Source organism: Sander vitreus, chromosome 9 (genome assembly GCF_031162955.1).
Source record: "Sander vitreus isolate 19-12246 chromosome 9, sanVit1, whole genome shotgun sequence".
NCBI classification, from domain to species: Eukaryota; Metazoa; Chordata; class Actinopteri; order Perciformes; family Percidae; genus Sander; species Sander vitreus.
This window is the reverse complement of record NC_135863.1, coordinates 33308246-33380334: the sequence shown is the minus strand read 5'-3', so window position 1 is coordinate 33380334 and position 72089 is coordinate 33308246. Positions and strand designations below refer to the sequence as shown.

General features: G+C 40.9%; 2 protein-coding genes and 1 pseudogene across 4 annotated transcripts in view; all 3 read right to left on the bottom strand.

The window, feature by feature from the left end:
• The window catches only part of LOC144523892 (ubiquitin-protein ligase E3A-like), a 12445-nt pseudogene extending 2954 nt beyond the window's left edge, over positions 1-9491 (bottom strand). Inside the window, exons 1-7 of the transcript XR_013502548.1 lie at positions 8258-9491; positions 7892-8036; positions 6187-6392; positions 3169-3333; positions 1401-1556; positions 1238-1311; positions 1-97 (exon numbers count right to left, since the gene is read on the bottom strand). The exon at positions 1-97 is cut by the window's left edge and continues 47 nt beyond it. The product of XR_013502548.1 is annotated as a ubiquitin-protein ligase E3A-like (transcript). The remainder of the gene's footprint in view (positions 98-1237; positions 1312-1400; positions 1557-3168; positions 3334-6186; positions 6393-7891; positions 8037-8257) is intronic.
• Positions 9492-9981: 490 nt separating this feature from the next.
• Positions 9982-15906, bottom strand: LOC144522852 (ubiquitin-protein ligase E3A-like). Its single transcript, XM_078258100.1, has 6 exons — positions 15636-15906; positions 14277-14323; positions 13718-13977; positions 10885-12095; positions 10518-10662; positions 9982-9986 (listed from the first exon to the last, which is right to left on the bottom strand). Coding segments are annotated over exons 2-6 (1623 nt in total). The 5' UTR covers positions 14279-14323; positions 15636-15906.
• Positions 15907-24895: 8989 nt separating this feature from the next.
• Positions 24896-68322, bottom strand: atp10a (ATPase phospholipid transporting 10A). 2 transcript variants are annotated; one of them, XM_078259839.1, is made up of 21 exons: positions 67682-68322; positions 63433-63637; positions 62650-62735; positions 59260-59366; positions 59022-59153; positions 58366-58496; positions 56870-57122; positions 56547-56764; positions 56271-56465; positions 51790-52348; positions 44767-44870; positions 43514-43640; positions 42671-42855; positions 41761-42115; positions 37650-37726; positions 36355-36480; positions 35501-35701; positions 33519-33599; positions 33300-33404; positions 29373-29560; positions 24896-27723 (listed from the first exon to the last, which is right to left on the bottom strand). In XM_078259839.1, the coding sequence occupies exons 1-21, from the start codon at positions 68104-68106 to the stop codon at positions 27084-27086; spliced, it is 4500 nt and encodes a 1499-aa protein (XP_078115965.1). In that variant the 5' UTR covers positions 68107-68322; the 3' UTR covers positions 24896-27083. The 2 variants fall into 2 exon arrangements, with proteins under 2 accessions (XP_078115965.1, XP_078115968.1); XM_078259842.1 differs by having other exon boundaries at positions 56870-57077.
• Between the last annotated feature and the right edge of the window lie 3767 nt (positions 68323-72089).

Sequence of the window (72089 nt, the reverse complement as noted above, 5' to 3'; positions counted from 1 at the left end):
GAGCCCGCCAACTGGTGCTCTATCTGTGCCGGTGGTAAACTGAAGAAACAACCTCTTCTGCTCCTCTCCAAAGGAGTGAATTGTTTCCCAGAAATCTCTGTGTGCAGTAAATAAAAGACAACATTAAACAGCAATGATAAAAATCAATTTTTTTTAATTTTTTTTTTAATGTGTCCTGTTGCTTAAAACATGTTTCTTTAAATTACGATTTAAAGCTGCAGTTGGTCATTTTCATAAAGTTACCTAGTTAAGTTATATATAGATTTTGTCATATTTGCTGAAACTCTATCACTATATTCTGGCAGTAATACGTGAGACAGATTATCTGTGTTCCTCTGCCTCCCTCTAGTGCTTCTAATGGCATTTGCAAGTTCAGATCAGTTGAACTAGGCAGCGCTGATCAAATCTGGCCACCATGTTGAAAACAGTCGAGCCAAAATTAGCCACCGCCCACCGACTGGAGCAAACTTTTTTTTTTTTGCTTTTTACAGCTAAACAACACACTAAAATGGGTTTCTGAAAACATTTGAGTAGAGAAATAGGCAATGCAGCAACAGTAACTTCTTCTGTCAGTAACGATCTTTGATCAGTGCTGCCTAGTTTGACAGTTTGATCACAGTTCTCGTGCAGTCAATGACACAGTGTTAGAGACTCTGCTCTGATTGGTTGTTTTCTTTATGCCTTTAGGAGCAACAGGAGGAGGCATAGGAACGCATTATTGTCACAGATATGTCTCATTTAGTACCGTCAGAATACAGTGACAGTTTGAGCAAATATGACAAAAAAAAGAGGTGAACCTGTATCCCTCCTGGTGTCCTCGGGTCAAATTTGACCCATTTTCAAAAAGTTGCTATATCAGAAATTTGGGTTTCTTTCAACCAAATTGTCCAAAAACATAAGGTGGATGGTTCCATACAACCATTACTCTTAACAAGTAAAATAAATGATTAGTTCACTACTTTCTGATTTCTACTACTACTACTATCTGAATTGATAAAAGAACATTAAAGTTTTTTTAAAGTAATAAAAAATGTTTAAAAGCTTAAAAATTTTGGGAAAAAAAAGTGAAAAAATATTACAAAAACACTGATAAAGTTGGCCAATGCGTTGAAAAACGAGTTTTAATTTAATTTAAAAGTTTGACCCAGAAAAACCCAAAGTTGCAGGGTGGACAAGAAGACAACACGAGGGTTAACTGGTGTGCTGTGTATGTGGACAAAAGGTAAATGGGACTTACTTGATGATTTGACTGTCTTTGCTATAACCTCCATCATATTCTGTTGTCTTTTCAAGTGCTTCAAAGTCCAGTTTCTGTGAAATCCCAAAAGATTGCTCTGTAAGTCATAGATCACTGGCTGCAATAAAGTAACACAAATCTAAATGAAGCGTTGTTTCCTCACCCTGCTTCCACAGATAAGCATCTCTACTTCTTCGGGTCTGAACAAATATTTCAGTGGGGACTCATTTGTGACTATTAGGAAACCTTTTTTGAAGGCTTTGAATTGTCTCTCCACGCTCTTGTTCAGTATGTAGTCAGCATACATGTCCACAAACTCCTGTCAAACAGAGATGTAAAAAGCAAAAAACATGTCAAAGTACAACAAAGCAATTGCTCATTATTTACTTCCTTTCATAACTGCAGTAAAAACGAATGTGACCGAGAGAGTGTTATGTGTGTTATGTTAACACCTTCTCTCCACAGAGGAAAGACGACCTACAGAATGTCATGAAACTGGCAGTTGAGTTGCATCATTTTTAGCTCTTTCATATACATCGAGTTTCTATTGCTGCACTTGTGAAATGTACATTTAAATCAAAAGAGGAACAAAAAATATGTGCCAGTTATTGATTCTAATAATAATGTAGGTAGACATTATCTCCAGACAGAAACAGCCATTGTGTACTAACTTTTTTAAGGAAATTTGGTGAGGAAAAGTAGATTTAAGTTGATATCAAGGGCCTGTCTAATATAGAGCTGCAAAAATGATTCAATTAGTTGTCAACTATTAACTTAATTGCCAACTATTTTGAAAATCGATTATTCGGCTTGAGTCATAGTTTTATGAAAAATAAAAAATTCTCTGATTCCAGCTTCTTAAATGTGAATATGTTCTAGTTTCTTCTCTCCTCTGGGACAGTAAACTGAATATCTTTGAGATGTGGACAAAACAAGACATTTGAGGACGTCATTTCTTTTTTACCATTTTCTGAAATTACTCAACAGATTAATCGACAGTGACTATGTTTACATGCACATAATTATTCCGAAAAAGATGATATACTAAGCTGTTTACATGGCTAATGAAAGTGAATATTCCACTGATATTCACCTTTACATGCAGCCGTGAGAAAAAAAAATAGGATTTTTAAAATACAAAGTTTCCCAGCGGTGGAGGACTTGTTGGACCGCGTGAACACAGCGTCCCTCTTTCATTCCTTCAACCAGCTTCTTGAAAAGGTCGACATAGCGATGTGTGCGCATATCCAAAAACCTGTTGATCCAAGTCTTTGATAATGTTTAAAAGTAGCTGTGTTTCTCCTTATCGGGTCTGCAGCCTTGCAAACTGTTGGCTGGTTGGTTTGTGTACAGCAACCATAGCAACGCACAGAGCTGACCATAAGCCGTAAACAGGCAAGAGGCTGTAAACTGCAGTAAAAACCCAGATTGATGTCCAAAGAATACCTCTAAAACACAAATAATACCGGAATATCGTATTCTGGTATTATTCGTATTTTAAAAGTCTTAATTGGAAAATGATATATTCGGAAAAAGGCATTATTCGGATTACCCAACCGGAATTCGGAATATTGTCATATTTAGAATAATAGTGGAATATTGGTGTGCATGTAAACATAGTCAACGAAAATGATCGTTAGCTGCAGCCCTGCACTAATTAACTTCAAACCTACGTCATTCCACTACCATTAGGAAACTAAAGACTTATCTTTTTAATCTGCCTTTTAATTTGGAGTAATGTTATTGCATTATTTTATAATAAACATAAAAAAAAATTTTTTTATCTTTAGTTTTAATTTTGTGATTTTGTTCTGTGAAGCACTTTGGGCTGAAAGGTGCTATAAAAAATAATAGTTACAGTTAATGTAAATGAACATAAGCATGGTTTAGAGACGGAGCACTGTTGTGGTTTAAACATGCAGACATTTCACCTGTCTATTCTCCTTGGTAACAGGGATCTGGACTCCCTGCTCCTTCAAGTCATATAAGATCGGGTTTCCAAAAAGGTCTGTGTGTGATATCTGGTAGGTGAGCATCATGTCTTCCTCTACATTGCCGCTATATTGAAGCAACTCCTTCAGACTCTGGTAGAGAGCCTGCAAGAAGAAAGGAAGAAACATCTGCTGTTAGAGAAATTGTTTTGAGATTTTGGGAAATATGATTCCACGCTTTCCTGTCAGGAGTTAGTTGAGAAGATTGATGCCACTCTCATGTCTGTCTGTTAAATATGAAGCTACAGCCAGATGATAGTTACAGTGGTGTGAAAAGTGTTTACCCCCTTCCTCATTTCCTGTTCCTTTGCATGTTTGTCACACCAGTAATTTGAACATCAAACCAATTTAAACAAAAGTCAGGACAACACAAGTAAACACAAAATGCAATTTGTAAATGAAGGTGTTTATTATTAAAGGAGAAAAAAATCCAAACCATCATGGCCCTGTGTGTGAAAAAGTGATTGCCCCCCTTGTTAAAACATACTATAACTGTGGTTGTCACACCTGAGTTCAATTTCTCTAGCCACACCCAGGCTGATTATTGCCACACCTGTTCACAATCAGGCATGCTTAAATAGGAGCTGCTTGACACAGTAAGGTCCACCAGAAGATCCTTAAAAGCTACACATCATGCCGAGACCCAAAGAAATTCAGGAACAATTGAGAAGAAAGTAGTGAGATCCTCAGTCTGAAGGGTTATAAAGCCATTTCCAAGCTTTGGAATCAGCGAACCACAGTGAGAGCCATTATCCACAAATAAGGCGGAGCATGGGTGTGTTGAACCTTCCCAGGGTGGCCGGCCGCCCAAAGTACCCCAAGGGCGCAGCGACGACTCATCAAGAGGTCACAAGACCCCACAACAACGTCAAAGAACTACCCAGGCCTCACTTGCCTCAGTTAAGGTCAGCGTTCATGCCTCCACCATCAGGAAAAGACTGGCCAAAAAATGGCCCTGCATGGCAGAGTTCCAGAAAACCTGCTGAGCAAAAGAACATCAAAGCTTGTCTCCAATTTCTCCAGAACACATCTTTCCAGTGATCCCAAGACTTTTTTGGACCAAGCATTCTGTGGACCAGATGAGACAAAAGAAATTAGGAACTCTTTGGAAGGTGTAAGTATATCTGGCGTAGAAGGAACATATTTTCATAAAGAACATTATACCAACTGTAAAATATGGTGGTGGTAGTGTGATGGTCTGGGGCTGTTTGCTGCTTCAGGACCTGGAAGACTTGCCGTGATAAAAGGAACTATGAATTCTGCTGTCTACCAAAGATCCTGAAGGAGATGTCCGACCATCTGTTCGTGTACTCAAGCTGAAGCGAACTTGGGTTCTGCAGCAGGACAATGATCCTAAACACACCAGCAAATTCCCTGCGAATGGCTGAAGAAAAACTAAATGAAGACTTTGGAGTGGCCTAGCCAAAAGTCCTGACCTGAATCCTATTGAGATGTTGTGGTATGACCTTAAAGGCCGTTCATGCTCGAAAACCCTCTAATGTAACTGAATTAGGACAATTCTGCAAAGATAGGTGGGCCAAAATTCCTCCAGGACGCTGTAAAAGCCTCATTGCACGTTATCATGGCAGCTTGGTTGCAGTTGTTGCTGCTAAGGGTAGCCCAACCAGTTATTAGGTTTAGGGGGCAATCACTTTTCCACACAGAGGCCATGATGGTTTGGATTTTTTCACCTTTAATGATAGCACCTTCATTTACAAATTGCATTTTGTGTTTACTTGTGTTGTCCTTGACTATTGTTTAAATTGGTTTGATGTTCCGAAACACTTAAGTGTGACAAACACATGCAAAGAACAGGAAATAAGGAAGAGGGGCATTTTTTTCACCACTGTATCTTGGCTTAGCATACAGACTGGGAACAGGGGGAAACAGCTAGCCTGGCTCTACCTAAAAGCAACAAAATCCACCTATTTGCACTAAAGCTTAACAACATGTTATATCTCGTCTGTTCAGGGTCGCAAAAACGCAGGTCTTTTCATTCATTTTGAATGGGGGTAGTGTGTTTAGGCTAGGGCAGGGGGGTTGCCGCAGAGGGGACACTCAAAAAAATGCAGCGGGCCTGCGGCGAAAAGTTGAGACCGACTCAACTTTTGGAGAAACCCCACGTCACACTGCGGTGGCCAATCATGTAACCGGCGATCAGACTTGTCGGTGCGTTTTAAACTATGGTTTGAGGCGGTGTGAGAATCTCGTACAGTAAACAGGAAACATCACTGCCTCTATCGCTGCCACAAGAAAGTTTTAAAACACTATGAGGGTAAAAATGTTTCCTGCAACAACAAAGCACTCATTATGTCTCGCTGAAATATAAAGTCTACCTGTGCTTTGTTGGGAGGTTTAAGAACACAAGAGGATGTCACACAAATGGGCTGTTTCATTGACATTTCATTTCATTTTCATTTCATTGCGGCAAATCGGCGAATTGCTTTTTTGGTGTGAATGCCCCGTAATGCACACAAAAACCAAAGAGTAAAAACTAATTGTTGTTGGACTTGTCTTCCTAGACTCTCCATCAGTTGCCTGACAACATCACGTGATGACAAGAGCCAAGCTTGCCGTTTTGCCCTGCTTCCAGTCTTCATGCTAAGCTAAGCTAACGGTTTTCAGACTTTAGCTTCAAATTTACTGTAAAGACATGAGAGTGACATGGTAGATTAACTTCTCATCTAACTCTCAACAAGAAAGCAAATAAGTATGTTTCCCAAAATGCTGAATTTTTCCTTAAGTACTACAGTTTAAAAAATAAAGAACTTGCGTTATGCTTGTGGTTTCTTTTCAGTAACTCTAAAAACTGCAGCGTCATTCATTTTTAATTAACCAGTAAAATTACAATATCATACACATCTTCAGCAATAGAAGATGTCTCTAAAACATATTTAGAAATACAGAACTGATGTATTGTCTTTCAGTGCATATTAACGTTGGAGAAAGTTACTGTACTGGATGGGAGTCTGACAGGTCCAAGTAGGTCCCTTTCTTGCCCATGAGTTTCCTGTAGACGACCATAGGGAAATGTACGTCCAGGATGCAGTTGTTGTAAATGGCGAGCCCCAGGACGAGTCCAACCAGGGTGTACTGCGCTTCATTCTCCAGTGAGGACGAATTAAACCAAAACAGTTTGGTGTCGTCGTCGTAGCTGAACATTCCTGTTCAGGAAGTCAAACAGAGAGAGAGAGAAACACATAAAGTAAAAAATAAATACATACAGAAATAGTTTTTGTTACTGTACAGATTTTTCAAAAATTTGGTTACTTTGTATCCATGTGGACATGTAAAACGGAGCATTTGGGAAACGATGACATTTCATTTCATTTATTTGTTTATGTGACAGGGACAGTGCTCATTAATCAACAGCAAAGTAACTGTAAATGAGCCGGAGTTAGATCAACAGGCTAATTTTCATCTGTTGTCCCTGGCCCTCTCCATAATTTGTGCATGTCCATTGTTACTTTGTGTGATGAGAATGCGCCAGATATGAGAGTGGTATTAATCTTCTCATCTAACTCTTGGCCATAAAGCAAATAGCTTTAGCAGGTGCAGATGCAGAGAGTCATGTATCACGAAGGATCCCACCCACCCGGCAATCGATTAATCGGTTTAAGTACATTTTAAGAAAGAAAGATTCTCCAATTCCAGCTTCTTAAATGTGAATATTTCCTAGTTTCTTCACTCCTATATGACGGAATATCTCATCATCATCTTAAGCGTTGGGAAACACTGATCGACATTTTTCACCATTTTCTAACATTTTATAGACCAAACAACTTATCCATTAATTGAGAAAATAATCAACAGATTAATCGTCAATGGAAATAATTGTTAGTTACAGCCCTAATAGGTTTTAGATTTTTATTTATTATTTTAAGGGTCTATTTTAGCTAAGGCATTGCAAAAAGGGGCAAAGCCAGATGTAAACCTTCGGGGCTCAGCCCAAACCTCCCAGGGTCATGCTCCATTTACGGCAGCTATGTGCACCATTTTTAAAAGCCATTTGATAATAGAATGCCTAAAAATCTTTCATTTGGGAAAAACCTGATAGTTACCAAGAAAAAGAATCATCCTCTAGAGCCTACATCCTATCCTGTATCTAATTATTCTCCAACTGTCTTCATCATTCTGAAACCAGAACACAACAAATGTTTAGGATGACTCATTTTCACTCCTGAAATTTTTCCTGATCCTGAAATCCCCCAAAAATTCTTGTGTATCTATTTTAGTATGAATTTGGTGTAAACAGCATTACTAATCTTGAAACCTATTTTTAGTAGAGTTCACAGAATGAATGACGATATTTCCCCGGTAATAGAACTTTTGCTCCATTAATTTGCCGGTCCAGTCTGAGAGACTGAGAGGAAATGACACAAAGTGGAAGTTATTTTAAAAACCTAAAAGATTCGGGGCTTTTGAGAAAACATTCGGGCTGGAGCCCCAGAAGGCACCCCCTGACTGCAAATGTTATTTATTGTACAGAATAGATGTATTGAACAGATTTTGTTCCTTCATGTTTTAACATGCTTGAATGACAAACTATCTGAATCTGAAATAAGTGTATTTCCTTAAATGTTGAGCTCTGATTATCTGAAATAAAACAGGGATACCTGGGAAGCAAATGTAAAAACTGATACATTGTGATTTCATGTCTCACCTATGTCAGGATTGAAAATTTCCTCCAAGACCAACTGAAAGAACTCCTTTGAAACCCCTCCCTCGTCTACACCTTGCTCCCCCTCAAACTCAACAAACAGCTGCTTCTTCAGGTCGGACGGGTTCTCCATGGAGATCATCTCCAACTGCAACACAAAGCGGAGGTTGAATTCATTGACAAATTCATTGGTTTTTTTTTAATACTTAATACTACATCTATTACATACACAAAAAACTATATAACACACTAAAAGATGGGAAAAATGCATAATAGCCCAAACGTTTAGATTTTGAAATTTTAGATTTTTTTAGACTTTTTAAGACCCCACGGAAACCCATCAACATAACATATGGTGCTGTGACTCACTCTGACGAGGGCGTCGTCGATGATGTGATCTCGGCGTACTTTGAGCTTGAGATAGGGGTTGGGCTGCTGGCCCTGCACCATGCTGTAGAGGGCCGTGAGGCGCCGCTCGCTATACATTCGGATCCTGTTGTCATAGTACAGCCCTTGGTTCTTGGTGATGACATTGAGGATGAACGGGCAGCTCTGGAAAGAAAACTTGGTTTCGGCGTTTACCTTGAAGAAGGTGAAATCCTTGTCCATCTCCACCACTTCGTTCAGCGACTCGTTAACAAATTCCTCGAAAGGGATGAGGGGTTTGATGCTGTCCACGGGTCTGACGCCCAGTTCTTTCTCCAGAGGATCGACCCGAGGACCCTTCTTATAGAGCCGCTCCTCGCCCAGCAGCTCATGCAGGGTAAGCTCATCGGACTCGGGGTCTTCCTCTTCGTCCTCGTTGTGCTCCACGCTCACTCTCCGCCAAGGATATTTGCGTAGAACGCAACTTTCAAACACTGTGTCGCAGCCACCACGGTCTGGTCATCGTTTACCAGATTTTTCGCTGTCATATTCATTGCTGACGACTGTGAAAGTGATGAGCTGCTGGAAGGTCTCCATCATACGGCGGATGTGCGGGAGACCGTACACGGACCAGAGCTTTGACAGCCTGGCGAGCGCGCTCACTGGCAACTTGCACATGGCTTTGCAGAACTGCGGCAACGCCACTTCCAGGTACTCGGGGCTGTGAAGGTTCCGGTTCTCCAGCACGATGATGAAGATGTTCAGATAATCTGGGTTTGTTTCGTACACGTCAAGGTATTCCAGGTCAAGTTCCACGTTTGGAGTGAGGTAAACAAGTGCGTTTACAAGAGCAGCCTCTACCTGGTCCAGGCTTAGAAATTTGTCATAGACTCTCCGCACGGCGCCGATGTCCACCGTGACCTCGCAAGGGTCGAACATTTCGTTGAGACCCTCGTCTGGTAAAGCAGTGGCAGAGGAAGCACCCATCTTCTCCGCGGGTTGCTCACTCTGCTTCGCATGCTTGTCCGCATCCGTTGGTTCAAGAGAGTCCCGGTTTCCAGTAGGGTTGGGTTCATCCTTTCTGAAACTCTGCACCAAGGCATCTGCACTGGAGAAAATCCTGCCGATGATGCGATTGAGAGCCGAGTAGTCCCCTTCCTCCTCACAGAAACTCAGGATCATAGATACTGTGTTCTCTGTGAGGTAATGAACATCTGGACCAAAACAGTAAAAAAGACAATTGAATTAACACAAGTGAACTGATTTAAAAGTCAGTAGCTGTGTTTAAAACCGTTCCCTGTTGCGGAAATGGTGCACTATATAGTGTTTGCCATTGTGTAGTGCTGTTTGAATTCTCAGTGGTTAATTTCATTCACTCATTCATAGTCCACTACAAAATACCCACAATGCACAGCTAATTTGAGCGTACATACGATGTACTGTACATTTTACTCCTGTATACCACAATGCAACTCGGTCGTGTTTTCCCGGAGGAGAAGAAGAAGCAGAAGGAAAAAAAAACTGAAAACTGAAAAGGGGAAATGGAGCAGTTTAACATTGGAAATGTCCATTTACGGCAGCTATGTGCACCATTTTTAAAAAGCCATTTGATAATAGAATGCCTAAAAATCTTTCATTTGGGAAAAACCTGATAGTTACCAAGAAAAAGAATCATCCTCTAGAGCCTACATCCTATCCTGTATCTAATTATTCTCCAACTGTCTTCATCATTCTGAAACCAGAACACAACAAATGTTTAGGATGACTCATTTTCACTCCTGAAATTTTTCCTGATCCTGAAATCCCCCAAAAATTCTTGTGTATCTATTTTAGTATGAATTTGGTGTAAACAGCATTACTAATCTTGAAACCTATTTTTAGTAGAGTTCACAGAATGAATGACGATATTTCCCCGGTAATAGAACTTTTGCTCCATTAATTTGCCGGTCCAGTCTGAGAGACTGAGAGGAAATGACACAAAGTGGAAGTTATTTTAAAAACCTAAAAGATTCGGGGCTTTTGAGAAAACATTCGGGGCTGGAGCCCCAGAAGGCACCCCCTTGACTGCAAATGTTATTTATTGTACAGAATAGATGTATTGAACAGATTTTGTTCCTTCATGTTTTAACATGCTTGAATGACAAACTATCTGAATCTGAAATAAGTGTATTTCCTTAAATGTTGAGCTCTGATTATCTGAAATAAAACAGGGATACCTGGGAAGCAAATGTAAAAACTGATACATTGTGATTTCATGTCTCACCTATGTCAGGATTGAAAATTTCCTCCAAGACCAACTGAAAGAACTCCTTTGAAACCCCTCCCTCGTCTACACCTTGCTCCCCCTCAAACTCAACAAACAGCTGCTTCTTCAGGTCGGACGGGTTCTCCATGGAGATCATCTCCAACTGCAACACAAAGCGGAGGTTGAATTCATTGACAAATTCATTGGTTTTTTTTTAATACTTAATACTACATCTATTACATACACAAAAAACTATATAACACACTAAAAAGATGGGAAAAAATGCATAATAGCCCAAACGTTTAGATTTTGAAATTTTAGATTTTTTTTAGACTTTTTAAGACCCCACGGAAACCCATCAGTAACATATGGTGCTGTGACTCACTCTGACGAGGGCGTCGTCGATGATGTGATCTCGGCGTACTTTGAGCTTGAGATAGGGGTTGGGCTGCTGGCCCTGCACCATGCTGTAGAGGGCCGTGAGGCGCCGCTCGCTATACATTCGGATCCTGTTGTCATAGTACAGCCCTTGGTTCTTGGTGATGACATTGAGGATGAACGGGCAGCTCTGGAAAGAAAACTTGGTTTCGGCGTTTACCTTGAAGAAGGTGAAATCCTTGTCCATCTCCACCACTTCGTTCAGCGACTCGTTAACAAATTCCTCGAAAGGGATGAGGGGTTTGATGCTGTCCACGGGTCTGACGCCCAGTTCTTTCTCCAGAGGATCGACCCGAGGACCCTTCTTATAGAGCCGCTCCTCGCCCAGCAGCTCATGCAGGGTAAGCTCATCGGACTCGGGGTCTTCCTCTTCGTCCTCGTTGTGCTCCACGTTCAATTCTCCGCCAAGGATATTTGCGTAGAACGCAACTTTCAAACACTGTGTCGCAGCCACCACGGTCTGGTCATCGTTTACCAGATTTTCGCTGTCATATTCATTGCTGACGACTGTGAAAGTGATGAGCTGCTGGAAGGTCTCCATCATACGGCGGATGTGCGGGAGACCGTACACGGACCAGAGCTTTGACAGCCTGGCGAGCGCGCTCACTGGCAACTTGCACATGGCTTTGCAGAACTGCGGCAACGCCACTTCCAGGTACTCGGGGCTGTGAAGGTTCCGGTTCTCCAGCACGATGATGAAGATGTTCAGATAATCTGGGTTTGTTTCGTACACGTCAAGGTATTCCAGGTCAAGTTCCACGTTTGGAGTGAGGTAAACAAGTGCGTTTACAAGAGCAGCCTCTACCTGGTCCAGGCTTAGAAATTTGTCATAGACTCTCCGCACGGCGCCGATGTCCACCGTGACCTCGCAAGGGTCGAACATTTCGTTGAGACCCTCGTCTGGTAAAGCAGTGGCAGAGGAAGCACCCATCTTCTCCGCGGGTTGCTCACTCTGCTTCGCATGCTTGTCCGCATCCGTTGGTTCAAGAGAGTCCCGGTTTCCAGTAGGGTTGGGTTCATCCTTTCTGAAACTCTGCACCAAGGCATCTGCACTGGAGAAAATCCTGCCGATGATGCGATTGAGAGCCGAGTAGTCCCCTTCCTCCTCACAGAAACTCAGGATCATAGATACTGTGTTCTCTGTGAGGTAATGAACATCTGGACCAAAACAGTAAAAAGACAATTGAATTAACACAAGTGAACTGATTTAAAGTCAGTAGCTGTGTTTAAAACCGTTCCCTGTTGCGGAAATGGTGCACTATATAGTGTTTGCCATTGTGTAGTGCTGTTTGAATTCTCAGTGGTTAATTTCATTCACTCATTCATAGTCCACTACAAAATACCCACAATGCACAGCTAATTTGAGCGTACATACGATGTACTGTACATTTTACTCCTGTATACCACAATGCAACTCGGTCGTGTTTTCCCGGAGGAGAAGAAGAAGCAGAAGGAAAAAAAACTGAAAACTGAAAAGGGGAAATGGAGCAGTTTAACATTGGAAATGTAATCCATGCAATCCAAACTTTTACTATTCTCCTGAGTGCTCAGTTTGTTTCAGGGACGTATTACAAGTATTTTTGTTTCATGTTTGTTTACATGATGCTGGGCGTGCCCGCTTCCATCACACAAATATCCGGCGGATCTATACTGATGCAACAATGTTTAGAAATGTTCAGTGTAGTGTCCCAAATCTCGTTTGGTCGCTCCCTATATAGTTCACTGTTTAATACACACTATATAACAGAGATCTTCAACAGGGGGTCCTCAGAGTCACTGCAGGGGGGCCGCCAAATTATTGTTTAATACTTTTGTGAATGTTTTTCCCCCCAAAAAAATTTAAATATGTCTAAACAATATACATTAACATGAATCCAATATATTAGCAAAGATAAATTGGCCTATTCGTAAAAAACAATAACATTGCTGATAGACTTACTGGCCTATAGGCAGGGTAGCCATCCAAACATACAGTTAAGCTTAAGGGTTCACTGTGACTTCCACATGTATGTTTGACATTAAAATATGATATATGAATATGTAAACAATATGTTATATGTTGTAGGGCAACATAAAAAGGTATGTGTATAGGCCACCCTACACGTTATTGAAGGCCCAGTTTATTATGCATCTCTATTGTATACAATATATGTAGTAGGGGGTCCCTGCTCGTCCCTCTTTCAGGTTATGGGTCCTTGCCCTAAAAAACTGTAAAGACCTCTGCTATATAGAGAATAGTGAGTGAGTAGTCTTTATCGACGACGTTTCATTTCTGGGATTGTTCAGGTGCCGCCGGAAATTCTGCCGGATGTCCCTCATTTCGGCCGGATGTCCGTGACCTTCTGCCTCCTTTATGTTGGCGTTCTAACCTCTGGTGGATTTGTGAAGACTATGGTGAACTGCTCCTCAGATCTCTGCAGGGTAAATCCAGACAGCTAGCTAGACTATCTGTCCAATCTGAGTTTTCTGTTGCACAACTAAAAACTACTTTTGAACGTACACGTTCCACCAAAACAAGTTCCTTCCTGAGACTATTTAACAGAGGCACCGTGGCTCCGTCCAGCGCTTAGCGCCGCCCAAGACGATTGTGACTGGTTTAAATAAATGCTAATTAACCAGAGCACGTTTTTCTCCCAAACCTGGAATGCTGTGTGGACTAGCCAGACCCTCCTACGCAGCGCTGTGGAGAAAGGTCACGCAATGCAAGACTAGTGAGTGAATGAGGGAACGGTTTCGAAAACAGCTAGTGTCCATGAGATTCTGAGTCAGTCTTCCAGTACCTGAGAAGTTCTCCCTGGTGGGACAGTGGTCCGCACAGTCCACTTGAGGGGTATCAGAGTCTTTCTTGGAAGGGTGAGGGTTACAGAGTTTGGCATTAATCTTAAACAGCTCGAGTGCTTTGGCAGCCGCTGAATTGTTATCCAAAGGTTGGAAGTCACAGCATGATGCACAAAACTCATTCGTGCAGTCGCCATTTCCACAGCCGTCAGTTAACTGCCGAAAGTAGCGCTCAATTAGATGCTTTGCAGTCGCTCTGTTCCTGCGTGAGACATTTAAACAGGCAGTCAGACTGATGGTTCAAAGTCATCTGTGGTTAGAAAAAAAAGCATTAACAGATTCTTGAAACGCAAATAATAAAAAAGATTAGTTGGCGGAATGAACAGGCACATTTACACATGTTCTTGTTTTAAAAGGCTACGACATAATGACAGAGATGGGAATCACAGGTGAATAACATCAAAGGGTTCAACTCTTCAGATGGAAATATTAGACTAACTAATTGCATGTATATTAGCTACATTAGCTACTTGTTGAGTGCATCCAAATAGAGTGACTTACATTCGGCTGGATTCAGGTACACGTCTGCAGAGCCAATGGACAGTCCTCTGAAAGAAAAGTTCAGCGATTATGTCAACTTTTACTTAGCCTGTAGTAAATACAATGAGACAATGAGTTGACCAAGATTATTTTATAACCAATCAGTTGACTAAGACATTTTTAGAACAGTTTTCTCTAGTCCCTATTCATCTTTACTGGAAAATGGGCATGTTTCTCGTTTACCCCGACTGACACCAGATTTCTGAGGCTGATACTGATATCACTTTTTGAGAATTAAAAAAAATCTGATAATGATACAGCTGACATTTTTGTTTCTTTATTTACAACAACATGAGCCAACATGTTAACCCCTAAATTAAAGTGTGTAAAGAATTGTGACCAAGATGTGGAGGTCATGTTGTGCTGTTGAATATTTAGCCACCTACTAAAAACCTACCATGGAGCCAGAAAACGTTATGCTCTTGATTTAATAGTTTGTGCACTCTTGATTTTATATTGTTTTTGGCATTATACAGCTGCTTTTAAACTCTGGCCCTTGCCGCCCAAACAAAGTCCCAAAGCCACTCCTTCATGAAAGATATACAGCAGGTGTAACTGCTGACTCTGCACACAGGATGTCTGAACATCAGCCATTTTTCACTTTGCTATACAATGTTTCTGTAGTCTAAAGTCAGTAAAGTGTTAATCTTACAGACTTTGACATGTGCGCATATTACTGAATAATCAGCTTATTTGTTATTTATCATTAAAAACCTGTAACCTGCACACGGTATAGGAATGATAATGCCTCAAAATTAAGAATGGGCATATTTAAGCACTTCAAACTTGTTCCACTAATCAGTGAAATGAAACATGTTGACTGTGGCTATTATTTTGAAATATGAATAATATGATGAACATCATGTGCAAAAAAAACCCCAACCGTTTACAGGTCAATAGAATAAGAACACATGCTGCATAGCTTTCTCTCTTCTATGCCCGTCAGCCAGCTGATTTATTGACTGAGTATTTTTGTTTTTCCAATGTTTTCTCTCTCTATGACACCTTCCGGCCACCGTACCATTCGAAACACTGACTAAGTCAATAACGTCTTATTTACCAATGCATTAACGTTAAGCCTGTTTTTGAGTGACATGTATTAGTTAGTAGCCACATTTCACCACGAACGTGATATTGCACAAGCCTGACAGCTGACTATGGCTAGCTGTCACACAGAACTGGTTTTTATTGGTTAGAGCGTCCTGTTTTTTCTGCCTCTAGCTATCTTATTATCAAATGAATAAACAAGCTAAGGAAGTGAACACAACATAAAACAATGTTAAATTCAGTGTCACGTCTCGGCCAACTGTTGGTACTAACCTGTGATTTGGCTAACCTTATAGTCCTGTCTGTAGGTCTGTCAGTGACAGTGCAAAAAAGTCTCCTCTGTCAGCCTGAGAGCTGCTGTTTCAGCCACATCCACTTCACGTCGCTCCGATTCAAATAGCTTGAATTTGTGCAGCGACACGTAGTCTGTACAAGGCTAAACAATGACAACGTTAGCTTGTCGTAGGTTAATACTTTCTGTTTGTAAATCAGAGCAAGATACTCTCTCCTACCATCTTGTAAACAAGAGCGCGATGTATCCCGACATGCAGCGCGAGCCTGTCAAACATCATGCCCCCCACCGCACCCTCCCACCTCCAAGACCTACAGAAATGAATATTCCCCTTAAAATATAATATGGCAGAGTTTACTCTCTCCGCCCCCAATATATATATAAATATATATATATATATATATATATATATATAAATATATATATATATATAAATATATATATATATATATATATAAATATATATATATATATATATATATATATATATATATATATATAATAAAACAAATGTAGTGGAGTAAAAAAAGTCAAGTAGCCTACAGTAGGTTTAGTAGCATACAATGGAAATACTCAGGCAAACATAAATACACATACATCTCAAAATTATACTTAAGTAGTACTACTAACAATAGTTGCCTGTGCGCATGTCTAGCAGTAATTCACACAGAAACAAACGTTTGCTATTGTAGGATTGTATTTTTTCGACATTTTGTTTTGTAGACCTAGTATTAAATATAAAATAAAAAAAAAATACAGTAAATCCTAAAGGTATTACTCCATTGGTTATGCAAAATCAGAGTAGCATACCTGAATTTAAACGTCTCTGCAAAGATACATACATATGTAGCAGAAGTCAAAGTGTCGCCCAAGGCCAAGGCACCATCCATAAGCTGTAAATCCTTTTATTCATAAACCATTAGTAAAACCTGCCATATATATATAGCAGGTAAGCGAAACCCTGCCATCTCATTCTGCAATAGGGCCATGTAAATTATGCATGATCTAATCTATGTGCATTGCTCTCATGGTGTTTGTTATGCTGTCAGCATTGGAGCCTGACATAGAGCTTTACACTTAGTTTCTGTACCTATCAGCCCTTTGGGTCACGGATACAGGGGCTTTACGTGGCAATACAGATGGAAAGTAATTCAGAAGGTAAAGAGGAAAAATAATCATATTCTTACAATAACTGAGTACATTTATAGGAATTTAAGAGCATGTTCCTGAAAGCTGTCAAGCTACTTTTCATATTTATTATGAATATATGTGGGCTAAGATTAGCTCTATGATTGTATTAGAGAGATTCCAAATAAGTATGTCATGTTGAATGGAAGGACATCATGTACAACACCAATGAACCCCCTTTTGTCTCTGAGTGCATACATTTGACACTATGGCTGCAGTAATCCACGTGGACACTGGGAGTCACTGTAAGGACACTTTAATATAATGTCAGTGACACTTTTCTTCTTATATTTTAGATTATTTATTTCACATTTGATTAAAAAACAGACACATTGTTGAGTTAAAATAAGTACCTCCACACAGTTTGTCTAGAACAGTGTAGTGGGACCTAAACCTTTTGACTCGTCCACCCCTCATCACACTTTTGACTTTTGCTTGTAACTATTTTTACAATTCAATTCAATTTTATCTATAGTATCAAATCATAACAAAAGTTATCTTAGGACACTTTACAGATAGAGTAGGTCTAGACCACACTCTATAATTTACAGAGACCCAACAATTCCAGTCATTCCCCCAATAGCATGCATAAGTGCGTAAATGCGACAGTGGTGAGGAAAAACTCCCTTTAGGAAGAAACCTGAGACAGACCCAGGCTCTTGGTAGGCGGTGTCTGACGGTGTAAGGTTGAGGGTGGTACAAAGTGGTATTGCCTTAAGTAAAATATATAAGTATTATTATATACGTGAGATCATTTCTGGGGGTCACAAGATGGTTGTGGAATAAAAAACAATATAACACAGGGCCATAGCTAGCCTTGTGAAACGGGGGGTTCTTTTTTCAAAAAGTAGACCTTTTTGTAGTTTTTCCCTAATTTTGGATTTAATTATGAGGTTCAAATACTTCACTCCCTGTCTACGGGCCTGTAACATATTTTGAGTTTGGTGCTTTTCATGTGCTATATTCAGTGCTTAATTTATAAATCAGGAGATCCCAGGACACAGAACGGGTGCTGTATTGGTTCTGGCAGGTCAGGGGGAGAGAAAAAGCCTTGGAACACATCAAAAATCCACAGTGCCTGGAGCACATTCAACAAAAACAGCTGAAGGTGCTAAAACTTCGCCACAAATAGCATTATTTTTTGACATTTCTTAATCAGAGCATTCACAATAATCACTCAAAACCAGCACAGGGAGGCTTGTAGAAAGAGTTTACATGGTTTCCAGCTCTCTCTCTGTCTCGTCGTCGTTGAGGGGCGAACACCAACCTGACTATTCTGGGGGTTGCGACTGGAAAAGGTTGAGAACCACTGGTCTAGATTACAGTATTAGTAGTAGTTTTAGATGTTTATATATGGTTATATATTATATCTTTTTTAACATAACCAGAAATTCTGCCGGATTTCACTCTTTTCGGCTGGATGTCCGTCCCCTTCCTCTGTCTCTGTGTTGGTGTTCTAACCTCTGGTGGATGTGTGAGGACTATGGTTAACTGGTCCTCAGATCTCTGCAGGGTAAATCCAGACAGCTAGCTAGACTATCTGTCCAATCGGAGTTTTCTGTTGCACGACTAAAACTACTTTTGAACGTCCACATGTTCCACCAAAACAAGTTCCTTCCTGAGACTATTTAGCAGAGGCACCGTGGCTCTGTCCGGGGCTTAGCGCCGCCCAAGACGATTGTGATTGGTTTAAAGAAATGCCAATAAACCAGAGCACGTTTCTCTCAGATCGCCGGAATGCTGTGTGGACTAGACAGACCCTCCTCCGCAGCACTGTGAAGGAAGGTCTGGCAAAGCGAGACTATCACCACCCACCCAGACAAAAATCAAGAAAACATGACACAGTAACCATAAACCAAATAAACATATGTATAAATGACAACACCATAAGCCCATCATACACGTCTCTCTCCAGCAGAAAGCTTCTTAGGAGCCTCCAGAGAGCTCAGCTACTTTCTCCATTTTCTAGTCTAGACATCCATTCTGGCAAACCATTTATATGATATTTTTTCAAACGTCGCCACCCTAGCCCTCTCACAAGCCCACTGCTGGATTGACGGCAGCCCTTCATTCCTCCATCCTCTTAACATAATCTGTCTGGCTATCATTAAACTAGTCTGGACCCAGCTTCTTATGGGCTTATCCATCCCACTTAGGATGGACCCATCTCCCAGAACCAATCAACTAGGACTGGATGGAACGTGGTTCCCTGCAATCTGACATAAATTATCATGAATCTTGGTCCAAAATGCCTGGACCTTATCACAGGACCATAGGACATGACGTAATTGACTGTCCTCTGTCTTGCATTTCCAAAAAGTTGGTGTGTCTTTCAGACCAATTCTAAACAATAGAAGCGATGCATAATCTTGAACTGAATGAGGCACACCCTCACAAGGCGGGACATAGTTTTAATATTCCTACAGATTCTGTCCCATTCCTGCTTTCCCATGTAATATATGGTTCTGTCTAATTTGTTTTTTTTTAAGATAATTTTTTGGCCATTTTTAGGCCTTTATTTGACAGGACAGCTGAAGATATTAAAGGGGAGAGAGAGGGGGGAATGACATGCAGCAAAGGGCCGCAGGGCCAAGTCAAACCCGGGCCCGCTGCGTCGAGGAGTAAACCTCTATATATGGGCGCCCGCTCTACCAACTGAGCTATCCGGGCGTTTTTAACAGAATTCCCCTCACTTTGTTTGAAAAATGTAGTAATGTTTTGTATGAAATGGTATAGCACTGTGAAATAAAATGAACACATGATGCTTCCAATTTACAGGACATGATCCTTGTTGCCCATTTGTTATTTTTTTCTTAATTTGAAGAACAACTTAAGAGACGTCCATTCCGATGCACTTATTCACCCATTCACAGCTGCATGTGACAGAAATAAAAAAAAAAGGTTTTCCCTCATTTTGTATTTAATTAGGAGGTTCAAATACTTCATTTTGGTGATGTTTTATGCACTAATTTGCGCTGGATTAGCTGGTATTTTAATGGGCACATTACAAATATTTGTACTACAAAGTTGTCAAATTGCTTACCAAGATCATATACCACCTTGAATTAGACACATACATACACACACACACACACACACACACACACACACACACACACACACACACACACACACACACACACACACACACACACACACACACACACACACACACACCACAACTTTAAAGACCACACAAACAAAAACAAAAAACTAGCAAACAAAAAAAAACATATTATGAAAAAAACACTTTTCTTGGATTTGGGGTGTTCTTTTGTGTCTCTGGTGCTTCCACACACATACAAACTTTGAAAAAAATCCCTCCATGCTGTTCTGAGTGAGATACGGTTTCTGAATGTGTCCTGCCTTCAGTCTCTGGGTGAGCTCCGAGTGTGACGTCACAAGCCGAAACGAGTTGGCTAACCGCAACTAATGCTAACGCTAATGCTAACGATAGCATGCTACCTCATTCTCAATAGCAAAGTACTGCTACAACACACACAAGTTCACCATAATCTCCAAAAGAACTACTTCCATGTGCACCCTCATTTAGAAGAAGTCTCCCAGCTAATCCTGCCTTGTAACTGACTGAAGGTGGAGAAACAGCCTTTCTTTTACTGTCTATGGAGCTAGCTAGCTGACATGATCTACATCTGAGCTACTGAGCATGTGCGAGGGCAATCAAAGATAGTACAGAAGAAAAGAGGTCTCACTCTGTAGCTAAAATAAAGACCAGGTAAAAAGAGGATCTGCAGCAGTGAAAGAGAGCAACATTATGGTGTTTTTTGAAAATTAAACCATGTAAACCTATTCTGGTACAACCTTAAAATACAATTATGAACCTGAAAATGAGCATAATATGGGCGCTTTAAAAAACGGGTTTAAATTCATTCATCTACACCATAGTCTGAGTTTTACACTCAAGAGCACACATGGATTTGTTTCATCATTTCCAAGTAACCTCTCTGCTCAGGTTGTGTTATGTTCAAATGGAGGAAATGAGGGCTTTAGCAGCCACTGATTCAGGTAAAGCTCTAACACTGAACATTAGCTGACACTGGCGGCCATTGCTTTCTACTTTTTGTGTGATAATCTATGCTTCTATCATTTCCCTCCCAGCAATTTGATATGGATTAAGAGTGCCTAAAATTGACATCATCATCATGGCACGTATCTTTTTCCTGGAACATATCAATTAACCTCAATTGTACCGTTGGCAGTTTAGGGATGTGACTGCAGGGTTGTACAGAGTTCAGGAGAGGACACTGAAGGTTGCGAGTAGGACAGGGCTAAATGTGTAGGATTATTTTATCATGGCTGTTAAGTGATTCCTGGAAGTGTGCCATATAGCTAACAGAGACAGGGGTCACTAAGGCAATCAAGACAGAGCTGACGTCTTCTGTGATCAGGAAGGCCACGTCTCTGATCAACCCTCTCACCTCTGGTTCATAATTCACGCTCACCAGCTCAGGGGTTTTTTCAACACTTCAGCAGAGTGTGAATGTTGACATCATCACAGCAGGGCAGGGCAAACAGTCGACTGAAATGTTTATGAGGCAAAAACAAGGAATTTGCTCATGTCTTGGTTTATGCCCCGCTGTGCTGTTTGTTCACAGCATGAAGGTCCTCTCTTGAGTTCCTGCTCTTTCTCTTTGTTCAGACTGAATTTGTTTTTTAGCCATCCTAGCTGCGAGGCTCTAGTGATGCTAATGTCGCTCAATGGTCCATCCATCCATCATCATCTGCTTATCCGGGGGTCGGGTCACGGGGGCAGCAGCTCCAGTAGGGGACCCCAAACTTCCCACTCCCGAGCCACATTAGTCGGTCAATGGTCCAGAAATATCTATCTCAACAACTGTTGGATGGGTTGCCATGAAATTCTGTGCAGACATTCATTGTTCTCAGGGGATGAATCATCGTACACGCCCCCCCCCCCAGCGCAGTTGCTAGTAGCCAAGGAGGATACAGAGGATTATAAAAACATGATGGACTCTTCAGAAGAGGTCATTAGGGGGTTGCCCTAGTGGGGGGGCTGTAACCCTCCCATCCCCCTGCTCCATGGGTGAAGGGGACCTGAAACACCCCTTTTCAGCCAGGTGTCAAGTTACTCTTTAAATGATCACATAAATAATGCACTGTAAATCATTCCTCTTGCACTACTGTACATATTGTATGGTCATAGCCTGTTCATACCTATAGTAATAGACACATATCTATATATTTACATATTCATACCTTACACTCTGTACCGTAGCATATGTTATGTAATCATACTGTAGCATATATTATGTAATATGTTATTTAATCACTGCGTAAGCCCTTTTGGTTAGACACTAACTACATGTTGTTGCTCTGTACTTGTGACATGTGCAATAACAATAAAGTTGAATCTAATCTAAATATGATAACAATAATTATAACTAGTCTTGTTTTTAGTGCTCCTGCTTCCTCCTACAGGGGAACTGGAGACTATAAATGACCCGTAGGTGTTTGTCTATCTTTGTGTTATCTGTCCAGCGTGTCCCTGTCATTTCTGTTGGATGGATTCCTGCGTCAGTGGGAAGTTAGACTGAAAAAGAGCACAGTAATGCTTTGGCTATTAGACACTCCTACATAATATTAGCGCAGAATGGAGCCACAATGCCTCCACCAACTGGAAGACAGATGGCCCTGGCTTACAAAAAGCCTTAATTTGTTATTTGGAATCAAAAGTGATGTGGTGCATTATAGCTCCACTGGTGTAAATGAACAAATCTTCAAGTCTTCTCAGCAGAACACAAAGGCTTTTTCAAAAACATAAACAATTCCCATATTCCAGCTCTCTGACGGCTTCATTGGACCAGGTTATTCACGAGGCAGCTTAGGAAATTGAAAATGTCTTGATTTAAGCTTGTTAAAAAAATGGGTCATGAAGCGGGTCAAGGCGACTTTAATGACCAGAAAATAGAATATATATATATAGATAAAATGCAAATCAAACTCCATTAGCTTCTCCCGAATCAGTCTCCTGTCTGTCCTGTACATGGCAGGTAATCAAAAAAAGTAATTAGAGAAAATGAAAGAAGACTGTGAGGAATCCCTCATTACCAGAGAGGAGCCTGTTTAATTATATTATCAATCTTTCACATGAATAATCATAACACAATATGTGACAAAATCCTTTTTTTTATTGCATGTGCTGCTTACCTAATGCCACTGAGAGCTGATGAACCACACACAATATTGCTGTGAGGAGAGTGCACAATGGCACAAAAGTTCCACACTTACAGTTTGCAGGGGATAAAACAGCTGATCAATCCGGTAAGGTTTACACTCAGGCTTTGAAAGAGATGGAGAGAGCAGCACCGCGAGGGGAGAGGAGTCATCATTATCTCTGTGTTCAGAGGAGAAATCTGCAGCAGCGGTCAGTAATTTGGCCGTTGTGTTGCAGCAGCATCAGCAGAGCCTTGTCTGTCCCTTTTCCCTCAGTGGGCCTTAAAAGGAACATTAATAACATCGCAGATGTTACGCACACCAGGCAAAGACCCACCACTGCAACACCAGGCCAAAGATCATCAGTCTTCTGAAGGCCTCTTACGTCACACCTTTGGGCAGATGTGTGAGCGGATGATAACAGAATGTATGCAGATATACTTCATATCACTGAGACAGAAGAGGTCATTCATATTATGCAGTAACATTTTGGCCTCAAAACTATTGAAAAAAGAGATGATTTTTCATGTTTTGTTTTTGCATTGTAAAAGAATAGTGACATGTTTAGCTGTCAGGAAAACATATCGGCCAATCTCAGGCACTCAAATATTAATAATGCTTATGTATTAGCCATAGCTCTGAGTGATTCAGATTTAGCCAGCAAACCTACTACTCATAATCAGAACTTTTATATCAAATAAAAACATATGAGATATCTGTCCAGAAGAGAACCCTCAGGCTCCCAGGCCTCTGGCAGAGGAAGGAAAAAGGCCACCCAGTATGGGGCCAGTTTTTTAGTCAGAGAGAGTTCAGCCCATTCAGCTCATTGTTTTGGTTTTTACGCCTCACAACTTGTGTTTTGGTTCCCTTCCCCTGCTTTTATCAGTTTCCAGCCACAGCTGTCAGTGACAGAGCCTCTGTACACTGCCTGCCCAGCCCCACACAAGACTCAACGTTAGCCATCAGAGGGTGAACATAGTGGAGCATTTAGCAGCTAAAGAGACAGATATTTCTCTCAGTAGTTGGTTGGGAGATAAACAGAGTTATTTGTTCATCAAGTGGCCACAAACATAAGTTGAAATAAATAAAATTCTTTGCTCCACATCTGTTGGATTGTGTAATTAGGTAACGGTTTGCCAACAAGTTCCCTATGACTTTATACAGTGATACTATGACACAAGTATTCATCGGTCAATGCAAGCTTTAAGACACCTTCATGTTTATCTGTGACATGCTTAAATGTAGTGACAGAAGCACAAGCATATACAATGCATGATGTAACAGAAAAACACAAAATCTAAATTAGGATACACAAAATATCTCCCAATATCAAATTAAAGCTTAATATTTTAGTATGACAATCCCATGAGACCACACTCTAGATTGTAACCAGTGTCCAAAATTAACTTTTTTTTCCACCAGCCAAATGATAAATGTTACCAGGCACTCAATAGATTACATTATTATAGCCACTTGCATATTTTAGCAGCATTTCAATTAAATTCAATTGTATTTATAGTATCAAATCATAACAGGAGTTATCTTAGGACACTTTACAGAGTAGGTTTAGACCACACTCTATAATTTACAGAGACCAAACAATTTCCCACGAGCAAGCATTTGGTGCGACAGTGGCGAGTAGTATTTGGCGAGCAGATAGTGCTAATTTTTGGACCCTGATTGTAACCCAGTTTGAATAGAGCAACTTGTTAGACTAGTTTATACCTTACACCCCCCGGATATAATACAAGACAGCCTGTGTTTTGAGCTATACCACAGCTCTTAACAATTTCATCCATTTTCACTCCCGACCCCAAAGGCCTGAGCTATAGTGCTTAAAGAACGCAAAGACTTTTACAAATTAAGGACTGGGACATTTTATTAAGCAAAGAGAACAACTTTCCAAACAGTAAAACAGGTAGTAAAGGATAAATACTTTATTATTGTCATTTTTATTTTGTTCACAAGTAGCCACGGTACAAGTAATCTCCAATTACTCGAAGGACAAAGAACTGTTAAGAAAAATGTGTATCCTGAAACTTAAAAAACTTTTCATTGCTACAATTTAGAGAGACTAGACTAAGAACTTTGTGTGATCTTGGGTCTATTAGATATCTAGAATAATACCTTGGAATGACACTGAACTTTAACAGCAGATCATTTGTTACAATGTATAATGTCAAAAAGTTACAGAAGGCTTACTTTGTAACCAAAATACAAAATGATAAACCAACAAATGGAGCTCAGATATGTTCAATGCCGTGTACAGTGAGAGTGAAGTTTCCTGGAATTCAGCAGTGAATACGCTCGAGCTTCATTCTGGCACATTGAGTGCAACGCCAAAAGCACAGAACAGACAGAAACCTATAAAACAAAGTGGACAGACTGTGCAGTCAGAACGAGAACAACATGCCAGAAAAAGGCGACATGTGCAAAAACAGACAGAATGGAAAGAAACCACATAGCATGTGGTCTCATAAATATCATCCACACCAACACAAGACGACCCTCACTGAACAGACACAGCTTCAGCATCGGAAGCAAACTTAGATTTGTAATTTCTTATCCAGTGTTAAGGCACATACTATTGCTTAGAGAATACAGAAATATAAATGATCTTTGGTAAATGATACACTTTATAAAAAAATGTACTGCAATGACACAAGAGATACACAATCATGACATATTAAAGGTGCTGCTGCTTTAAATGCTTAACAGTGACTGTAGCATGATTCCATTTTCCCATACTTTAACTGGTTCATTTGTGCACATTGACAACAAGTACAAAAGTGTGAAAGGAATAAAACTTCCCGACCTTGTCATACTGCACTTGAGCACGGAACATGCCGCCAGCACCAACAATACTCGATGGCAATTCTAAAAAATAATGCTTTCAAAGTGCAAATTTAAATCTTAAAGCCACATCTTTTACATTTGGGAAAAGACTTTCTTTCACCATTGAGCTTTTTGGTTTCCAGCCGAGCACCAGCACAACAAACGACTAGACTGAAATAAACAGTTGACAAAAAGTAATCTTGTTTATGAAACGTGACGGTAGCGTGTTGTCGACATACTGCACAGTGCTTAAAGGAATAGTTTGATATTTTGGGAAACACCGTTAGATGATTAGTGAGATGAGAAGACTAATACCTCATACTCTCACGTCTGTGCTAAATATGAAGCTACAGCTAGGAGACGGTTGCCTTAGCTTAGCATAAAGACTGAAAACGGAGGGAAACAGCTAGCCTGGTCGAAAAGCTGACTAACATGTTATATCTTGTTTGTTTAATCCGTATAAAAACTCACATACAAAAAACACAATTTTGTGGGTTTACAGGACACACACACACACACACACACACACACACACACACGGTAGATTGTTGCTGTATAAAGGTGAATTCTCATATTGCATTATCATATTTGAAGTCAACAGCGCTCATAATTATTCAGTGGAATGTACGTTATGACAGAACAGCTATTACCACACTTTTCAGCCTTTACAATTTAGCAAACAAATGTTCAAACAAATCCAGCAACAACTGAGCACTGAGTCATTGCCGCTGTCTGCTGATTTATGTAAAGATAAAACTCTGAGTTTCTGTGGAACTTAAAACGTATAAAATGTCTCTTCTCAGGAATGTCAACTCTGATTCCTCTGATCCTGGTCTTAATGTATTTGCAGGCGAAGCGAAAAGAATGAACAGAGAAAGAAAATAAACTCCCAAACATGCCAGCAGTGGAATGTCTCTCCTCCGTTCCTCCTTACATTAAAACCTGATCAACTACTGAGATCCATCTTTGATATAAAAAAAATTCCAGGATTAAAAAAAAAGAAGAAAAAAAAAAGAAAAAAAAAGGGAGATGTTCCAGTTCTTCCATCTTCAAAACATCAAAAATATCTTAAGCTTTAAACATCCTAAATATAAAGTACCTATTTGTATCTTTTATAAAAGAATCTCCTTGAAAAATACAATAAAAATTAGACTTTTTGTAAAAATCTATCGTGCAAATTGTTGTTTGAGTAAGAAAGTTAAGACTGTAAGACATCACAGAGTGGTGTGCAGCGACTGTTCCGCCCCCTGCTCTGTCCTCTGTGCTGGATGAACGCTGTGGTCCGACTTTAGTCTTTGGTCCGAGTTCCTGGTGTATTTGACACACTGGGAGTCTCCGGCGGGGGGCAGGTTCAGCTGGACGCTGCCTGTCTGAGAGAGCAGAGGCGTGGAGGTGATCCAGCCGGACAGACTCACATCTGACACCTCTAAAGTCTTACTGAGACACTCAGAGTCTTTGGTGGAAGGAGGCTGCGGCTCCCCAGGGAGCTTAGGAGTGTCTTTGGTGTAAGGAAGAGTGTCTTTTTCTGTAGGAACTATTGTGTAGAGATCTGAAGGGCCCTTATTACTATCTGCAGGTCCCAGCGGGCTTCTCCGGCCCTGTTCATCCGTTTGTAAAGCGGGCCCCTGTGATGTCTCGGAGCTGGGGAGGCTCCTCTGGTCTTTTTTATTGCAACCTTTAGGGGAAGGCTTGCTGAGGGACAGGAAGGGAGGCTTGGGGCTGAGCGCTGACCCCGCCTTGACCCTGCTGAGGCTCAGAATGTTCCGGCGAGTTTCAGTGGGGAGTTTATCCAACTGTCTTCCAACTTGGACTGGGCTGGGAAACAGCGTGCCTTGACACGCCCTGTAGAAATATCTGGAAAAGGAAAACAGAGTCAGATATCAGGACAACACTATTCCAAAGATGAATGCCAGGCTCTTGGGATAAACATGAAAGACATCTGGTACAGATACTGTATAAGCCATCGCACGGGCCATGAATAGTTGACAAATAGGGTTGGGTATTGTTGGGTTTTTCAGACTCTGGTACATTTCATTGGTCCAGAGAGTCTGGCCTCTCTCCATTGACAAGCGTTAACTTCCTTGAAGGCGGGTACTCTGTTGAAGTTTAAAACTATTGGATCTGCCCAGAGCCACTCTGGATCTGCCATAACCAATCGCTAACGTTTGGTTGTGACATCGGCTTAGCATTGCTAGCGTTAGCCTTAGCCAACTCCTTCACAACTAACGGAGCGAGCTGGAAAATCAAACTGTTCCCGAACCCCGTGGGGAGGAGGGCCACAACATCATGGCCACCAACACAACTCAGCAAAGATTGTTCTTGCTCAGGATTTAACTTCTGGATATTTGGAGGCGTTGCCACAACGGACCGAATGGCTTCTCTCGCATCTTTCTTCGCGGCCATTACGGAACTCACCGAAGGTTACCAAACCTCAACGTCATCGTTCTCAGCCACTCCCTCTGTTTGCTGATTGGACCGCCAAATATTTGGTCGGAGAAAACCCAAGAATATACCGCAAACCCAGATGGAGTACTGAAGGGAAATGAAAATTGAGCGAAGTACGTAGGAGTGCCATCTAGTGGGCTCAGGAAATAAAGACACTGGTTCACGAAGCTTCATTTGGCCATCACTACTAAACGGTACCTGAACCAATACTTAAAAAAAAGATTAAGGCTTGTTTATTGCTAAGGGGGTTAACATTTAATGATTGACTGAAACAATAACTTATAACAATAACTTACTTCACCAGTAAATTGCTGTTAAAACGACAAGAACAACCACTGAATGGGATTGCACCACGACGCTAACCAGTTTTAAGTAAATGCACCATCTGTGTTGTTTTTTCCGACAGTGGCAGCTGAACATCCCGGTGTTGGAATCCTCTACAGTAAGATACAGTCACACCTTACACCGTTTAGCTGTCAGCATTCTAACCTTGTTTAATCCAGCTACTAGCTAACAGTAGGCTAACGTTACCTGCTGCCAAGTGTAGTGTTAACTAGCGTCCCGCACAGCGCTGCTTCTGTTGAGCATCAGAGAGAAGCGCAGGCATTTAAGTGGCACCGAAATCCGCATTGCTATGTGGTCCGGTAGATACCAGTCGTTTTGTTTTGGTACCCAACCCTATTGAGAAACGGGCTTGTGTATTCAGTCTAGGGCGTAATTTCCACTGGGGACCCCCACCCCCTTTTAAATTAGTTTGATATTATTTTATTTATAAGTCTCTGTGATCTATTTTAAACAATAAAGAAAGTAAGACATTTTTCTCATACACAGTTTACTGTTCTTTCTACAAGAATTTATCGTTATGATCAACTTTATTATTTTCTGGATTTTGTATGACCATAACTTACGCATGTAGAAAATGCAGGAAATGGGATTCAAATAGAAAATATTTTTCTGGTGGAGAACCCCCAGAACCCCTGTTTCGTGTCTCCCCCCCCACTTCTCAAACCAAAGTTACACCCTTGTATTCAGTCAAACACAGATTAACCGTGGTGTACCTGGGCAGCAGCGCTGCTACAGGCGTGATGACACAGAGCATGTAGAAGAGGGGGTCCTGCAGCAGCCTCTGCATGGTCCAGTAGGGGTTAGAGGGGGTGTAGCAGGTGGGACAGGAGGCATTGTAGCACAGAGCCACAGTGAAGAATAAAGCTGTACTGAAGGCGATAGACAGCCAGTTCATCCAGGTCTACATGGGAAGGAGACAAGGGAAAGTATTGTGAATTATTTTACTTTTTTTGTGTGAAAAGTTAATTTAGCTTTCTAAAATAATTACAACAGACCATGGCGACTTCAACAAGGCAACACGACTGATAACAAGTAAGTCCACCCAGTGTCTAGCCAATGTACTGTATCCCATGAGGATTCATAATTATTAATAAGGGGATGATATTTTATGATTTTTGTTGACTATTTCTCCAACATCATTGCTGATAAGCTGTATATTTTAAAACCATGTAGTGCATTAGCATTGTTAAATTTGGCTGTAAAGTGTTCTGAAATCATAATCCAATTGAACACCAACACTAGCGAACTATGCAGGAATTTTCTTTTTAGTAATCTGGGTCTTATTTTCCTAGTGTCGGCCATACTATAGGTTACGATACGATAATGTTCTTAACCGTTGCTAGAATCAGTCCAACAGGGCAGAAACAGGAAAAGTCAGTTTATCACACAGGTTGTAAACAAACTCCCATGTAGCCATACTATCAAAACCACTTATTGAGAAATGAAACTCAAAGTGAGTGCAGCCAAATGTCGGTAATAAATCACTTATTGCTAAACAAAGCCTGTTTGCACACAACTACAAAAACTACTGTTGGTCAAATCTGAACCAGTCTTTAAAATGCCATCGATGTTCACAGTACAACAGACTAATAAAACATCATTTTGAAGCTGCGTTCACTTTTTTCTTTTTTGGCCACTTGGGGGCAGCAGAGCAAGCCGTAATCAACATATCGCTTTATGAAGTTGATATGGCAAACAGTAGCCTATTTACCCATCTAGCTACTTGAAGTTCATTTTATCTATGGCCACTTGACTTGTAAGTCCAATATTCAGTCTTTCAGCTTTCAGGTTTTGGTCTCCACCGACTCCTGAGGGAAATATCTGGCTCTTTAGCTGCTAAATGCTATATTACATTTACCAGCTAGTTGCTAACTTTGTTTATCTGCAGTTTAGGGCTAAGCAGGTAGCGGCAGTGGATTTATCAACTTTTTTTTGGGGCTGAAAACAGCAGCCTGGTGCGTCTGAAAACTAAACTAGAATGTGGTGAGAAAACAATAATGTTGCGGGCTGGAAAAACCAAAACCATGAGCTGTGAGAACAATGCTCCACAGAGCTGAGGGTGGACTGATAATTGTCTTTGGGTTCTCCACTACAAGCAACCTGTTCACAATACACACAGTCATTACATTGATTGTTAATATCAAAATGTTGATTGGTGCAGCTTTAATGTTCTCACAAATGGGGGAGGTGACGACAATTTTGCTGTGCAATTAATTGTCTCCGAAATAATTGCGATTAACAATATGATTGTCTCTTTCAGTGAAATTAAAAAATATTTATTACTTTTTTGAACAAATTAAAGTTTTGAATGAATTCCAGGATACATCGTTTGGTTATATCACTGTCATGTCACCCAGATAATGTAGTAACACAGTGTACTTATGTTACTGGTTTTATTGTTTTTAATTGCTTCTAATAGACTTGTTTTATGTGTTGTTTGATTGCTTATCTGTCTTTAATGTGCTATATGTGCTGGTTTAACTGTAAAGTGTCTTTGAGTACCATGAAAAGGGCTATATAAAGAAAATGTATTATGCAGTCAACCACGCCTCTTTATCATAAAACATTTTTTCTAACTGTATGACCCCATTTTTATTGCTATGAACGTGAATAGGGTCAAGTGCCTACAACTAACAATTGAAATACAAATATACAATAGTCCACCAATCAGCTATAAATTACAATTTGACAAATCTAAACAAAATCAACAATTACCAGTCATGACCTCAAGACCTTAGCTAAGCTAATGTAAGCAACTACTTGCAGTTAAACAAAGAAATGGCGAGTATGTAAAACAAAAAAATGGACAAGTAGACAATAATGTATTAATTGTCAGTTAAACGTGTTTGCTTCCTGTCTGATTGTCTGTCCACGTATGTTCCTTACCATGTTGGACTCTGATGGCCAAACCTAACAAATGAAAAGGTTAAATGGAACCGGACTTTTCCTTTAAGCAATGAATGCAATCCAAAGATATTAACATGAGAAGCCTGCACACTTATGCTGTGTCTCAAACCACCTACTGTCACACTTCAAACACTTAGTTTTAAGTATATAGTGTAGATAATGCAAAAAGTCAGAGTACTGAAAGTACCAGGATGACCCCCTAAAAACGGTCAAAAAGTTCAGTGTGGACGATGGACCCTACTCGCACTAAACGGGCACCATCTTGACTACAAAGCAGAAGGGAGTCCTTGACTGGCAGCTGATTGGACGAACGCTTCACGTGGGTCTGGCTGCTCGAGAATTTCAAACCGACTGTAATGGCGGCTCGCTCGGAATACGATCTCGTATTTATGAAAATAGTTCACCGAAACCTGTTTCTAAAAACATCTGAAGAGAGAAATAGGCCATACAGTTGCTGAATCTGTCTTCATTTCAGATCGACAAATGTCAGTTTAAAAGATTTTCGTCAGATTTTGAGATGCGGCGAGCCGAGAGACTGCTACTCGTTTGCATACAGGAAAGCAGGCTGGAAAATCGTGTTCACATGTGTTGCGTTCATCACGTTCATCCCGCTCGTCATTTCCGGCAAGTGTTTTAACATAAGTGTTCCTTTTGGAACAATACTAACCATCAAAAGTGGGCACTACAGCAGTAAGTGGTCAGTGCACATTAGCAGTATACTGATGGTAGTATGCGGAATGAGACACAGCCTTAATATTGTATACGCAGTTATGTGCTCTTTAATGAGTTTTGGCAGTTACAGGGATTAACTGCCCTGGTGTCACCCTGAGGCCCTCCTGAGTTGACTGACTGGTAGACATCTGACAAGGTGAATTCTATAAAATGGTCCATTGGTGTATTGTCCCTCCTGACACATACACAAGCACACACTGAAGCACATAATTAATTACAGCCCCACAGCTACTGTATGGGGGGGGAAGAGAAAGAGCGCTGCCTGCTGTCATTTCAAATACCTTTAATTGACTTTCACAGCCGTTTACCGATCAGGCATGCATTAGGTTTCTTTAGCAGCAAGAGAAACAAGTAACTGCCAGCTGAGCATTTGGAAATGTTTACCTTCGGTCGATGCTGCTCGCTGTGAATACTTCTCTGTATGACGACCAGGAAGTTAGTTAGTGAAAAAGGACATTTTTCATGTAAAAAACTTGTCAGGCTAAATTTACAGCCTCAGCATAATGGAAAAGACTCTGATTCAATGCAGGGTCATAAATGTTAAATGATAAGACTGCTGGGCTGTTTTACGAGAACCATTGGGGGGAGGGGAGATACCTGAGAATAAAACCAAGGCCGCTGGGGGAATGTGGGGAATTTTTTTTTAAATGAACAGGTATTGTGGAGCTCTGTGGTGGCGTGCTGCAATGTGGTGGAGATAGTTTGCAGAGGGCCTGGATGGAGGCAGACACGCTGTCAAGCTGATATATAGGCTCTGATGCTGCAGAGCTTTCTGGTTCAATCTAATCAGCTGGAGTTAAATATCCATGTGTCTGTCAGCCTTTGCACCAGTGCTCCCCCACAAAGCAAGATGCTGATTTGAGTGAGAAAAAGCAGCACTGAGAGTAGGGCTGAACGATGAACCGCTTTCAAATCGAAATCATTCAGCCCTAACTGAGAGAGAGGAGGCACTTTGAAATCTTGAGTATTGCCATCAATGAGTCTAAAATTAGGTTCCTTACCCAGGTTTTGGTCTCAATGCCCAAGTGCACCAGAATGGTGAATAAAGCGAGGGTGGTGATGGGCGTTCCCCATGTAAACAGATCCACGTCAGAGTCAGCGTAAGCCTGGGAGGAAGAAGAGAAGGAGACGGGGCGAGGAGAACGGAAGTGATGAGTAAGTAAGAGCAGCAAGGAATTACTGAGTGAAGACGAGCGGATGGAAAATAAAACCAGACTCACAAAGTAAGGAATGAAGAAGCAGACCAGACTTTGGTAGAAGGCATCGATCATGTTCATCCAGAACATGTATGGCTTATATTCCTGCGAGACAGAAGCAGAGATTTACTGCCGTGAAACTCATCAATGTGAAGGACATTAAGGTGGTATTAAAATATTGTCATGAATCATAAAGATAAAGCTGAGCGACTGTATAAACACTAGTGATTACTAACATATCTGAGGTAAAGACGCTATGTTAAGTAAGTAAGTCTGCTATGTTACAGGTTCTCTCTATTCCATTCAACATAGACACCAAAAACTTTTAGGGCTGCAACTAACGATTATTTTACAATGATTATTTGAATTGTCGATTAATCGTTTGATTATTTTCTTAGTCTATTAGTTGTTTGGTCTATAAAGAAAATGTGGATCAGTGTTTCCCAAAGCCCAAGATGACGTCCTCAAATGTCTTGTTTTATTCACAACTCAAAGATATTCAGTTTATAGTCTATATCCACGACGATCGACTTCCTGGGTTGCTCCAGTGATGCAGGAAATTCCACCAGATGCATGTCTTATCGCTGATGTCCGTTTTTTAAAAACTTTTGAACATACATGTTCCACCAAAACAAGTTTGTTCCCGAGGTTATTTTGCAGCGGCTCTGTGTGGCGCTTAGCTCCGGCCATGATGATTGTGATTGGTTTAAAGAAATGCCAATAAACCAGAGCAGGTTTATCTCCCATCCCAGAATGCTGTGTGGACTAGCCAGACACTCCTCCGCAGCTCTGTGGAGGAAGGTCTGGCAATGCGAGACTAAGTTTACTGTAACAGAAGAGTGAAGAAACTAGAAATATTCACATTTAAGAAGCTGAAATTAGAGACTCTGTTGGCGATTCTTTTAACAATTGACTACTTAACTAATCGTTTAATCAATGAATCCCTGCAGCTCTAAAAACTTTGACATTTTGAAATGAGCTTTACTTGCACATTATAACCAGGGCATCTGGAGATCTTCCCACAGAAAAATTTGAACGTCAAACACTTAATTTTCCTACACTCTAAGAAATAAATCTGTAAAATAACAGAAAAGGTTCTGGAAGGTCATTACAGAGGTTTTCGTGTAGCTACAGTAAAATACAGAACATTTTCTGTTAGGCCTTTATAAAAGTCTCTCATACAAAGCTGCTCAGTTAGTAAAATGTTGAAAAAAACATCACAAAAAAGTGGCAAAAACATTTTTAAAAAAGTGTCAAAAAATGGCTAAAAAAGCGTCAAAACTACAAAAATGTCGTAAAAAGCAACAAACGTAAAAAATTTATAAAAAGTGACAATGTGGACTTAATCTCCCAAAACCAATCATATTTTTTGAGGGGGACAAATCTACCTCTTCTAAATAACTACTCCTGTGGTTGAGATATTTCAGTCCAGACCGGTATGGACCAACCGCCAGCACAGTCAAAATGTCAGATCATTTTATGTCCAATTACAGTTCTTTGTTGTTGTTTAGATGCTTTTCCTCCAAGCATACCTCATTTATTAAAAACTTCCTTCCTTTATTAAAAGTTGAGTTTCACTCAAACATTTTGTCAAAATCTTCTAGGAAAAAAAAGGAAAATACAAACATTTTTGCTAAATTAGATTCATCTTTTGTATATAATGTAGTATAGGTTTGGTTTGTATATGGTTTGGACAGAGTGTCTACATGTAAAACTGAAATGTTACATTGTATCATAATATTTCCAAAATTGTAAACTAAAAAAGATTATGGAGGAAGCTATGATAATAACCATTTTAATACACATATTAGATTTTCTGTAATGTGATGAATGTAATACAATGCCAGTCAATAAGATCTCAATATGTAGTTTCTATAAAGGAAAGATACTGGATGAGCTGCAAAAATACTTCTTCCCTTTCTCCACTAGCTTCTTTAAACACAGATCTTTTCCCACCAAGAGAAGAGGGACAAACAAAAAGGGACAAATACGCAACTTGACCGGACCTCAGAGTTTTGGCCGTTCACATAAAGCTGAGGTAGTTGTTGGAGAGTCTCTGCTGACACGTCTTTGTCCAGAGTGCCAGTGATGAGTTGTGGGAAGGCGGAGAACATCAGGTTGAAGAAGATAAGATACCACTGGTCAATCATGGCTGAACCTGAGAAACCGCAGTAGAACTGATACCAGAAGATGAGCGCTACAAACATCTGTGGGAACAAAAGATCACAGGAATGAATTCACATGAAGAGACAGGAGAGGAAAAACACCACTTTGGGGAAATCATTTCCTTTTTTATTTATCAACTGATCTAACATCACACATTGAACTGCCTGTTAACATCTGTATCTGCACAGATACTGTGAGATGAGTATATACAGAAGTAGAGCTGTAACAATTCTAAATTTTACTGAACAAGTAATTGTCTGAAAAAATACTTGCAGTTAACAATATAATTGTCTCTTTCAGTCAAATTTAAAAATATGTGTGGCCGGGTTGGCTCAGTGTGTAGAGCAGGCGCACATATACTTGGAGGTTTATGCCTTGACGCAGAGGTCCAGGGTTCGAGTCCGACCTGTGATGATTTCCTGCATGTCTTCCCCCTCTCTCTCTCTCCCCTTTCTCACCTAGCTGTCCTGTCAAATTAAGGGCGGAAAAGCCCTTATATTTTTTTAAATATGTATTTATGTATTCATTTTTCAAAAATGAACAAAACCATCAACAGCCATACCCCTTAAGACCTAAGCTAATGTTAGCAATTACTTGCGGTTCAACAAAGAAACGGCAATTACTTAAACAATATTGCGATTAGACAATTATGTAACAATTGTTACAGGCCTATACAGAAGTAAAAGTAGCTTACAGCATTCTTGTAGAAGAAATAGAGAATCATGTTAGCCAGGCGGGAGTAGCACCAGTGTCCGTGGACCAGCAGGAGCTTCTGGAGATAGCGGAAACGTGGGAGAGCGAAGTCACTCGCCATCACCGCCTGCAAAACACACACACGTGACTTGTGTAGTTATTAGGAAATAACTAGTGGAAATGCCTCTTTTTAATGAATCTTTAGTGGGTATAAACGTTCCAAAGCAATAACCCTTAAACAAGTTGTCCACCTTTTGGGATTCATCGTAACAGGAGCGGTGGGCTGTCAGTCTCATCAATCAACATCCAAACCAAAACCCTCCCTGTAGTCAAGCCAGGTTTATAACTTACATTTTAAAACAGCACCGCTAACCCTTTATGACACATCTTAACCGTCAACATTAGCCATCAACAAGAAAAATAACAGCAGATGCCTCGTTGTGCAGCAATTTAGTTTCTGCAGCGCTCTAATTACGGTCCTGTAACGACTACATGGGGAGTGTGCTCCTGATAGAAGAAATGGTGTGTTAATCATAATGCAGTGTGTGGTAGCCTGAGTGCAGAAATATGTGCCTCAGCACGCTATCGAATCCCAAGGAGCAACCGCTGTCTCATTAAGAGCACATTTGATTAACAATGATTAATCTAGTGGCTCAGGTAAGGACAGGATACTGAGACTTTAACAGATGTGCTACGCAGCGGCGCGCCTCTGAAGCCTCCCTCGGAAGTTAATTGGGAATCTCCATCATTGCTATGCAGCGTCACCTTTCTGGAACAGGGAGCTTGAAGGGAAATGAGCAGGGGGGCAAGTCAACGGAGCTTGTTTTTTTCCCTTTTTCTTTTTGAACCATGCTGTTGTCGACTGCCTCGGCTGTGGCATTGGCCCCGACCTCAGAGCAGGGAGAGAAGCTGATGTGGATGGAGTCGAGACTAAAGCACCCATAAAGTGTACTGCTTGATTGCGGGACACGGGACGATCTTCCTGACTCAGCAACACACAGGCAATCCTATTTAGAGGATGTGTATGGATGTGGGCTTAAACACACACTTAAGAGTAATGAAAAGCCATTACCTATGCTACAGAATGCAAGTGTCTTCCCTTAACTTCTATCCCATAGCTCCTCTCACTCTGCTCAACCTCTCAGGATCTTTCACACTGCATTTGTTTTAGTTTTTTTAAATTCAGGATCGCCCTCAAATGACCCCCACAGCCTCATCCCCTCCCCCCCTTCTCAGTGTCACCCTGTTCATCCGTCCCTCCCATTCCCGTAAGGCCCCGCTCAGATTTCTCCTCACCTGCATGCCCTCCTGTCCCGAGATGCCCACGCCCACATCCGCTACCTGGATCATGCTGACATCATTGGCCCCGTCACCTGAGAATAATATAGTGAAGGAGAGAATGACTTCATAGCCTCAAGATACATGAGTACATAATCTGTAATCAGGAGATCGGCAGGGCATCAGTTTGACAGCAGCCTGGAAGCAGAAGGAACTTTACTGAACATAGCGATGGCAAAACAGAGCTGTATTGTTATACAGTATATGTGGGAGGAACGTCACGCTTTCACAGAGCTGTCAGTTTCTTCAACTGTTATATTAGCAGTGTGTGTGCCTGTTTGTGTCGCCTGGTGCCCTTGACCAGCTCCCTTGTCCCTGTGGTTAGGCAGAGCCAGGCCTGCTGTGGTGGCTGCCGAGCAGTGCTTTTGGTTTAGCTCCACTTTGAGGGCTGCGGATAGTTTTTCGTTTTTTTTGTCAGCACAGGTGGTAGAGTGGGAGATGAAGTGTTGGTGGGCATAGAGGGTTTTATTGACACGATAGTGTAGCATGACTGGAGTGGCAGCGCTGGCTCAATATGAAAGGAAGCTGGTGAGCGCTTGAAGCAGCTGGAAAAATACTGTTCCAGTGTGACAAAATGCATCCAAACACACTGGTACTGCAGCAGTGTACCCGTTCTCACTCCCAACTCGTAAAATACAGATGCTTGGTCAGTGGCTCTCAGCGTCGGATACCAACGCAAAAATCACCCTTCAGCATCTGTTTGGAACGCAGCGGGCAGAGCAGCAGAGCGACCGTGGCGCTGTAACATGACATTGTATTAAGAGAGACAACGGTAGAGAGTAGTATGAAAGACCTAAAATCCGCGTAAGGAGGTTGGTTGGGGGGGTGGATAGGTCAAACAAACAGGACTTTTCACCGGGGTTTGTGTCCCGTTCTTGTCCCGCGTTCACTGAAACGTACGTCCCGACACAGAGCATCAAAAAGTGACGCAAAGTGTCCCGACCAAGCACGTCTAAATATGATGCCAAAGGGTTAGACGCAAATCCCGAGAATGCCAAACGGTGGCGTCAATAGTCCCGACCCAGAGCGTCAATAAGTGACAACAAGAGTCCCGACCAAGCGCGTCTAAATATGACGCTTAAAAGGAGACTTTTTGAGTCAATAACAAACGGCAAAGGCACCTGACCAAGCGTTGCTTTTTGACGCAACGGGAGTGAGAATGTGTTGAACGATGGATTTCAAATTGTCAATTAGGATTCACATTTCTATACAGGTACAGTACAATATCCCCCACTGCCTTCTTTTAAAAAGATTTTTTGTTTTGTTGAAATGATACGTGTAGTAAAATATCATTTACATATAGACTACAGTAGGTGGAGGCTCCATTATGTAAGACGTGGTGTTGTAATGATAGGATTAAATAAGAGTACTGATAGCTATTAGAGCTTCACCATCACCTGCTGTCCCCACAGAGATGTAAAATAAATCAGGCGCGGAGCTGTGTGTTTCCTCCACATTACTGCTAACATAGCAATGACAGAAAAGTGCTTGGCTGGCAAAAACTGGATCCTCCTGAGTGCAGCAGGAACAAACAAAAGGAAAACAGGGAAAAGACAATCGTAAGTCACACTGACATGCTCATGTCACCTCCATTAATACAGCTTCATTAAGCCAAAAGGGCATAATAACTAAGGTGCCCTAAAATATCATTGTTTTGACTCAGTGGTCACAGCAAGGGAGCAGAAGGTGTGTGTGATGAGTGTGCACTTCTTACTAACATTTCAAATTCAACTCCAAACACCAAAGCAAGAACATCTAGGATCTTCACTACTGTTCTAGTGAGTTAGACACATTGATATTCATGATTACTATACACTGAGAAACATCTGTGTGTCCGTATATTTTAACAGAAATTGTCTGTAGAACGTGTTTCACAGTTCTATTTTTTTACATTTCGAATTGCTGAATTTGTGCTCAGACAACTTTTGTCGGCCACTGAGGTAGAGTTTTGGGAGATTAAAGAAGTCTACGTTGTCACTTCTTTCAACATTTTTTTCCGAATTTCTTGTTGCTGTTTGACACTTTAATTCTCCGCTTTGTTTGCCTTTTTCCAACATTTTTGTCCATTTTTTTCCAGCGCTTTTGTTGCTCTGTTTTTTTACAGTTAAAATTGTATAATTTGTGCTCCGACAATTTTTTTCCGCCACGGAGATTAAGGTTTTGGGAGATTAAAGAAGTCCACGTTGTCACTTCTTTCTGATCTTTTGTGACACTTTTTGCCACATTTTTGTCGCCTTTTTTTGTCGATCTTTTTGACACTTTTTCCAAGGTTTTCAAAGTTTTCAGAAGTGTTCGGAAGTGTACTAACTGAACAGCTTTGTATGGGAGAATTTTATATAATAGGTCTAACAGAAAATGTTCTGTATTTTAACTGTAGCTACACATGATTTCCGTTTTTTTATTATGGGACAAAGTCTGGGTAATGAGCTGCCAAAAGTTTTTCAGTTATTTTACAGATATAATTTTTTGCCTGTGTAAAAGTACAAGTGCATGTTCATTTAACAGTAAACCACTGTGGGAGTTCATTTAATCAGGAATATTTAGTTTGCTAAGATGGCCACAATATTTGAGCTTCTGACAGTAAAAGTATTAGCTGCTCAGATTTGTGTTTTGGACACACGGCCAGACCAGCGAGTACATAATGTTCTTCGTGACCGGCAGGAGAACTCTGGCTGAGGAATGTGAAAGGGCAGCGATTGCAGCTCTATCATTACCACCCACTAAACTAAACAAAAACTAATTGTGGCTGCCAATAGGTAATAAAGAGTAACATTTCACTATAACCCTTGTTATAGTCCCAATAACACAGAGGTTTTGTGAATTTCGGATTATATTCCGATGCTGGTCCCCTGTTACTCCTCACACAAATGGGAAATCATCTGGGAGCAGAACTCTGCAGCATCTGCCTGCAGGGCTCCTCTGTCGGCTTGCTATCACCTTTACGTTAGGGCAGGAAATGCACGCAAAAAATACAAAATAAAAACATGTAGACACTTCCTGTGGAAGCAATTTGGTAGTTGGTTTATATTAAATTAATTATGGTTAATATATAATATAATTATAATAATATAATTAGTATGGTTATAGTTTGATCTATTTAATGCTAAGGAATGCTTTACTCTAAATGTAGATAATTTTAGCCCCTAGTTGTTCCTTTGTGTCTGACACCAAAAAACCCATGCAAGCATGACAAAAAAGTCTGTTTCTCTTCAGAACAGGACCAGAAATCATTTCATTTCCATTAAAATGGAACAATTCATTTCCAGGACAGTTTATTTGACAAATGTGAAACCATGGAGAGCAAAACATGCATATCAGTTGCACGGGTCTAAGGTCTCATTCACACTGCCTGTGTCGGACAGTCCATCAAAAACGCAGGTCTTTCCATTCATTTTGAATGGGGGTAGTGCGTTTAGGCTGCGGCAGGGGGTTGCAGCAGGAGGAACAATAAAAAAAACGCAGTGGGCCTTCGGCGAAAAGTTGAGAACGACTCAACTTTTGGAGAACCGCAACCCCACGTCACGCTGCGGTGGCCAATCACGTAACCGGCCATCAGACTTGTCGGTGTGTTTAGAGGCAGTGTGAGAATCCTGTACAGTAAACGGGAAACATCACTAACTATCACTGCCACAATAAAAGTTTTAAAACACTACGAGGATAAAAAACTAAACACAAGCTCTGAACTGCCCAGGAGTTTGCTACAGCTGAATGTTTCCTGCATCAACAAAGCACTCGCTAAGTCTCGCTCATCTCTTTGCTTTCTCTCTCTCTCCTGTGAAATAACGCTGCCTTAAAGTGCGGTCGGAAACGGAAAACAGTAGTTGTGAAATATAAAGTTTACTTGTGCTACATTGGGGGGTTAAATAACAGAAGAAGACGTCACACAAATGGGCCGTTTGTTAAGTGACAGTCCCACCTCCGCACAACCCTGCGGCAAATCGCTTTTTTTGGTCTGAATGTAGCTTAACCGTGAACTTGAGGTTCATTTTCCACTCACAATCAAAGCACATCTAATGCATCTGGATCAGATAATACAAGTATGTGTTAAAGTGGATGAACTTTTTCCTACCTATGGCTAGAGTCATGACTTTCAGCTTGTTCCGCACCAGTTTGACCACCATGCTCTTCTGCAGCGGCGTGGAGCGGCAGCAAAGCACTGAGCGGCAGCTCCGTGCCACAGCCAGAAACTTATCCTCCAAACTCTTATCCAGGGCATAGGCCAAGGTCCGCCCATCAATGACCAGGCCCAGCCGGAGCACCGTGAAGGGAGTGGTGTGGGAGGATGAGGATGGCGATGAGGACGGATAGATCTCAAAGGGTGCAAAGTTACTGTGGAAGGCCTTGGCAGCTTGGTCTGTGGAGCTGCAGAGGAATTTGGCCTGGATGTAGTGTAAACTCTCCTCCAGCAGCAACGCACATGCCTCCTGGTTCAGAGACAGGCGCAGAGCGGGTTGAGTTTAGGATCAGGTCACTAAGTTGCTTAATATCAAACTGCCTGACCTGCTTCACATCTGGCAAACAGATGCTTCAGCAGCACAGAACTAAACATAGTGTTTTCAGCCAAGAGAACAATAATATAATGTTAAAAGAATAGTTTGACATTTTGGGAAATATGCATGGTCACACTCTCTTGCCGAAAGTTAGATGAGAAGATTGATACCACTTTCATGTCTGTACAGTAAATATGATTTTTAATATTTCTTTCGCTAGCTGCGTCTCTGTTTCCAGTCTTTATGAAGCTGTAGCTTCATATTTACTGTATAAACATGAGAGTGGTATTGATCTTCTCATCTAACTCTCTGCAAGAAAGAAAATAAGCACCCAAAATGTTGAATTATTTAAAAAATACAATTACACAATGTGGGGGGAAACAGTAGCATGCATCAATCTTTTTATTAATCATTAACTATATTTTAGTATCCAACTCAAGAGGCCTTTTTTTATTTTTTTTCAGTGAACCACTTGCTTCTGCCTCTCACCTGAGAATCAGCATTCAGTGTCAGGATCTCCTCCTCAGGGTCCAGCAGCTTGCAGGCGTACGCAATGTTGACGGCCGTCTCTTGTTTGTCGCCCGTCAGCACCCATATCTGCAGGCCGGCCATCCGCAGAGAAGCTATGGTTTCAGGCACACCGTCCTGCAGCCGGTCCTCAATGCCCGTCGCTCCTGTGGGTGATAAGCATGACTGTGACACATCCTCCGACATCCACACAACAGCAGTGAGCCAAAAGTAATATTGCATGCATATATTATGCTCATTTTCCGGTTCCTACTTGTATTTCGGGTTTCTAATAGAACATGTTTAGATTCTTTAAGGTTAAAAAAACACTAGACTATTTTTCTCATCCTGTCTGTCTGACTATACCTGTATTCACCCTCTGTCTGAAACACCTTGTTTTCGCACCTGTCTCTTTAAGCCCCCTTCCCGAAAAAGCCCAGTCTGCTCTGATTGGTCAGCGTTTCCAGGTCTTCCACATTTGTGCTCTCGTTGCAGCCGGGGAATGACTGTAACAGCAGTGTAACGGCATTTTCTACCTATATATAGTGTAGCTGTGACATCACAACTGTACAGAAGTCCAGACAGCTCGTTTAAAGGCACAGTTTCTGAATACAGGCTCTGTGCATTTCTCTGTGGATTGAGTGTTTTGAGACTTTCACAGTATTTATATAGTGCCTTGACCTGCTTTATAATGAAAAAAGACATCTCACTTTTTACAATATGGGACCTTTAAAAGAAAGAAGAGTATTCAGGTATAATCCCAGCTACGAGTGTGTGGATGTAGTTTCTTTTTGGTGGCCTTAAATAAATAAATCAAACAACTACCCAGAAGCTGGAGGTTTGTCTCCAGTCGCAGGGCAGAGTCAAAGAGCAGCTCCTCTCTTCCCTGGATGGCGGTCTCAGCCTGCAGGTGATGCTGCAGCCAGCAGGCATATTGCTCCTTGCTCAGAATCTGACACACACACACACACACACACACACACACACACACACACACACACACACACACACCTGTTAAAGTATTGGGGGAAATTTAACAGTACAGCAGCTTCTTCTCCTTTGCCTATGTTGCAGAGGAGGAATCGCAGGAGCATGCGAGACCTTGAGAAGGTGTTTTATCGCATCGCTTTGGTAACAGGCTTTGCACAAGCTCAAGGATATAATGAGCACGGCTTGTGAGAGCATAAATTAACAGCCTCGGAAAGTAGCACAGATTGCAACTGAGTCACGAAGAATGTCACTTTGGAAGGGCTGGTCCATGTGATCGTCTGGCTACAAACCCAACGTGCCAAGAAGACACTGAGAAACATCATCTCCAACTATTAAAGCAGTTTAATGATAGAGGGCATTTGTTCAGCTTCTTTAAGGGTAACTGCGTTTTTTTCAACCTGGACCCCATTTTCCTATGTTTTTGTGTTAAGTGACTGATGGGAACAATAATCTTTTAAATTGGTCCAGTATTAAGTGAGAACACTGTGACCAGCTGCTGCCAAATCGCTAAACCCACCAGGCTCCATTTAAATAAACAATACTTTTAGCATGTTTAGAGCCAGCATATTTTCATATGTAAATCGAAAAACTGTGTGTTTATTTCAACCACAACTAGAGTTGTGATTGTTGGAAAAGTGGAAAGACGACCCAAAACGGCTTTTTATTTTGTTATAGTGTATTTTACTTTTTTGCTAAAATTACTGTTTATTTACATGGAGTCTGGTGGCTTTAGCAATAGCAATTTTGCGGATGTTTTATGTTTAAAAAAAGGATTTTACTCTTTAACAGAACGGTCGACCTCTTTAGAAACCCTTTCCATAATGTTGTCAGACACTTAGAATAATAATCTGAGTCTGTCAGCGGCAAAACGAGCACTTTAGTGGACGTAAATTGAAGGTGCGCAATGGCCCTTTAACTTACATTGTAGCTTGTTTCTCCGCTGCCAACTGCAGCAAACTGGCTAGATACTGGACCAATGTCAAAGATTGCTGTTCCCATCAGTCAATTAGACACAAAAACATTGGTTGAAAAAAAAAAAAAAAAAAAAAAAAAGTTACCCCTTAAGGAGGCTTATGGATCTAAGTTACCTTTTTTGCAATGCACAGTGTGCGAAGGCCATCTGCAGCATACAGGTTCAGGTAGTTTTGGGTCCGGCTGACAATCTTTTTCTGGCGTTTCCCTTTGGAGCTTCCTTAAAAAATAGCAAAGGACACAAGAATGAAGATTTTTAGGGAATTTGCACAAGTGGTTCCAGACTGCCAAAGGCTTCTTCTAAGAGGCACATGGAAGCCATCTTTCTTCACACCTAAATTAACCATGTATGCTGCGCCTCAATATATTTCAGTTCAAATATTTATTCCTATTACTCATCAAGCTGCGTCTGGACTATACTGAGCTAAATGTGAAAGACTCTCATTTTACAAACATAATTGATCTATTTCAATTAACTGTCTAAATGACTTTAATTTTGCTTGTTGTTTAGATGCTTTGAAGTATCAGGTTTTGTAATAGAATCGTGCTCAAGTGTGTCTCTAGTGCAGCATCTCCGGAATCTTTCTGGCAGAGGGACAGCGCACAAACAGATTGGCTTTATCAGTCTGCTGACACAGACGCACCAGCCAACACTCTGATCGCCAGCCTCTCACTAATAACACAACAGCTTGGCAGGCACACACTGCTACACATGCACCGCCATGCAAAACTAGCTTTACTGACTACGTTTACATGCACATAACATTCCGGTTTTGGCCCTTATTCCGAAAAAGTTGATATTCCGACTAAGCTGTTTCCATGGCTAATAAAAGTGAATATTCCACTGATATTCACCTTTACATGTAGCTGTGCAGAGGCAAACAGGCAAGAGGCTGTAAACTGCAGTAAAAACCCAGATTGAGAAGCATATTCTGAATGCGCTGTATACATGTCCAAAGAATGCCTCTAAAACACAAATAATACCGGAAAAAATGTCTTAATCGGAAAATGCTAAATTCGGAAAAAGGCATTCGGAATTCAAACACAAAAAAGGAATGATCATTTTCGTTACCATTATAAAAGATCAATTCAACACTGACTGATGGTTGTCTCATATAGAAGTAATATGGCAGTTTCATCTTATTCACTAATATTCTCGTTGTTTGTGACAGAAACCTTCCCTTTTGGTTGTGAAGAGAAATGTATTTCCAAGGAAACAGGAGTTTTCCCTTTTGACAAATAGCTGCTAGGATGCAGGTGGAACTTCACACACAGTTTATTTTTCCTACTCCTGAAAATGAAAAAAATCCACCTAAAATAGGACTTAAGTCCTGTATATAAAAGGTTCCCTGAGGAGTAGTTTTTAACCACTATTAACACTAAAAAGCAATGTTTCTATGTGCAGCCCCCTGTTTGCATCCACTCGGGTGATGTAGTACACATTACAGCCAACCTTTCACATTATTCCACTGGTCAACAGCTGTAAAGAAACACACTAATGTGCCAACAAATGCAGTGAAGAGCAAGACTGCAGGCAGGTTTACATGGATTAAACAATGTAGGTCTCAAATGGCCATTGGAAATGTTCTGAGGAAAGAAATGCACTCAGTTTGTTAGACCTCATGGACACATGGAATGAGTCATAGTGAGTAACACTAAATATTAACAGAGAATAAGAACTCCAAGAGCACCTTTGAATCGGTATAACAATAACTGATGGTTTTTGGGTCACGTGTAGCGGAAACAAGCTATAAACACAAGACTGAAATATTATCACCTTAAGTCGATATGGCTAACGTGTTAGCAGACGTTGCCTATTTACGTAGCCAGCAGTTACAGAGCAACATTAGCATTCATTTAAAATTGTGTTTCTGGACACCTGATGAACGCAAGTCCAATATTTACTTTTTAGCTCCGTTTTGTTCCACACCGTCTACTGAGGGAATATATGGCTATTGAGCTGCTAAATGTCCACCTGCTAGTTGCTAATTGTGTCTGTCTGCCAGTTGGTGATGGGCAGTAGTTTACTTTGTATTTAGAGCTTATTTGACAAAAACAGCTGTTTGCTGTGGCCGAAAACCGAATGAGTGTTGTGAGAGTAAACCAGAAACAGCAAAGTTGCAAGTCGGAAAACTTGGGTGGAGGGGATGATCTGTGGGTTTTTAACTATGACTCAATCCACATTAGAGTCATTTGATCCACTGTTACTCAATATAAATATTGATTAAAGTAGCTTTGATTGTAATAATAATAAAATAGATTTTGTCATCACAGTCTAAATATAGTGAACCCTGTTAATACATTTTTCAACGTTTAGATTTTGGTTTTACTTTCCTGGTCAAGCAAGTGACAGAAAAAGTTAATTTTTACTGGCCTTTATGCAAATAGTTTTTTATTAGTGGTTATCGACTCAACTACATGGTTATATTTGACCTGACTTGCCTCAGCGATCAATTTATGTAAAAGAACCAGCAAGGCAAAGGAGGAGGAGTTGTCGGCAGCCCTCTGAGATGCCATGCACGTGAGATGCTGCTTGCTTTTATCATGCCACTCTAGCATCTGTTTTCAGAATGAAGACCTTCCTTTGAAAACGATCCACTTGTATCTGCCACGCACTCGGACTTGCAAAACATTGTAAAGCAATAAAGAACGATAACGGAATTTATGATACGATGACGATAAAAAAAAATGATTGAAGCTTTTTTTTTAACCACTTGCCTAAATGGGCCCGGCCATTGGGCAACCCTTATTGTTGAACCCTGACTAACAGTGGAATATTTTCTATCAGTGAAAATGGAAAGTTAGAATAAATAACGTTGAAATGTAACTTCTGTTCTGAGGTGGAATTTGCTATTAAACAGGAATCCTGCAGCAGCACTGAGACTGGAGTTCCATCATGACACATACTCCACGGGTCTACAGTCTACCTCCAGCACCACCATGTGCACTGTTATTAGAGTGACACTGAACAGTTTTCTTATATCAGCTGTTTATTGCTGTTGTTCAGCTGGCTGTCTCTCTGTCATTTTGTCTGTCTGTCTGTCTGTCTGTCTGTCTGTCTCCGCCCCAAGTCCCCCTCCCAGTTCTCTTACAGGTTTCGTTGCTTTGTGCAATTGTTGTCTTCCTCTGTTGTTTTCGGTTGTCCCCACCCCCCCCTCCCCGTTCTCTTGCAGGTATGGTCCCTTCTCTGTGGTGTCTGTTTCTGTGGTGTTTGTGCACCCCCATCCCCATTTCTGTCCCCCTGGCCGGCCCGGTGACAAATCATAGCATAACTAAATAAATAAGAAAACAGACAAAAGGAGTATATTAAAACTCTCTTGTTAAAGTAAAATCTGTTTGGCACAACAAGGTATTCAGCTCCCCATACTGTATACCAGGCTGCGGGGCAGGACAGGTTATTAAAAAATGAAAAAGAAATTTAAAAAAAGAGTGACACTGAACAACTCCCTCAGCGCCTGAATGGAGCCTTTATGGAGGTCTGAGTTATGACGAGGCCCAACTCATACTGCACTTGCATTGGCTGCTTCCACTCAATAGTAAAACAAAGTAGTGAGTTGTCTGTGTGAAGACACACCTTGTCGAACATTAAAGTTGCTGAACTGGGTCACATGGTGGAGGAGGGGTGGGGGTGTGTGGGACATCTGTCCCAACGGAGTCTTTCTCCTCTAGTGAGCAGCACCGCTCTGTGAATTTTAAGTAAGTGAAAAACTTCTGAAAACGGAGCACCATGCAAGCTCACATATTGCTCTATAGAGAGCATTAAAAATGATGAACCATCAGCACAGTCCGCAACCTCAATGCAAAGGGACTAGCTTGGTCCTCAGAATTGACAATCAATACAATGAATCATATTGTAAATAGGACTGCATGTCAGCTGGAAAACATGCCAGAACAGGATGGGAGTGCTTTCCTCCATTGATGTGCTACAGTTAACAAGTCTACATTCAGCAAAGCTGAGCTGCTGCGTTGAGATGAACTGCCTGCCTCTAATGAACAGGAGGGAGCCACTAAGCAGACATGTGAAATTACCCACACACGACACGACAGCATGCTTTTACTGAAAGGAAGCCAAGACAAGTTGCTGCTGCACAGGATGATTCAGCCCAGCAAAATATAAATATGTGGAATATTTGTCCAGTTTATTACCAGGGCTTTAGCACCCACTACCACATCCTGAATCCAGATTGTATTAAATCATGGCCAGCGTGGAAAGAAAAGACAAATTCAGATTCTTAAAGGTGTACTCCAGTGATTTAGTATTATATTGCACTACCATTAAATTGGGGGACTTCAGAGAGACAGATTAAAAAAAAGAAAATAGAATGGTTGAATTGATGAGGAGAGAGTCCCTACACTTGCCACAATGCAACTCAATAGCATCTTATGTTAGACCCTCCCTGCCCCATGTCTTTAAGGGTGTTTCCACGCCTGTAGTTCAGTTTCTGTGGTCCTGACCAAGGAAAGAAATGATACGGGACCTTTCATTTTTGGTCCGGTTCATGTTCACTCTGACTTATTAGAAAGAACCAAGAGCTTTAAACATGATGTATACAGACTAACAGGTAACTCACTGATTGGACAGTTTTGGCGACTGTCATCCTGTATCATCAGCGCATCATCAGGACCCCCATTCTGTGATTGTAGATGCGATTGTTGATCATGTAGCACTTCACTGTCTAATATGGGTTTATTTTTCTTCTCTGGAGTCACAAAGAGCTCATGAAGAAATGATTATGATTATGAGTGGTGTGGAGCTGGACCTCATATATCAGGAATGGGACATAGACAGGAATATATTTTTTACGGGAACATGACAAAAAGGAGGCATTTTGTAGCTTAATATAACGAGGGGATAGTTACTGTATAGTCACTACGTTTTACTCGTTTTGCTTACTTTTTATTGGGAAATGCTTAAAGGAAATGTTTCAATTGCTTTTCACTTTCTGACGTATCAGGAACAAATTCTACACTTGATGCACAGATTTGTTACCATGGTTAGTAACCAAATCAACTTTCATAAATACAGCCTATACTTTATCACTTAAACAGATATGGAGATTACATTCCTAACACTTCATGACTGAGCAGATAGATGTAATAGTGGTTAAGCTCTTGAATTAATACTAAAATCACACATATACTACCACAAATCACAACCAGACCGAGACTGCCCCCCCCCTTTTCAGTTTGTCTCAGACTGGTTGTTTATCAGAGCTCAATTGAAAGCTTTCACACCAGCATAAAACAAACCAAACCATATGGGCAAACACACCAGAGTTCATTAAAGTGAAAAGATTAGGTGTGAAAGCACCCTTAAACTCTAAGTGCCACTTCGTAACGGGGCATTCAGACCAAAAAAAGTGATCCAGCGATTTGCCGCAGGGTTGTGTGGTGGGGGAAGTGTCATTAAAATGGCCCGTTTGTGTCACGTCCTCTTGTGTTCTTAAAACACCCAACAAAGCACAAGTAGACTTTATATTTCACAATTACTGTTTTCCGTCAGATCGTTTATTGATTTCGACGTTTCCGACCGAACTTGAAGGCAGCTTCATTTCACAGGAGAGAGAGAGAGAAAGTAAAGAGACGAGCGAGAAATAAGGGAGTGCTTCCAGCTTTTCAGATGTGAGATTGCTGCATTTCTCATTTTCTGTTACTGCAAATACAATTTCTTTGAATAATAAAATAATAATTTGCAACACTGCAAGCTGTGTGTTTTGTCAAGCCTTCATTCAGTCTGTAGTTTGAAACAGTCCCAGCTAAGCACCCCTGGACAGATGTCTGGTGACTGTGTACAAAGCATTAGTCAAAAGTGCCTGCGTAGCTCTTTGTGTGCCTGGAATCATAACAACCTGGTACACATTGCCATCAGGGTGTTAAAAAAACTTGAAGAGTGCGGAACAAGGTTTTAAGATCACAGAGGAAAAAAATAAGAAGTGTTTTTTGAAGGTACCAATTAAGATTGGCATTAGGTTTTGCAGCAGTGACATGCTCTAAAAATACCAGTTTTCACACAACATGTTACCTTATATGCAGATCATATCAGTGGAAGGTTTGGGGTGGGGGGGGTGACATCTTGTGTGAAGTCTGTGCAGCAACGCTATTGCCGAACACACAGTATAAGCACAATTTTCCACAAAACCTAAAGCAGCTACAATTGAAGACAATCCATCATTTGGGATTGACCAGAGTGAAGTGAAAATATTCTCAATTTGCTGACATGTCTAGTAGGCTCATGTGCCATGTTAAGATTACATCAAATGATTTGTAGCCAATCACGGGTTCACAACAACGATTCATCAATTCTAGTGGAAAGTCTGCAGACAGGATAGAGCACCGGCAGCACAGCTGACACCAGTGTCGTCATCGATCAAGAGAAGAGTGCACCACCACCAAATTCATCCTCATGTTATGATATGATCCTACCTGGACACCTGAATCTGAGAAAGGCTAAAGCGAGTGTATGAATGAGTGACTATGTTTACATGCACATATTATTCTGGGTTTGCCTTTATTCCGATAAAAGACAATATTCCGACTAAGCTGTTTACATGGCAAATGAAAGTGAATATTCCACTGATATTCACCTTTACATGCAGCCGTACAAAAAGGGATTTTTTTCCCACCTGATGGTGGACTTGTTCGACCAATGCGAACACAGCATCGCTTTTTCATTCCTTTAACTCCATTCTTGATAAGGTCGCCGTTGTGATGTTTGTCCATATCCAAAACCTGTTGATATCCAAGTCTTTCATAATGTATAAAAGTAACGGTTTCTCCTTTTCTTTTGGCCATGCATCTCTACCGCAGCCCTGCAAACTGTTGGCTGGTTGGTGTGTGTACAACAACCACAGAGCTGACTGTAAGCATGCTGTAAACTGGCCGTAAACCGCCACAAACTGCAGTTAAAAACCTTGAGACGCATATTCCGAATGCACTGTATATATTTCCAAAGAATGCTTCTAACACCCGAATAATACCAGCATATCCCACGTTTTAATCGAAAAAAATGCTAAATTCGGAAAAAGGCCTTTTTCGGAATATCCAAACAGAATATTCCGTTTACGTGACCTGAATCAAATTCGTAATATTGTCATGTTCGAAATAATAGTGTGCATGTAAACGTACTCAGTGTTTCCTACCTGTGTCGGGGGGTTTGATGAGGTCCATAATGGCAGAGTCTGCTCCTTTAGTGTAGACCGTGATCTGATCCGTCAGCGGGTGTCTGACCACCACAGACATGCGTTTCCTGGTGGAGTCGAAGCCCAGTGTGTGCAGCAGCTCAAAGCTCAACTTCCCCAGGTGTGGCAGTTCCACGGTCACCTGGTCAGGGAGGCGTCCCACGAGGGCGCACTTGTAGGCCCTGGCGGCGTAGACCAGCGCAGCCTCGTCAGGCGACTCCGCCTCGTAGCGCAGTTCTCCGTCCTCCGGGTTCCACGCCTTCCCGTTGTAGCAGGGTGGGACGGGGCCGAAGGAGTGCTCCAGGCCTCGGGGAGGCTGCTCCTCGTCCAGTTTGGTGAGCGTGCTCTCTGCAGAGGGGGAGGACAGCAGGCTGGAGCAGCCCCTGTTAGAGGAGCGGTTGGTGATGAGGCTGGAGGAGCTGCTACTGTTGGAGCCTGAGGTCAGTCGGCTAGGGGTGAAGCGCTTAATGAAGTCCTCGATGGTCTTAACTGGGGACTTCAGCTCAAACCTCATCCGGACCTGCAGGAAAAGGAAAACTGAGTCAATCACACCTGCAGCAGCAAGTAGCAGAACTTATTCTTACAATTATGAAAGTAGTCTATATCCACGATGTTCCACTTCCGGGATTGCTCCGGTGCCGCCAGAAATTCCGCCAGATGTCCGTCCCCTTCCTCTTTCTCTGTGTTGGCGTTCTAACCTCAGGTGGATTTGTGAGGACTATGGTTAACTGCTCCTCAGATCTCTGCAGGGGAAATCCAGACAGCTAGCTAGACTATCTGTCCAATCGGAGTTTTCTGTTGCACGACTAAAACTACTTTTGAACGTACACATGTTCCACCAAAACAAGTTCCTTCCTGAGACTATTTAGCAGAGGCACCGTGGCTCCGTCCGGCGCTTAGCGCCGCCCAAGACGATTGCGATTGGTTTAAAGAAATGTCAATAAACCAGAACACGTTTTCTCCCATCCAGGAATGCTGTGTGGACTAGCCAGACCCTCCTCCGCAGCACTGTGGAGGAAGGTCTGGCAATGCGAGACTATGCAAGTACAAACATCTAGGGCTGTACCGAATACCATTTTTTGAGCTTCGAAGCTTCAGTATTTAACAGTGAATATTCGAAGCTTCGATGGCAACGGCTGGGGGGACGTTTGTGTAACTTGTTGTTACACAAACTCCGGCAGTTCAGTGCTTGTGTTTTGTTTTTTATCTTCATAGTGTTTCAAACTTTTTTTGTTGCAGCCATAGAGGCAATGATGTTTCCCGTTTACAATAACACTACCGGGGACTCTCACGCCGCGGTATGGACTGACGACTCTGATCTCGGGTCACATAATTGTTCACTGCAGGTTGACGTCGGGTTGCTTTTCTCCAAAGGTTTAATCGGTCTTAACCTTCTTGCTGCAGGCATTCAAAATAAACGGAAATACCCTTGTTTTTGCCCGACTGTCTGACGAGTGATGACCGACGCAGTGTTTGTGAATGAATGCTCAGCCAGGCGCTGTATTGGCATTATGCACAGCCGTACTATATTTACCTTTATTAAATCGCCTGAAAACGACACCAGGCTGCTACAATATGAGCGTACAGACCTCTACAAACTAACTTAACATTTCTCCATTCTTGGCTGAGTTGGATGACATGATAGCTCTGCATAAATTAGCCAGCAGCTAGTGGCTTAATACTGACAAAACACCAAAAATATTAGCCTGCATGCACATTTTTGCAAAAAAACGAATATTAAAATCCCAAAATTGAAAATCAAAGCAAATATTAGGATCCAGCCCTACAAAAATCATTATTATGAAGCTTAATGTTCGGTAGAGCTAGCAGATACATCGGTTGGCCGATATTATCGGCTGATATTGGCCTATCCCAGACATGTCTGTATCTATCGGCACCGGCGTATACGTTTTCCGATATGAAAACCTTTTTTTACAGAACATGTAATGATGCTTGGGGTGATTTAGAAATGGTGTCATATAGCCATTTATTTTATTTGTATTTACTCTTTATTTTCTCAGTGTTCATTTCTGGAGTTGGTTGACAATGAAATACATTGCATATATAATGTATAATATCGTTAAATATTCTTTACTGAAGTTATTTGTTTAAGAAAGCAGCCTCCTTTCCAAAAAGCAACGGTGGTTTCCTTAAGAAGTAGCTGATGTAAGAGTTACAATATTGCATAGTGATATTCGATTTCTACTATTAATGACATTATATAATTGACACTATTAATTGAATTGGTAAACGGCATACGCTACACAGAAAAAAAGAGAATCTACGGAAACTGACAACAGTACATTTACTCTAAAGCGTTACTGCAAAAAATTAAAAAAATCCAGTAGCTTCCACATTTCTCCATCAAGGTACTGCAGTCATCACTGTGAATATTACTGTATGGACGATGGCAGCCATACATGACAACAAGAGGTTGGCAGATGCAAAGGACTCAGTTGATACACATGGTCAGATATGCACAAATCAGTAATTTTTCAATTCATCTGCTTACTGTTTTGCATTAGGTTTTATTATATCAACATCATTAAACAGAGCATAATGGCCATGATAAAAACAAAAGAATGAACAAAAACAAGAAAAACTTCAATGAAACACATCATGTTTTGTTTCTCCTGCAGTCGGGACTACTCATTAATACGTGATCAGCAACTTGTTCAATTGCTTCTGGGAAACACCTCTTAAGCTTGAGAAAATTCGCACGGTGGGGTTAATTATCATTTCAGCTTTTGGGAAACTAGGCCCAGCTCTAGTGATACAAAAGACTTCAGTACTGATGAAAATGCACCTCCTTATTTGTTATTATCCTTTAGCCAATCTTTCATCCCAAAGTGGTGCCGTACAATAGCAGAAAGAGTGACTCACATTGAGTACTCCTGGCAGCAGGAGCCATGGCTCTCACATATATACTGTAGATATAAATCATTCAGGTGCCAGGTTAGCCACAAGGGCAGCATAAAATGTGAACAATTACATTGGCGCAAAGGACAAGAAAAAGCACCAACAATAGAAAAAGAGATAAAGAAACAGAAGGGAGACCGTAGCAAAGCCAATGCTTCTATGAAGATTTACATTTCTTCCCATCTTATCAGATAACCTCCAAAAAGAAACACAGAGTCCATAAATAATGTGTCACTTTGTAAAGCTTAATCTGAACGGATGTGTGCCTCTGACTGGCAGGACAGCGAGCTGGTGCACACAGCGAGTGGAGAGGAGAGGATATCACCTCCGAACAGGACAACCACACCCAGGCTCACACAGAACAAAACTAAAGAAAACACGGATACACTACTGCGACTGGACTGAGCACATCAAAAATACAGGCAGCTAAATAGTGAAAGCTATGTGCAAAAGAAGACTTTGTCAGGATTTTGATTTTAGGAAAAATAATGCTCAACAAACTGAATTATATTTGTCAAAAGATGGAAACTACTCCCATGTTCAAAAAAAGAAAGTTTTAGTTTCTATTTGATCTTCTACTGATGCTCCTTTTACATCCCAGCTTTCTAGAATATTATCTAGATGGTGCATTAAAGGCAGGGTTGATAATTATTTCCAATATACACTTTTTTATATATTGTTTGAAATGATCTTTACATCCTGACACCAATAAATAACTTATGGGCTCTGAAAACCCTGTAAAACACCGTTTTTTCAAAAGGCCCGAAAAACCTCAAATTATCAAACAATTCACAAAACGTCTACAGCCATGCAGGCAGCTCTGTGGGCAGTACTTAGGTACTTAGGTGCAGTGGTGCTTTAAGTGAAGTATCCACTTTCGTACCACAAGACTACAAAGCAGCTTCTTTCCTCAGGCTGGAAGACTCAACTCATTTTTCTTGTGCAGCATAAAGGGACTACAACTCGCATTTTGTTGTGCAACCCTGTGTTGTAGAACAACAATAACCGAAACATGTGCCTTGTACCATGTAATGTTTACCATTTTCATCTTAGTTTAGCGTGTTAGCATGCTGACATTTTCTAATTTGCACTACACACAAAGTACAGCTGAGGCTGCTGGGAATGTAATTAGTTTTCAGGCATTTTGGTAAACAAAAGTATTGGTAAAATTGAAGATTTGATCTGAGGATGCTCAGTCAAAAGTCAGGGAATTGTCAAAGCTACAACAATCGTCCTATGGGGGACACAAATATCCGTACAACATTTCTTGGCAATCTATCCTGAAGTTATTGAGATATTTCAGCCAGGAAAATAGTGTACAGAATGACTGAAAGATTAGAGGAAAAGCAGGCAGAAGGAGAGGCGAGAGGGTCAAATCAGAACCCGGAACTGTGAACACATGAGCTCAAAATATAGGTCCTGTAACTGACCAAGTCGACTATCTCAGTCATTGCTGAATGGTGAAAGGGATTATTGACCCGAAGAAGGTTCGACTGGATAGATTTGGTTGAGGTGAGTTTTACCTTCTGCCTGGGCTGGTTGGGGGAGGACACCACCACTGTGTTGCAGATGGTGAGAGCGATGAAGAAATCAATGATGTCAGCGAGGTCAGAGGGCAGCTGGGACATGGGCTGGCTGTGGAAGCGCATGAAGTCCATCTGACTGCTGCATTCATTGACTTTGTCTAGGAGCTGAGGGTCAGGGGTGATATCTTTCTCCTGAAGGACAGAGGAGGGTTTATCAGAGGAGAGCACACATCACAGAGTACGAGGGACGACGTGACTGTGAGGCGCACTGACCATGGGGCTGCTGAAGGCCGTGTGCTTGGACAGGATGCTAGCTCGCTTGGCCTCCGCCCTGCTGCCTGTCCTGCGGTGGGACTTGGTGCTCTGGGAGCGCAGCACCACCCGGGCGCTCTGGTGGCTGGTCACACTATCCCGCCTGGGCAGGGTGCCACCATGAGACGTACAGTCTTCCTCCTCAGAATCCATCTCCTGGTACATAGCCAGTCTTCTAGCTGGAAATCATACACAAATCATTAAGAGTGACTTAAAAAGGCAATGGCTGCTAACTGTTTGTTTAAGGGAGTGTTTGTGTGTGAGTGTTTGCTGGCTTGTCTCACCATTGGCATCATGGGAGTACTCCACCCCTGCCACAGTGCAGCGGCGAAACACCATCTTGTTCTCCGTCAACGTGCCCGTCTTGTCAGAGAAGATGTATTGCATCTGGCCGAGATCCTCGGTGATATTCAGAGCTCTGCACTGCAGGTGAGAGTCTGTCTCCTCGTCGTACAGATCCATGTCCTGATGGATGAAGTACACTTGGCAGATCTTGACAATTTCAATCGACACAAAAAGGGAGATAGGTATCAGCACCTAGGAGAGGACAGAGTCTTTGTTAGAAAAGAGATAGAGCTGGTAATCGGTTTTTCCAGCCTGCTTTGTATATACACATGGAAGGACCGTAAAGTAATTACGATAAATGTATCCACATATCAAGTCAGCTGTAACAGCTGGATACTACAAGTTGAGACTATGTGATAACCAGTTAGCAAGCAAGTTAAAACAGTAAGTAAAGCTAAAAGTAATGGATAAATGATTTAGCAGCTAAGAGTAATAGATAAATGTGAGCTAAAAGCCGCGGTTAAAATAACAGATTAACAGATAGTTCGCTAAAAGTAGTGGGCAAAAGGTTCAAATACACAATTAGCTAAAACTTCACAGAAACAGTTGAAAAAGTTAGCTAAAAGTAATGGATAAATGGATGAAATAAATAGTGGTGTCATGAAGGGGTGGCTGAGTTGATCTGACAGGGCTGTCAGGGTGTGTCTAACAAAAAAGTTTGTGAATCACTGTTTTAAACAGCTTTTCTGTTAGCCATCATATCACTCAAGTTCTTAACAATTTAAAAAGTGACATATAAAAAGGATACTGGGTATATGTTTGATTGTTTAAAAAACATTGGTTTAATCCCAAGTGAGACATTTCCGAGGAACACTTCTGGAAAGTAGTTCTGGACAAATGAGTCATAGCTTTTGGGAAGGCAGTTCAGCCTGCACATTCTCCATGTGCCTGGACGCCAACAGAGTCATGCGTTTATTTGAAAGGGTATCAAGCAAAACGTCTAGCAACGCTGGTAGTTCTTTAACCTCAAACAGTAACTGTTTGTTTGTACAGTGAAACATAACTTGCTATCTCCACTGAGTTTCTTCATTTATTTTAAAAGTTACCCAATATCAGGGGAACTAGCTGCAGTATCTGACACAGGACAGGGTGACATTTTCACTGACATTTCTACATGCAAGCAGAAAAAGAGAAAAAAGAAAAACAGGTCAAATCAATCAATAGGTGTCAGGTGGCACTTCTTCTTGTACTAAAAAGATTATTGTTGCAGTATGAAGCAAGTACTTCCTCACTGCTTTTCCAGATTAAATGTGATGATAGAGATCTAGAGGTTACACACCCCCGGGTGCTGAAATAACTACTGCCGATGCTTTGATTTACAGCAATGCTTGTGTACAGTCAGTGGGATAAAACATTTTAACCCTAATGCTACTATGTGTCTTGTTTATGTCTGTATCTGTGCCTTTGTTTCTTTAGGCTTCTCTCTGGTTCGTACCTGAAAGACGATGATCATGGTGAGGAAGAGATAAATGGCTGACATGATGGGTGATAAGTCTGTCCCCTCTGGACTAAGAACGTCAAACACAGGTCTCTTATCACCGTACTGAAACATCCACAGCCCATGACCTGGAACAGCAACACCACAAGGTCAAGTCATACAAACACTTGAATGAGAAGATAGAAATAAAAAGCACAGCAGATTTTCTTTTTTTGTCTTTTGTTGTAAGAAATATTTGTTTTCCTTCTTTGTATTTGTGAGCTACCTAGATGTTAAACCTGAAATGTGTCATGTTGTGTAATATAATGTTATGTAATTTTGTTTAGATCATTTTATACTTGGGTTTTTCTGATTGTTTCCTTGTTATTTAGTGTTATACTTGTTGAGTTTGTTAGGTTTACTTTCTTTTCCTGTATGTGCCGTGAAATGTTTAAATATTTTCCGATTTAATATTGTCCGATTTAATGTTGTTTCGGACCCCAGGAAGACTAGCTGGTCTTCTAGGCGTCAGCTAATGGGGAATCCTTATAGTAAACTTAACTTCTGAAATAAATGTAAAGAAATCAAGGTTTTAAAATCAAATTTCTCAACAGAGCCATAAGGTTTTTAGAAGTTGTAAACCATTGTTTACATAACTCTGAACTATTACGCACCAACAGCAGCAAACAGGCACATGACCAGCAGGATGATGACACACCAGAACACATGTACATTCATCTGTCTCTCCAGTTTACTGCGCTTGTAGCGCGGGCCGTTATTGTTTAGCATGGCTTTGGTCTCGTGACCTGTGAAGACACACAGTGTGTTAACAGCACACTAACAACAGCAGGTCAGAGGTGAAATATGGAGTGTGACAGCGAGCCTACAACACGGTTATTTCGGGGGGCTAACCTGCGTAAATGACTATTCCCACAGCCTCTTCTGTGTTGCGGATGGTGCAGCCTCTCAGCAGCAGGTTTTCTTTGTAAAGTGCATCCCTTCGGCCACTTCGATGGATTCTGTCAGGTTAGAAGATGCATAAAAATGACTTAAGTGCTGGTCTAAAAATGTTATCAAACAAGGGCAATATGATCTTTGCTATGTCTTTATACTCAGGTGTAAAAAATACTGCTGCTGGGAGAAATAGAGTGCCAAAGCCCCCAAGACAACATCAGTTTATTCTGCTGAGCACCTCAATTGATCATGCTCTAAAGCATAGTGGTCTTTCCTCGCCAGGAGCCCTTATCTCAGCACAAATTCACTCTGATACAGAAGCACTGGCCGCGCTACCGCTCCACAGAAACCCCTCGGGCTTAGAATCAATCAGGCAATTCACTGCTTCATGGCTGACCCTTGGGCCTCACTTCAGACTGTTAAATGTAAAGCTTGTCGGGCTCATCGCGAGTGTCGTGTCGTACATAGACTGAATTCAGCTCTTAGCCAGCCCGCCAAGGAAGTTCAAACCTCTCTTAGAAAAGAGTTTTAAACTAAAAGTGAGATGTATATGCTGAGCTGTGTCAAATGAGGGGCAAATGCATCGGTTGTGGGGGAGAGCTGAGCTTTTAATGTCAGCCTTAATCCTATTACTAAATCGAGGATTACAAGTGTGTTAGTTTAAAACAGCCCCACAACCTTTAGCTGGAAGCAGTGCTTAATCATCTCTGTTGTAGCTTCTTTCAAAGTCACACAACAGTCAGCATGTTGTACTAAAAGTTCATCCTTTGGCCTCTGACAGCAGGCCGGCGGACACGTCACCACCGTTATAGATTAATCACTGTGCCTGAGCTCCAAGGCGCCGTAGTTTACACACAGCGCATCTCAGTTCATAGCTCACACTGTTCAAGAAATTGATAACACTCAGAGACACAGAGTGCTTTCTCTCCCACAAAGGAAGTGAGATTAGACTTGGTGCCATTATCCGTAATGTAATAAAACACTGCTGACACAACTGCCCCCCCCCCCCCCTCCTGCCACTGTGCTCCGTGCTCCGCTGTAGCCTGGCAACGGAATACCTGCAGCATCTGGTCTCCTTCTGAGCAAAGAATAAATGTCATATTAATGTAAGTGCGGGTCAGCCCGGCCGTTTTACTGTAAGCCCAGAGGATGTTTCTCATCTCCCAGTGAAGAGAGACAATGAAAAGGCCAAGTAGATACACCTGGCATTATTCCAGGTCTCTGAAAACTCTAACAATAGCAGGGAGCGAACACGCTGCATCCCACTGATAACATGGCCATGAATAGTTCAAATGCACTTATTTGCTTTCTTTCTGAAGATTAAATGAGAAGATCGATACCACTCTTATGTCTGTAGGATAAATATGAAGCTACAGCCAGAAGCCGGTTAGCTTAGCATAGAGACTGAAAACAGAGGGAAACCACTAGCTCTGTAAGAAGGTAACTGATTAACACGTTTTACCTCATTGGTTTGAATTAAAGCGTAAAATGTGACGTGGTGTGTGCTGTTATGTGGGGTTTTGTCCTGAATTATTTCTTGGCTGGGCGCAGTGACTTTGTGGAGTCCTGTTGTCACCATGAAGTTGCCTGGCAACCATTCGGAAACTGCAAATAATTGACAAAGTGAAAACCTTTTATGTCAACATGAAAACTTTTAAATGCGGCAATCACATTAAAAGACAATCACATTACACTGCATGGATAACCCAATTTCCACTGCGTTACTGTAGATGTATTAGTGCCAACTCATGCCAAGTGGCATCCAAGTTTTGGAAGGGAAGGTTCCCTTGGCCCCCACATCATCACATCCCCTTCACCATACCTAGAGATTGGCATGGTTTTATTTCAGTTAGTCTAACAGCTGTTTGATTTGCATTGAGAGATGATTTTATGGAAAGTACCCCATGCCAATCTCTAGGTATGGTGAAGGGTATGTGATAATGGGGGGGTATGGTGAAGGGTATGTGATGATGTGGGGGTATGGTGAAGGGTATGTGATGATGTGGGGGTATGGTGAAGGGTATGTGATGATGTGGGGGTATGGTGAAGGGTATGTGATGATGTGGTGGGGGTATGGTGAAGGGTATGTGATGATATGGGGGCCTAGGGACCTTTATCAGGATCCATAGTATCCTGGATCCATGAAATAACTGTCCTTTCAAAATAAAAATCTGCCTGCCTCTATGGGAATCTAACATAGGGGTGTACTGACTTATGCCCCCTGTATTTTAAGGAAGAACATTTATTTATTTACGATACATTATTCATTCACAAAGAAAACTGGTGTCCTTAAAGGTTGGATTGTTCCTCATTTTTTTAATTAAGATCACTTTCCAAAAAGATGATTTTTTTCTTCCTCTTTTTAGTCAACTTTAGCATGGGTGTCCTAATTTTTTCACATGACTGTATGTTAGCCCTGTCTCTGTGTAACATACCGTTTTTCCTGCGTGTGTCTACGACGTGTAACGTTAGACAGGCTTGTTTTCAGACATGACGAAGTTCCACAGACGAGATTAACAACTACAGGCTGCGTAGTACTCCTCTTGGCAAGTAAACTGATATTGAAGTGTAACATCAAAGCTAGTTGACCAGTATGAAACACTACATGTGGATGAACAGATGTCACTAGTAACATACTGGTCAGTACAACAGCCACAAAGCTATACAGCAATTAGCTTAAATGTGCATAATAAAAGGAAAGGGATAAAGTACCACAACAGGATGGGCTGAATCAAGCTTTTCCTCCTTTCCCCATCTCTGTCAATATCTCCACTACATCTTGAAGAAAAACATATCCTTGAGTATTTCTACTGCAAACACACACAAAAGGAAGTAAGGTGTAACACAGGAACTCAGCTGAGAGAAGGGGGGCAAGTTGTTGTTGCTTAATACGCAAGCTGGGCTAGCTCTCACAGAGGTCTAGCAACTACAGCTTCAGTAATCCGGTTGCAAAGAGCAGCTGATTCTTCCGTTTATTCTGGTCACAAGTAAACACATACATCTTCAAATTTGCATGGTCAAATTGGCAAAACCCTGCAACCACATCCCAGGAAAACAAAATGTCATCTTGACTTGGAAAAACTGTTCAAGTCATAATTATAAGTTGGAAACTCCTGGCTTGTCAACAAACCGCAGTTTCACATTATTTCCATTTTGGAGCTAAACATCACTCAAAATGTCACTGCATCATTTTACAGTGAAATGAAAAACTTGAAACCTTGAATGGGAGTTGACAAATAAAGTTGAGCATCGTCGGTTTAAAACAGTGGTTTTAAAAAGTTGCAGCCACATGATGGGCAGCCATCAGTCCCACCGTGTACAGAGCTGACTAAACAAGAGAATACTCACATGTAGCCTCGGAATCTGTTCAGGTCGTTGTTGGGCTTTTCACATTCAATTATGCCGTTGTACTTTAGGGGGTCAAAATCACAATCCTGCAAACAGACAACAAACCGATTATTCAGGCCGGGGCTGGAGTTCCATATGGAGTGACACCTATAGTGTATTTTAACATTTTCATTTGATCTGAGGTGCAGTCAATGAGAGATGCTTGTTTTTCATTGCTTCATGTTTCATATTTGCATTTGATAAATTATTGAATGATTTGTTAATTATCAACATTACCATTCTACTACCTATGAGAAACTATTTTCACCAGAAGTAGAAAAAAAACTTTTAGCACACAACTTAAAAAATGTAAAAATCATCATCAGCATCAGTGAGCCAATAAGCACGCAGCATGCTTCTACCAAGATCTAATGTCTGTGATTGGCTGTTTAACATTAGACGTCGTAAAGACAGGCAGGACAAACTCTACGTTACACAGAGACGGGGGGTCACGTAGTCGGAGCTGAAAATAAATAAAAAGATTTGTGCCATAATGTGTAATGTTGTCATTTATTTTTGTTTAATAAAACTGGTATCGAAATAAGTATTGTTTAGGAACCAGTATCTAAGTCACGGTATTGGTACTGGTATCGAACATTTTTTACCGATACCCAGCCCTAGTGATATCAGTAAATATTGTATTGTTGTCCTAATATAATCGAATCGTATCGTCATAAAATGTGAGATTTACCGCTCTAATCAGGACAAGATGGAGAGAAAACGTTAAAGGAGCGGCCGCCTCACCAAGTCAAAGAAGCTGCGGACGACCTGCCTCTGCTTGAGGTTGGTCTCTCCATCCAGCGTGGCGGTCTCGATGTGGCACAGGCGGTCGGGGTCACTGGAGCTCAGCAGCAGAACGTCGGCGGGGAGGATCTCGTTACATCGCAGCCTGATGAAGTCTCCCACCCGCACCTCCTTCCAGTACCTCTCCACATAGCGTCTCTCCGCTCTGCCAGAACAATAAGAGGACAAAACGGCTGGTAGAAGCTGCAGGGTGAAAGATGTGGAGCTATTGTTTTTATAATTGGTGTTTCTATAAACAGAAACTGCAGCTCGACTTCCATAAATCGGTACGGGACTGAAACTATGTTACGCATGAAAGAGGACCGCCTGTTTGTTGATATCCAATTTCCTCGTCAACTTCCTCTTCAGTACGTCCATCAAAAGACAAAAATGTCCAAAATGTAGTTTAGCAGGGACATAGCACTGTATCTCCATTGCATTACATAGCGATTTAGGATGTAGGTAGATGGGATGAGACTTTTCAGGGGGTTAATCAAACTAAGGAGGAACAAATTCCACTTTGTATGACATTGTCCTTGTCACAACAACACTGTTTCAAAATAAATCTCACAAGGGTTTTCTAGTCTCAGTCCACATCAACACAATCAAACAATCAATGAGTTTGCAGTGTCACGCTGGGAAACTGTAAATGATTGAGGAACTTGCTGCACTCGCAACTATTAATGTGAAAATCATCTATAAATGGGTAAAACTTCACTAATGGTAACCAGGGTTCATTTCTGAACAATGTGTTATTTCTGGTTGCAAATATGCTAAATAATGCACCCAGCCAAGCTACAAACAACAGTCAGGAAGTGAAAGGAAAAAACACTCATGTTACTTATTCATAACAACCCATACCCACCCCTTTGACATTAATGACTCATATCCAAGTATATCAAACGTTCCCTCCCTTGAATTTTGTCACTGAAATGCACGTGGTGTCAGCATGAAAATCAGACTATACCCATGCACTTTATATTCGACTGGACAAACCCAGGGTGAACAGAATCTAAAAGGACAATGGCAAACTGAAAACTTATGTTAGTCATATTTTTAGAGCTGCAAAGATGAATCAATTGAAATTAATCATTAACTATTTTGATAATCGATTAATCGGTTTGAGTCGTTTCTTATAACAAAAAAAAGTCAAAGTTCTCTTGAAGCGTCCCAAATGTGAACTTGTTCTCGTTTCTTCTCTCCTCTGTGACAGTAAACTGAATATCTTTGAGTTGTGGACAAAACAAGACCACGAAAATAATCGTTGGTTGCAGCCCTAAATATTCCCTCTTATTCCTATTTTTTGTATTGCCTGAAAACTCATCAATAGCCTGAGGTGAGATGGAATAGACTTAGGCCACAGTTAGAGCACAGAATTGTTCAATAAGTGACCCAGTTTTGTAAAGTAAAAGTTATGTCAGTGCAGTGTGCGAGGTATACTAACTGATGTACCAACGCTGGCTGATCAGTCAACTAGTTCCTGAAGTGGTTCATTAAATAAATGACTTCATGCTACAGTAAAATACACTTATTTTGAGACTGGGTTTAGTCAAAGTTTCCAAGCAGTGTAGATCTACAAATAAGCAGGAAATCGATCTGAAACTACAAAACCACCAGATACTCCCCTGCTCCAGCTTCTTCAGGATTTTGCTGCGTTTCTTTGTCATATCGGATAGTAAAATTAATATCTTTTGGGTTTTGGGCAGTTGGTCACATAACAAAAGCAATTTGAAAACATTTTTGGGACATTGTGACCTTCCATAGAGCAAGAATGATCAATTCATTGAGAAAATAACCTGCAGATGAATCGATAATGATAATAATTGTTAGTTGTAGCTCTGTTAAGTTTCTACTTTTCGGCTAAGCACAACACATGCTGTCTGGAGAAAGAAACAAAAACACTTAGAGATATTGAGGGTTGCCACAAATAATAAACAACAACTAAAACACATTTCAAAACATGAAGATGTCGCCACATGGGTGAACTTACATTTTAAATGCGTGATTCTAATGAGCATGTGGTTTTTGTTATCTTTGACTTCACATCTTATTAAATGTACATACTGCACTGTAACCATAACATACCAAGATGTATATCTATGAATACTATGCCTGTTGGAAAAACCCCTGAGCGCTCTTCTTACTGGTGATCTTTGTTTAAAAAAAGGTCACAGCTACTGCTAACGCTTTCAACTTAAAGCAAGTGTTTTTCTACATTTACATTAAAACCCACTACAGATATTCTCGAAAACCAACACAGAAAGTGGAACGAGGACAGTCTGTCAGATGGAAATTGATTGAATCTGCGGTCTACTGGCCGTCCTTCAATGCTGCTTAAATGTGAAATTTATCTTCCATTCTGTGTGCATGACTCCAAAATAACTAGAGTAAATAGAGCAGAGAAAATATGGCCCATGCACTTCAATAATTAATTCTCCAGTTACGGAAGAATGTATCAGCTTAGATAGACAACAGCAAGTTAAGTTACAGAGACGTTTCTGGACAGCACCAGCTGATGTTGTTAGCACTCTTTAAAGCAAATTAAGAGCAAACCATTTACATTCCAGAAAACTCAGTTTATTGGTGCAAACGCGTGATTTGACTGGGCATGTCTGCATCTTTGTGATCTGGATCTAGGAGGATTCCTTGGAAGAAAATAATTCATTAAAAAAAGGGAGGAGACATTTACCAGTACATGGTTGTTTTCTACTGACAGACTTTGTAAATATTTGCCATTTTAGATAAAAATGGAATATTCCATTAGGGCTGCAACTAATGATTATTTTCATTGTCAATTATGGTATCGTTTTGGTGGAACGTCCACATGTTCCACCAAAACAAGTTCCTTCCTGAGACTATTCAGCAGAGGCACAGTGGCACTTAGCACCGCCCAAGACGATTGTGATTGGTTTAAAGAAATGCCAATAAACCAGAACACGTTTTTCTCCCATCCCAGAATGCTGTGTGGACTTGACAGACCCTCCTCTGCAGCGCTGTGTTGGAAGGTCTGGCAATGCGAGACTATTTCTCAATTAATCCAATAGTTGGTCTATAAAATTTCAGAAAATGGTGAAAAATGTTGATCAGTGTTTCCCAAAGTCCAAGATAAACGTCCTCAAATGTCTTGTTTAGTCCACAACTCAGATATTCAGTTTACTGGCACAGAGGAGAGAAGAAACTAAGAAATGTTCATATTTAACAAGCTGACAGAGAACTTTTTGATTAAAAAAATGAATCGATTATCAAAACGGTTGGCGATTCATTTAACAGTTGAACCTTATTGATTCATATTTGCAGCTCTATATCCCATATCATAAAGACAACCTCATTCTGCGTTTCCACATGAAAAGTGTCTCTGTGAAGAAATGCATTAGGAAAACCATTCACACACGGTTCATTACCTGCAGATAAAACTCCTCCAGAGAAAGAAAGCAATAGGTAGTTTGAGTGACTGTGTATTTTACCTTGAGAAGAATAAAATGATAGTGCCATGTAGGTTTAGTCAAGTCAGCGGTTGCTAGGTTGAGAAAGGGGATGTTTTGCACTCTAACGCCACAGCGCAAGAAAATTCAATTATGTCCAACCTTGACAGAGCTGCTTTGGGTCAAGACTTAGCTAAAACTGTGGAACCACTAAACACAGAGCCTTTTGATTACCATGAATTATGCTCTGTACATGGACGACAGTGCTGCTTTTCATTAGCAAAATACACTCGCGCAGGCTCGGGGGTATAGTTAGTAGTAGAGAAAGCTTGGGAGAGAAACAGGTTGTCAGGTAACATACTGTCTCATAATTAATAATAATGACAGCACTAAGGCAACATCTGTATAATCAGAAAAAACTTTTTTCCACACCTCTCTGACAGATAGGTGGGCAGCAAACTGGAGGTTTTCTGGACTTTTGGATTTCACATGTTATATATTATCCTTATGTGTTAAGCCAGGTTTCACTCTTAGGCCAGAAATGTTATTTTTTCCCCATCCTGGACCCACACAAATGATGAATATGTGACAGAGCCTGACATCTGGGTTCAAGCAGGCCAGTTTGCATCATATGGCAAGAGAGTGAAGAACATGTGAGCAATCTGCCTTCCACAGCTGATGTGAATGTGTGTAAGATGCATTGGGGGAGGACAGTTTGTACTAAACACACAAGGTTTCAGCAACAGCTGGACACTGCTGGCTGTTGCTAGTATTTAGGCCCCGCTTACCTGCTGTAGACCAGACAATCCATGTGATTGATTTCTTGATCCGACCTGTGTCTTCTGTAGTCCTCCCATAAGTCTTTGATGGCAGTGACAGACAAAATGAAAACTACAGGAGCCAGAGCAAGTTCTGGCTGAAAGGCATTGACAACTGGAACGAAATTCAGCAAAGCGATGAAAACAAAGTAAACATTGGCAAATCTATGGAACTGTTCAAAAAGATTCTTTGGCAGGAAAGACAGCACAGTGTATTTGGTCGTCTTAATCTTGTTGTTTGCATAATTTCGGTTTGGGTTTTCCTCCCCTTTGGCGTTGTCATACAGTATGTTTGCGTGGACTGTCCTGGTTTTGTTCTCCTTTGGTTTCTTCTTTCTTTGCCTTTTGACTTTGGAAGCTTTGGCCATCCCGGGGTCTTCGCCCTCCCGCGCCATAGCCAGTCCCTGCTTGAAACTTTCCCACAGTTGTGGTTTTCGTGTCCTCTCATACAAAATAACACAAAGTGCTAGCTATGTTATCATTCTTTTACCGTGTGAAGAATGTTGTCGTCAGTCTTTCCGTTTATTCACACAAACAGCTCCTTTTCATCCATGTCGACTCCTCTTTTCGAGAGTCAGAGAAAAACTTTTGCTTGTTTGGCTTCTCCTTTTTTCCCCCAATTGCTGGGAAGGATGCTGAGATAGTAGGGAGGGATAACTTCGGCTTCCCACAGCTCACCAGTTGATTTCTAAATCATGTGGATAGGCCTCCGCTACTGGTTGCGTGCTGGTGTTGTGTGTGTAGATCCGCGCATGCGCGCAGGCTGAGCACAAACAGGACGCTCGTCAGCGGTCAGGGGTCGCACTCTTGTGGAAATCTGAACCGCAGGCCCCTCCTCGATCCAACCTGGGTTTTTTGTGTCTCCAAGTGCCACGCGGTATTATTGGAGTTTACACGGGCTCACAGGAAGCAGCCAAATACAGAAAGTATAACAAGGGTGTAAGTTTGTACAAGTAAAACAGTTTGATGAGAGAGAAAAAAATAACTAATAAAAAGGGTAATTCATTTTTGTATTTGTGTTGCTTATACATCTGTGATGGAGAATCTCTAATTTAGAATTAGAAAAGTATTACTATTCTACTAATATTAATAATATTAACAATAATAATAATGTAAGAAATATAGGAAAATAAACCCATTACGATAACACAATTCTATAAAAAAATAGTGTGTTATATTTCCCTTACTTTAGATGAATTTTATGTTCACTATACTGCAGTATAGAGCCAGTCCTATACTGCGCTGTGATTTGACTTGCGTCTTCGGGGTAAGCGAAGGGTCAATTGACAATTGATTATTCTTTTTGCTAGCCCACTAGCATCATTTTAACTAACTAAGAGCTAAACAACTTCTAAACACAAAATGCATCTCTTTTGCTGATTCTGTGAGCCTCCTCAGACTCATTAATCAATAAAACCTGAAATAACCCCCTTCAACAAAGAGACAAAGTTAGCACCTAAGTTAGCTGGTGAAGAAAGTCAAACTGCCTTGTAGCTTGCTAAAGACACACATTTCACTAAAGAGCTACAAGAAGAAAAGGTGAGTATTGAACTAACATCCGTCAGGTTGCCAGAAGCATAACTCCAAATGAATGCTAATGTTGCTCCGTGTCTGCTACATGTGAAAGTAGCCAACCGTTTGTTAACAATTAAATCTGTGGTACTGGTGGCTGTGTATCTGTCAGTTTGTTTTGTTTGTTTGGATGTTTTTCCGCCACCTAGTGGCCAAAGATTGATGACTGCACCTTTAAGTCACAGAGGCGCTCTCTGACGTAGGCTATGATACCCCAATCCACTTCTGTATTTGATTCTTTATCCTCCTGTCTTTTTGACACGCTATTATGTACTTTTGTATAAAAACAATCATGCCACCTTTTACACCGTTTTACAAATTTATTCAAGCATGACAATGTGGTGGTATCCATATTATTTACAACTTTAGCCCTCTAAAAGTAAAATAGTGCTGTTCTTTCTTTCCAACAGTCAGCAACTATTATTATAAAGTATACAATATAATAGTCTGCCATTTCTCTAATGATATAGGGTAATATGTATATTAAATGATCATCGAGTAGCGTATATATATATATATATATATATATATATATATATATATATATATATATATATATATATATAACCCAGGTCATATCATGATTATGTTTATATTATATAATATATATATATATTATATAATATAAACATAATTATGATATGAATATGAAATATTAAACAGACACCATGCTGTGCCTTTTTTAGATTCTACCACTAGGAGTCACCAAAGTCAGAACATCCTCAGGGGCTTTAAAGTTTATTGCATGGACTTAAAAAGCACTAATTTGAGACAATGACCCATTGAACCCTTACAAATAAATTCCCAGCAAAACTGGGCGTACACGATAATTCTGTGGGAAGACATTCCAAAATGAAATCATTGACCAGTGAGCCCTGTATTACACTGAATGAACATATGACTCAAAGCTCTGACGTTGTAGTTCCTCCAGAGACTGACCGGCCACTTAGCCAGCAGGTTCCCCAGAGGAGATTAATCAAAGGCCAGTCTACAGCAATTTGCCACAGGGACATCCAGCTGTTGAGCTACAAACTAATGGCTGATTGTAATTACACTGTGGCATCTTGACTTGGAGAACAATTCAATTTCCCCGTGATGAATGACCAAATAGCTGGACTCAAAAAGCCAGCTATTGCACTAAGCAACAAAACTAAATCAGCTTTCAACTGAAAATAAAATCATCCCATACCTTTGTTCCTTTTTGGAAAATAAGGCTTTGTGTATCATAGGGTCAAACATAACAGAATCTACTTACTGTACATGTAGTCATTATCTGGTCTTACGATAGTGGCAGCTGGGAAAAAATGATTTTTTATAAGAAGTTTTGGCTCTGGTTTCTACCACAAAATGCAAATTAAGGGTGTTTTATTTTCTTTCTTTTCTCTGCACATACCCTTTTATTGTGTAACAAGACACAGCTTTATTATATGAATATTAAAAACTCTCTTTGCGTCTCCATGACGACAGGAGATGGAGTGATGAGGTGCTGACACTCTTCCATTGCAGTTTTAATAGTCACTCTCCGCCTGTGTTCACTTTGATTTCATCCTGGTGTCCTTCAATGTAACATAAAAATGACATCAGTAGGACATGGGCTCTCCCAGAGTGAACTGACATGCTGCCCTTGGAGAGAAACTCACAGTTCATGGTAGTACTGTATATCATGGATCATGCTTCATTCATTTACTCACCGTTTTATGGAGGAAATAGAGCGAGCATTTTCTACATAAGTTTAGGGAGTATGGTGATACAAAATCCAGAAAATAATAAAGTTGATCATAATAATAAATTCTTTCAGAAAGAACAGCTCTAAACTATGTATAAGAAATACACTTTCTTAATATTACTTTCTTTATTGTTTAAAATAGGGGCCGATCACCGAGACTTACAAATAAAGAATACAGAATATGTGTACATAACACAATCTCAGAGGTGAAAATGATCAAATAAATAATTTTATGCTTTTAACACAAGACTGGGTACAGTCTTATTAAAACAAACCAGCCAAAAGGGGACGAATTACTTAGGTCCTTAAGTAGTATTTGACCTTTGTAGCAGGTTGAGGTGGAACTAGTTTTAACTATACTTTATATAAAGTTTGGTAGTTTGGTGGTTCCTAGTCTATATCCATAACATTCCACTTTCATTTCGGTCCAATGTCCGTCCCCTTCCTCTGTCTCTGTGTTGGCGTTCTAACCTCTGGTGGATTTGTGAGGACTATGGTTAACTGCTCCTCAGATCTCTGCAGGGTAAATCCAGACAGCTAGCTAGACTATCTGTCCAATCGGAGTTTTCTGTTGCACGACTAAAACTACTTTTGAACGTACACATGTTCCACCAAAACAAGTTCCTTCCTGAGACTATTTTGCAGAGGCACCGTGGCTCTGTCCGGCGCTTAGCGCCGCCCAAGACGATTGTGATTGGTTTAAAGAAATGCCAATAAAGCAGAACAGGTTATTCTCCCATCCCGGAATGCTGTGTGGACTAGACAGACCCTCCTCTGCAGCTCTGTGGAGGAAGGTCTGGCAATATGGGACTAAGTGGTTCCCAACCAAGGGTCAGGCCCCTTCCAAAGGGTCACAAGATACATCTGAGGGGTCTTGAGATAATTTTTCACTGTTTCTGATGTTTTATAGACCAAAAGATTAATTGAGAAAACAACTAGCCTTATAAATTTTTAAAAAACTTTTATTTTCCAATATGAAAATAATAATGAGTTTTACCTCATTGGGCCTCGAAAAGTTCTTGAAATGAAACCATCTGAGAATCTTGGAGGGGAAATGTCTCTTTGGTGAATATGCTTTCA

Coding starts and splice junctions, on each gene's coding strand:
- LOC144522852 (XM_078258100.1), bottom strand. Junction 12,096..13,717: donor CACCAGGGAGAACTTCTCAG/GTACTGGAAGAC, acceptor GTTTTGGTCCAG/ATGTTCATTACCTCACAGAG. Junction 10,663..10,884: donor TCGACGACGCCCTCGTCAGA/GTGAGTCACAGC, acceptor TTTGTGTTGCAG/TTGGAGATGATCTCCATGGA.
- atp10a (XM_078259839.1), bottom strand. CDS start 68,106: ATGGCGCGGGAGGGCGAAGACCCCGGGATGGCCAAAGCTTCCAAAGTC. Junction 63,638..67,681: donor GATTGTCTGGTCTACAGCAG/GTAAGCGGGGCC, acceptor TTGTTCTGGCAG/AGCGGAGAGACGCTATGTGG. Junction 43,641..44,766: donor CACTGTGCATTGCAAAAAAG/GTAACTTAGATC, acceptor TGTGTGTGTCAG/ATTCTGAGCAAGGAGCAATA.